The sequence below is a fragment of the Falco punctatus genome (assembly GCF_963210335.1).
Source record: "Falco punctatus genome assembly, chromosome: 13".
NCBI classification, from domain to species: Eukaryota; Metazoa; Chordata; class Aves; order Falconiformes; family Falconidae; genus Falco; species Falco punctatus.
Genome location: NC_137593.1, coordinates 21,928,990 through 22,001,078, shown reverse-complemented (window position 1 = coordinate 22,001,078; position 72,089 = coordinate 21,928,990). Strand labels below are relative to the sequence as shown.

Genomic DNA, 72,089 nt, shown 5'->3' with positions numbered 1-72,089 from the left:
ATTGCCGCGGGACAGGTACATCCTGAGTTGTCAGTGAGCAATCATTAAAAACGTGAAATAATTTAATGAAATGTTTAATGACTATGCAAATGTCAGCCAGGAAGAGAACTCATACTTTCATTTGCTGGTTTAAGTAAAAGAATAAATTACCAAAAATAGAGGCAGGAGTCAGCCACCTGTAGAGAGAGTGGGAGATGAAAATACTCGGATTGCTACCTCATTATAGGACATAATGCCCAGGGCACCTTACCTGCAGCCAAATCTGTTCTTTGATGAGATAAGACAACCCCTTTGTCCTGATTGTGTATGGAGAATGGTTCAGCTCTTTCTGTGTTCTTCCACAGAGAACATTTTGCAGGTTCAGAGATCTCCCCGGAGTGAAGCTGCAAGACATGTAGGCTAGGGAGTGGAGAGGCTGAGGGCTTGGCAGAGGTGTACCTTACACTGATCCTGTAGGACAAGTTCAGGCTTGGCTGCGTTTGTAACGAAAGAGGTTTCCAAGGAGAGTTTGTATGTCCTTCAGCCACCCCACAGATAAGGGGGACATAACTGTAAACACCAGTAAACCCATACTGGATTTAATCACACTAGTCCAGCACAAACCACAAGCCTATGCACACCCATGTATGCCACCTACAGGTGCCAATACACTGAGGCCTGGACAGCTGTTGGCCAACTTAATTAAACTCCTCCTTGGCTTTTTTAATGTGTGGATTTTCCCTTTATCTGTCTGAGATCTGAGACTATGTCGGGAATATTCAAGGGGACAGGACCATTGAGTTCATCCACTCCAATGCTCTGAGAAATTAAGAGAATGCAAGATATGTAATTTGCCTCTTCTGATATTATGTGGTCTTCATTCAGCCAAAACTACATTTTTAGTGTGAGAAAGTGTGAGAAACACTGAAGACAGAGCTAGACTCAACCTGCATGGAGTAACATAACAGGCAGGAGGCTCATCTTGAGATGTTTCACTAGGAAATTTGAAACAGAGCCTGTCATGGAGAGTGATTTAATTATCTTGACATCATTATGTAACACAATCATAAATGGAAACAAATCTGAAATAGCAAAATAATATTGTTCAGATGTGGAAAACTCAGGTAGAAACTGAAGATAAATTTCCAAACAGATTACTATCTATTGTAAACTAGATTATCTGAATGGAAAATAGAGGCTGTGGGGTAATCATCACTGGATTGTAATAAATTGGCTGAAACCCTGAAAATTTAGGGTATATGATTTCACTTGGTAATTGCTTTTCCCACAAGGTGGTTCATGTCTAGTTGGAGTAAACTGGGCATCAATATTCATGGATAACAATGAGGTGACTATGTAACACTTTGCAGTTTTTCAATTCACATCAGAAACAACTGAGCCCTGTAATTCAACAGGTATATTTTCTTCTTTCTTCCCTTTCTTGACCTGTACTTCTCCACCCCCCTCCCCCCCCCCCCCCCCAAACCCCAGTGCTTGCTGTGTAAATAGTCAAGAGTAAATATAACAACATGAATTTTAGAGCAGTTTGAATCAGCAATAACTGTAAGTGGCGTTAAATATGCTTCAACTGGTAAGGAAAAGATTGATTTCTGCCAGGAATAAACAGCAACCAAAGTGCGACACAACATCCCAGCATTAATGTAATAAGCAGAAATTTAGCTTATCAGTTAATAATGTTAACACATTATTAATAAATATTTATATATATATAATATAAACAATATTAATAAAACAAAGTTAATACATGTCATACTCTCGATTTCTATATACCATAGTAGTAAGATCAGCTTTGAAAGCAAAAGCAAGCCCAGCTGAAATACATTCTCTGCCTTCTGTACAACTAAGCAAAGCAGAACTACTAATCAAAGTTGAAACATGTAACTTTAAACCAAGTTTTTGTTGTGAAACCACACTGGCAATTAGAATTTATCAATAATGTTCCTTCAAATGATGAAAATGTATTATTTGTGTGGAATGGAAGTTATGGGAAGACCAATATATAGTATAATTGGAAAAAAAAGTGGAGCAGAACAGAATAGTCTACTGACAAATCTGTAGACTGGGAAGTACACACCAGAGAAACGTTTGGATTCTGGAGCAGTAACACCAACAGGATCTCTGCAGCACAATTGCCTATTCTCAAGAAATGAGAGTAAGAGCAGTAATTTGCTCAGATTCATAGTTAATAAAATACCTGATGCCTCTAGCGAAAGCTCCCCCGTAAGTTCTTCACAGAGTAACAGAATCAGCTAACTTCCATTTTCCTCTGGTAAGGAGAATCATGCAGTTAATAAACATTAACTTTAAGCTAAAACAAGTAAGATAACAGGACATATTTTGAATAACTTGTGAATGACTCAATATTTAATATAAAAAATAGAATGCTTAACTACTAATTATGTTTCTTTTACCATCCTACAACATTTTAGCCATATGGTTTCAATAGCTTGGACCAGTACAGGTAGCTATGTGCAACAGAGGGCATCCCTGTTCAGTGCTTCATGGCGAGGTGTCATGCTCAAATCATGTTTACTTTTAGAAAATTAGATTCCCATTCTAAAATGACAAGCCAAGATTCAGCTTCAGATTAAAAGCCTTGTAAGATATGTGCAACTTTTTAATAGTTCTAAAAAATACCTCCTGTGAAAAGTGCCAAATTTTAAACACAATGAAAGGAATTTACTGGACTCCAGCGCCTTCCAAAACTTTTCACTTCAGGTATTTCAAAACACAGTTTAAATATCTACATTTACTTTTCAAGTGAAATCCAATTCTGGATCATTCTCAATACAGCCAGATAAGTCCACAAAAAAAAAAATGTGAGGAATATTTTATCTCTTACCTAAACTTATAACTCCAGTTACCAAACTTTTGAAAAAATGCAGTAGACATGCATGGTGGAGGGACAAGCAGTCCAAGTATATTGATAAGTAAGTACAGATCTCCACCCTCTCTTCAGATCTGAAAGGAATTGTTCCATAATTTTTTTACTCTTGTAAGTCAACAATGAGAACTGAAAAGCTCAAAATTAATTACATCTTTCCTACTGTGTAAGTGCTAAGTTAGGAAGTACGTGTCATCCTGAGAAACAGAGAAACATAATTTAATGATGGTTCTGTGAAGAGGAGTTTCTTAATGAGGAAGTGAGTGCAGAAACTGCGCTGCTGCTGCAATTGTGAATGAAATACTAGATTTCATTTTTATTGTATATCATCTTTATTGACGGCTATCCACAAGCAGGTGCTGAATTAAACTTTTTGTAATCTTATCACAGTAGGAGAAAATAATCATAACCCAGCCATAACTTCTTTTCTTTTAATTCAGCAGTCAGTCATAGAAAAAAAATGTCATTCAATTTCTTCAGGGAAGTTAATAAACAGAGATTTTTCCCTTTGTCAGGCAATACAGATGATCAGAAAGAGATCAACAATAGAGAAAATGCCCTCAGCAAAATGGGGCTAGAGAAACACTATTGCCACTTGCTGACGAACTACACATTAAGTTTGTAATTTCATTCCAAAACCCTCCAGTCAAAGTATTTTTCAGTACTTTCTTTGGAAGCTGTTAATTTTTTTTTTTTTTTTTTTTTTAAAAAAAAGGTAAATGGGCAAGGTATGTAAAATTCATGCTGGTTTTTAAATGAGGTTCCATTAATTTGATAGTTTTCTATGAATTACTAGGTTTTATCCTGGTCTGGGTTTTGTCTGGTTTTCCCCGGCCAAGCTGATCTTTACTTTTTCAAGCCACCGAATGTGAGAAGATGCTCCTAACGGTGCCTGGTTGCTGGAAGAGCTTTCAGCACAATGCTAGCCTAATGCAGAAACCAGCTCCCACCTTGCTAGATAGATATTCTAACAATTCTCCTCTTGCAAATATTAACCTTCAGGTTCTGGGGGGCAATCCAGGCTGAGCTGCCCAACAGGCACAGGCCACAAAACAACTGAGTCAACCCATGAAAACCCACAGGATCTTAATATTAGAGGATGTCTGTATGAAAAAAGAGATAGCAGATAGCCATGTTTACATGCCATTTTTATGATTCTGCAGCCTACTAAGCACCTGTTGGGACCAGATCCTTCATGAGCGATTTAAAAAAAAAAGTATTACACTGGATATAACAAGCACTCAGTCCAGGTAATTATTTCTGCTCTGCTTTCATAAGGTAACTATAGGTTCTGTAGCAGTGCTTTCCCAGGTTATTAATAGGAGCAAGATAAAGATGATTACAAAGACATCTCTCCTTTCATGCTGAATTCCCCATTTCATCTCTGTTTTGTTAAGTACAGCCTTTGATTACAGAGAAAAGTAATTATCAGAAGTGTCATAGGCATGCTAAAAATAATTTCTCAGCACACAATAGGTGGGTAGGTAGGTTAATTTGCCTAGTCAAGATCTCACCTGGTTTTCAACTTGCGTGCGGTGCTACGCAGTTTGAAATGCATGTTTCCTTCCTTTCCATTGTAGGTTTCACTTGAAAAGTTGTGTCACAATTGTATGTATTATAAAGATAGACATGAAGCTTTGTACCTCTTTAATTAGCTCTCCTTCCAAATGTAATTGCTTAAAAAGCATGAGGAAAACCTGCATGTGCCCCAGTACGGCTTTGGCTGAACAGCATTGGTGCTTTTAGAGTGACAGAAGTTTCACTGCTCTGAGAGTGGCAGCTCAGCTGAGCTTGTGTATGTGCTCCATGCATCCATAATGATTCCCGTTGATACCTGCAAGCAGCCAGATCAAACACAGTGTTTGTTTTACTCTTTTCCACTACAAGATGAAGGTCAGAGAGCCAGGGGTTTGTCCTGCAGACTTTGAACACAAGGTTGCAGTCAGCAGAAGAGATAGGTCTACAGTGGACAAATCCCTGGTGCCCATTCTCAACATCCAGTTGAGACGGTCTATACAGCCTAGCTCTCCAAAAGGCCTGGTGTTCTGGTTCCCCAAATCATCAGGTCTTGTAGTGAGTCCAAGGGATGCTGCAGCTGAACCAGATCTCTCTTCACTATGGCTCCTCTCAAAGTCCCTACTTTGCAGACTCAGACAATACCTGAGCCAGATGAGAAATTCCTCTCATCTGTTAAAAAAAAAAAAAAAAAAAAAAAAAAAAAAAGAAAAAAAAGGTGAGCAGAGAAGCTTTCTACAGCGTTCCAGTCTCTTTATGGCTTGTTGGAGACATGGTTTCACCATGAATCCTGAAGCGCTGTTGCAGTATTGCACCGCTTGCCACAGGGTACCAATCATCATCACTTCTGGGAGCCCTGGAGCAGTGACCAGCCTGCCAGTCAGTCTGCCACTGGCTTGGACCATTTCTGTGTTACCTGACTCTGTGAAATTGGCATGTACTACCATGCCAGCACTTGGCTCTGATTTCCACTCCAGGGAAATATTTTTAATGATGTAATATGTGACCCAGAAAACATGTTTTTTTTCCATTTTCTGGAACAGGTATCACTGAAGTTATGCTCTCTATACAGGCACTCCAAGGTGCCTCCTTCTATAACTCCATCACTCCCCTTTTCTGGTGTTAGCAGCGTGACTGCTGCAGCTATGACCTCATTGACTGCCCAGTTTATGCTGGCAAAGACAGGCTAAACAAATAGCAGCATGGTTACCCAAACACAGTTGTTGGGGTTTTTTTCTTCCCCCCTACTACAGTTTCTGTAATGTGGCATAAGTCATCTGAAATACTGTAGAACTTTGACCAAAAAATCCAGCATTGAGGTAAACACAGCAATGACATGAAAGCCTTGTTCAGAGGGGATACATACATAGTTCCAGGACAAGTCAGCAGAAGCTGCAGAGACATAGTACCCATGTAAGCAAGCAGACAACCATTTAGGTAGGCTTACTATAAATACCTCAGAGTAACTACTGTTTCAGGGTAACTCCAAATTTACTATTATATTTGCAAATAAAATAAATCACAGAGCTTACAGCTGACCTCAGGCACATTTTAATGGGTACATGGCACACTGGCACGTTCAAATCTGGCTCTCTAAACATGGTTTCTACATAGGTTTCTACATGTAAAGCACACAAAGGCATGTGAGATCACTAAGTATTGTGAAAGCACCATCATTGGTGATCCTTTAATGAATAATAGCTTTATTGTGTCTTTGCTGTCAATAAACAAAATTCTTCACAGAAGCCAAAGAGAAATGTTTTTTCTGAAGAAGTCAGTAAAAGAAGCCAAAGCTGTATCTGCAGTATCCACCTGACAGCCAGACCAGAGCTGAAGTGAAGGTCTGAAGCATTTTCTGATGTCAAGTTTTGAGCAATGACTTCACTAGAAACCTGTGTTTTGGCTAACTATGGACCCTGGCGATATCTAAACACAAGCGTGTCCCAGGAGAGCCTCAGTGCCATCTCAGCAGACCTCAGCAGCCACACGATGCCATTAGAAAACATCACAACTATCTGATGGATTTTCATGGGCTGGCACAGCTGTGATTTACCCAGTCCACTCAGGGGATAAATGGAAAGGGTAACACACACTTTTAATACCTAGTTCACAAGTGCCAGACTGAAGCCATAATATATATCTGTGCATCAGCATCTGTCTAAACCATATGCATGTGAGGCGAGCTGGGGTTACAGGCGTGCTCTCTGGGGCTTGTCATCAAGAGGTTGTTCAGTTGTGAGCAGCAGATCAAGCAGCTGCCCAGCTGCCCAAACTGGAGCGTACATAAACCCCGCAGTTTTCATGAATACAAAAAGTCTTGACACACTTACTTCCTTATACCTTGCCTCCCTTCACTATTTACCCCCAAAACATTTAGGAAAGAAGTTAAAAGTATTAAGTATTATAGGTTATATATTTACTAAATAAGCATAATTTAAAATAAAAGTGTAATCATCAAAACAGCTGACTTCAGCTAGACTTACACACGCTTCCTCTGAGGCACCTTGCAAGGGTCACTCAGCTACTTATACCACGTAGTTTGGTTTCGTTCACAAATGTCACTTGTCTAGCGATGGAGGACACATCAAGTGCATTTGATCATCAAGTTTTAAGTACCATTTCAAAAAATTGGGCAGTGCTTTGTGGGTATCATAAAAGAAAGACCCTAGAGTGGAGTAGCTGTTGCTGAGCAGCTTTCAGAACAAGAATTTGCTGCTGCTGTGTTTTGGATTCTCAGTGCACAGTACACTGCTTTAGTTCTTGAACATCAACAAGAGAAAACCCAAAATTGTTATACAAAAGCCTGCAGAGCAGATACACATGATCATTAAAGTGTTTAGGTTTTTTTTTCAAAGTGGGGCTTTCTAAAGATGCCAGTTTAAGAAGCTGAATTCTGTAACCTGTCGTTGCTCAGAGTACTGAAATGGAACAGGGAGAAACCAAAGGGAGAAAAATGAACAGGGGAGGCAGCTGAAGGTGACCTTAAGGAAAACTGGAAAGGACTGAATGGCTAGGCAGGGGACCTTGTTATTGGTGCAGAGTAAAGAAATTTTCAAAAGAACACTGAACAAGGCCACCACAGGAAGATTATGGTAGAAACCCACACCATTACCTGGTAAATAACCATGTTTTCTAAGTAATCACAGGCCAGTGGCAATACCAGGAATGCCGTAGCAGGCTCTTCCCAGCCTGTTGCAGGCAACTGACCTATTTATTTCTCAAAGGGGAGTCGGAGACGCAAAGGCTTCAGTTTGATGCAGAGGCAGTCACTTTCTAAGACAAGGGAAAAAGCCACAGAGATGTTATGTAACAACATTATTTTCTGTGTTCTTTTTGCTTTTCTCTGGTGTTACCTGACAGCACTAGTTGACAGCATCTGAGCGGAGCAGAACTCCAGAAAATGAAATGCAAGAATTCTGAGGTGCATCAGGCCAGCCAGTCTGTGGATGTTCCACTGGGTGACAAAGCATCTCTCATATCTGCAATCGCACCCAGGTTTCACCTCTTAATTTATTCCATCACTGACACTGGAACTTTCAAAGGAGCAAGCACTTCTCTTGAACACTTTCAGTTCTTCTCAACTTAGGACTCTTACATGCAATAGGGATACTTTACAGGGCTGTAAAAGCATAAAGATGTCTTCAAATTGAAAACTACTACGTTATACCATTTTAAATTTCCCTTTGTGTCATAAAAAAAGAAATAATGTTAGTCAGCATTAATATTTTCCCCCATTAAAAACACATTTAATCTATGAGAAATTCTCCCATTATCACATGACAAATTTAAAAAAACATTTAAGGAAAAAATGGGAAGACAGTTACAAAAATTGCAGCACGGAGCTCTTGAGGAGACAGGCTTCTGCTTATTCCTTCAGTGACCGACTACACAGGACCTCAGTCGTTGCCACAGTACAAATTATAATACCAGCTGCAGAAAGATAAAATAGTACTTATTCCCTAGTTTGAGCCCTATCTTAATATATATTGTTATAAATGCCTCTTTCACCAAGGAAGTGTTAATGTCTACTTTTCCCCCCCTGTTGTCTCTATATAAAATCAGAGAGCTGAGCCCTCAGTCTGGTACGACTGGCATATATAAACCATGATTTGTAGATGGATGGAGTACATTCCTCACCTTTCATTTAACATAAATCCAGTGAAGTTATAAGAATTTACATACAAGTTGCACAGGGAATAAGAAAAGAGGAATCGGGATCCCTCTTACCACAATAGCCATGATGTTCTCGTGACACTATTTGCACGTTCATTATGTGCTGCTGATCTCTAGTCATACAGACCTCTGTGGTGTGAAAGGACTAACAGGAGACATACACTGTTAAACCTAATGCTTCAATGAATGCAGCTGGAAACCTTGATAGCTATTAAGCCATCCCTAATGTGCTATCACTGAGGAAATCAGAGAGCAAATTTGTCTCTCCCTCATGCAACTGAGAGGAAGATTCTTGGAGATAAACTAGTAAACCAGATCCAAAAGAACTACAAGTATGTATTTCTGTGAGGATTGCTGTGGTACTGTTTCTATACAGTATGATTTTCTCAATAGCAAGCGTGGTTCTGGAATATTCTTCAAATGCATAAAAGCATGTAAACAAACATGTTTGTACTCTCCCTCTCAAATGATAGCACAGCTACCTTTCAGACAGCAAGGCAGGCTGGTTTTGATGAAACATCAGCTCATCTGTGAGTCTTTGGAAAGCAGCGCAAAAGTGCTGTTTCCAGTCCACGACTGATACCCACCAGACTCAGCCATTCACAGGCATCAGGTTTCTTCTTTTCTGCTCTTTTGTCCTTGAAAACATACGCAGGGCTGCTGTTTTCAGATTAGCACATCTTTTTTTTCTCCTCCATGACTTTGCAAAAACTTTCTTTTTCAACTGTGGGAACCGAAGCAAAGAGCTGTATTTGTCATTTGTTTGCAGATTTTTGCATAACAAGTGCTTTCTGCATTATTTCAGCCCGTACTCAAGATGAATCATCGTTAAACCTGATGAACACTTAGGGAAATTTCCCCTAGTCTAGTGCAATGAAGAGGGGCAGAAATTGGGGCAGGGAGGGGTGGGACATGGGGACACCCCACCCACCCCCCTCCTTGATAGTATCAAGATGCTGCTTTTCTGACTAAGTGCTCAAATAGAACTTAAGGAATCAATTAAAACCAATCAATTCCATACTCTGAAAGCAAGGTTTCTTCTGGTGAAAGATATTTGTTGTTACCATGCCAACAGCATCATCTTACTTATGCATTTAATTACTGTAATATTCAGCTTCATGGGATAGCTACTGGAGTAGTAAGTCTTATGGCTCTAAGTAACCTATGGAGAAATCTAAACATCCAGGGTTATCCAGTCGCAATTCACAGTGATGCAAGTTTTCTTAGCGAGCAGCAGAGCTAGCAAAGTTTGCTTTCCTATACATTCATTCCCCATGACTGATCCAGAGCTTTCACTGAAGCTTTGGCTGAGACCTCACTCCCTGGTGGTTTCTCTGATGCCTACTAATGTGCAAACTCCAGCTGTGGTGTTCCGCTCTATAAGGGCACTTCATTGAGATTCTTTGCCCAAACATCATCTATTTTGAAGAAACTTGTTTCACCATAATTTTTACTGTTGCCTCAGACAAATCTGACTGAAATTAGCCTATTGGGAGAGAAGCAGATTGGCAGAGGTAATTTGAGAGACACAGGACAGACAATGTCAAGGATAATGGGAATTCATTATTCTTTTTTCCTTCAGAAGCCAGGCTAAAACCAGCAGAAAGCAGGACAATTCCTCTAGCGTAATGGACAACAATATCCAACACGGACTGTTTCATTTTCTCTTGATTTGTTTGCAATGAGATGCTCTCAGCTTGACTGCATCAGTCCATTCTACAGCAAAATGAGCAACAACGTCCAGACATGAATCAGTGTCTCTATACAACACTGTGAGATGCCACTTGTAATGTTAATTGCCATTAACACACACTCTTTTCAGATTATTTGTTGGATTAGAAGATTGTCTGCCTCTGTTTAGACAAAAATGTCGGTGGCTTTATTATCACATCCCTGACATAACTGTTATTCAAGCCCATGAAATGTACATTTATGCAGGTTACTATCTGTGTTGTTGAAACCTGTGCCCCTGTATGTACCTAAATATAAGGACTCTGCTTGAAGATAAACACTCTTTTTTTAATCCAGCTGCTCAAGTGAGCCTTATACTTTGATTGCACAGACACTTCCCCCTCTACCAGGGAATGAGGAAAGCTTGTGGAGCGGCACCTGGAACAAGTGTCCCAGGGGGGATGTCTTTGGCTAGCTAACATATCAGCTGGCAAGTTCTGAAGGCAAGAAAATGAAACCTTTTAAGGGTTTTATTTTTCCCCTTCCTGAGGTCACAACCTGCTTGCCATTTGTCAGCTGCAATGAAAAAAAAAAAAAAAAAAAGAAGTAAAAACATCCTGTGGACAGAGCATACAGTTAATGCGCTACAAAGTATTGCTATATTGCTCCCCACTTACCTTGTAAGCTGGGCCTAGTAATTAAGTGGCCAGTTTTCAGAGTTCTTTAATATGCAGTTTAATGCTTAAACTCAGTATTAGTCACCAACCAATGGAGACCAGAGCTCCCATCCTAGTCTGCAAAGTGCACGTGAAAAAAGCAAAATCTTAATTCTTACAGACACTTCTGCCTTAAATTCCTACCCTTGCTCAAAATTAATGCCAGCCACTGATAAAGCCATGTGGCACAAATCTTGATTTAGGATCCTGCAGACTATGCCAATTTGTCGAATGGGTGATTTAGACTGCTTAAAGAATCACCAAAGCTATTAGCGAACATGGTTTTAACGTGACCTTGTAGAAGCACGCCTTAACAAAGTTCGATAGCAAGGCTCACCTTATTATTAATTACTGTATGGAAGGAACATACAAAGAAAAATTGAGTTAGAATTGAGTTAGAATGATTCACACAGAGACCAGAGATTCAAAGGGTAAGGAAGACCCTCTCATTGAGTCATGAAGTTCAGAGTGGAGCCCCTTGCTGTCTAAACCCCTTATGAGGCCTAGCTGTGGCTAGGTCCAATCTTAGACTTGGACAATGGTTTGTGTCTAATGGAATTATTTACACAAAGTTTATAATAATTAATATTGAGTAGCTACATGGATGAGTTTCATCAGGTTTAATTCAGCATGCTATCAGTCGCTCACCAAAGGTCTGCCATTGGTAAGAGGTCTCTCTGCCTCTAGAAGCGACCTGGAAGCACCCCAGTGGGCAGAGCTCAAAGACGGCTGGCTTAGGCTGCTACATCTGATGGGCTGGCTTGTAGTCCAATGCCATGTGATGGGAAAGGTATGGATGAGACTCTGTACCTGGTATCTTTTGTTCCTTGATACATGTCTATTGGAAAAGCCACTCACTATTGATGTGTTAATCACCTGACCGGTGTTCCAAGCTCATATGCGTCAGTGCTCACTGTGTCACTCAGCTCCTTTGTGGGTTTTCAGAGAACAGATTCAAACTAGAGTTCTTGGCCCACCTACAGCTCAGGCCTTTACCTTCTTCAGAGCCTGTGCCAAACCGCTGCCAGTTTGGTTAAGGGGTCAAATGTGTCCATCACATCAGGTCAGCAGTACTGAACGAAAACAAGGATGGGGACCTGGCTGACTCCAGTTGTTGCTTTTAATCTCTGAACCCAATAGAACTGGGCAGAAAGTAGTGAAAGTTTTCAGTTCTTTTCTGAAACTAATTTTTAATAAGCCTTAGTTGGAAATAAAAGCACGTAGCCACTCTTCTCACTGAAACTGAACTGTGCCAACAGCAGCCTCCACCCAGGGGTCTCCAAGCCCATCTAAGACTGGGCTATTGGTCCTTCATTTTTAAAAGCCAAACCTAATCCAGACTCCATCCCCACCTGACCAATATCTACAGTGAAACAATGACACAAGGCACAGGCTTTAATAAACTGGCTTATTTGACTCTAGAGGAAGATAAAATATTCAACTGCAGCCTAGGAGATTCTACCCTTTTTTTCCCTAAATCTTAACCCTTACAGTAGATTTAACTACCAAGACAAGAAGTACCTCCCCAAAATTCTGTGTAGACCTGGCACCATCCCCTAAATTTAGGGAAGAATATAACACAGTAAACCTCAAGTTCTTAAAAGTGCTTTTGCAGAAAAAAACCAACCACCCAGCCCTGACCAAAATCCAGACCTAAACCTAAATATCAGGTAGGACCTATCATGATGCCATCTACTCATCCTAGCGCAGGACTCTGTACGCAATCCAGCCAGAATCCTGTGTCATGTATCTCTATGCTGTGAAACTGCAAGCACAACAGAAAACAGCCAACTAATACCAGCGGTAAAGTGTAAGTTATGTGTGCATGCTGGTCCAGACAAGTTAAAAGTCTTTGAGATATGGAGAATGCAACACAGGCTGCAGATTTTCAGCCCTTTTATGAAATCCCATTCTAAGCTCCAGCTTTAAACTTAGGCAAAGACATTATTCAGGATATATTTTCATGAAAGAATGCACACAGAAATTAAACATTCTGACATCTTCCTTGCAAAAATGCTCTCTGCGTGATGCACTGTCATATTAAAGATAAAAATCCCATTCAGTTCAGGCATTTTCAATCTCTACAAATGTATTTTCCTTGGTTAAGACAATGCGCTAACTTTGAAAGTGAAAATGAATGCAGATAATTCTAAAGAGTAAGACAGCTACAGTTAATTTAGCACAAAAGGAACCTGAAAAAGGTGCCAAAGTTCTCAATCACTGGAAGTCAGTAGAATAAAATATATATGTGTTATGTTAACTGGATAACATATGCCCTTAGTTTTAGCATAATCCTCTTTCATTGCCATCCACTGCAGTATTGTCAAACAGAATAGTTGTAAAGTAGCACCATCTGTGTTATCAGCAGGGAAAAAGCCATTTGTAAGTTTTCACAGCCCCTTAATGGACTCACTCTGCTCTTGACCTTGACACTTTAGTCTATGCCACCATCCTAAACTTGGCTCACGTCAGTTTTGGATTATGCTTCAAATTGCATTCTGTTAAATAAAACCTCATGTGATATCTTTCAGTTTCAAGTGATTGCACTTCAGGACATCAAGATTTATCAGATCTTCCATAAAAATCTCTGCTTGGCACAAGCAAACACCTCCCAGAAAGCAAGGCTGCCTGAAGAAAGGACTAAGGAAAAGACCAGAGAACAACCCTCCCACGCAGCTCTCCCCCACAGCAGCACTGCTTCTTTACAAATCTTTGCACAGGAGAACTAAACCGTACCGTGACCTTCCCAAGGCTGAACACCTCTACACAGCTCAGAAAGGCTACAGTGGAAAGATCTGTACCCGCGCTAGCTTGTTACATTGCCATAAATGTGGCAGAGGTCCCATTCCGTGAATCAGAAGCCAGCCGGTGCCTACCGAGAACGGACAGTCCATGACGCTGGATCTCTCTGTAGTACCTACCCGTTAGTATACAGCAAGGGAGAGCTGAAATCCAGGTGAGACCCCTCCCCATGTAAGCAGCTGCAGTGGAGCAGATTCACTGGGAGGTCCCAGCAGGACAATTTCTTTTTTACAACGCAATCCGCACTGTTACACCATTTGAAACTGCCTGCATTAGCACAACCTGGGCCTCTCGTGCTGACTTGTTATGACACACAGACAGCAGATAAATTTACCTTTAAGTACAGTACGCGTTATTACATTACCTGGAGGCAGACTGTCATCTCTAGCAAATACTATGCCACAAATTTTAAACAAAAGGTATCAACAGTACAAAGGGGTTTGATGCAAACCCTACAGCTATTTCTGCCTTACATCGTCTTCCTAGGCTGCACCAGGGAGACATCTAGCAAAACAGAATGTATTGCTTACAGAGCATTTTGTGAACTAACAGAAAAATACTCTCCCTCTCCCAACATTAGTTGTTATATTTACCTGCTAACATGCCTATTAATATCCTGTCCCTGGCTTAGGTTCCCTGTCCTTTGCATTTTTTTAAGACCATAATCAATACTTGGCTGCATTTTACAATAAAACATGCAGTTTACAAAACTGTTGTGTTATCTCTGCAATGATTTCTAAATTTCTTTTTAAAGGATGTTTTATTTTCTGCATTTTCCAACTAGCTTCTTCTGTACAGATGGCATTTGCAAATGAAAAGTAAGACTGGCAATAAACTCAACATGCCTATTTCTGAGCTACAGAAAACAAAAGCAAGAAGTGAATTGATAGAGTAACTCAGTATTTTCATTCGCTTACTTTGTTCTCAGTCAGGAGGAAACAAAAGATTTCCTAGTGCCACAAGTGCCTGAGCCTGACCTTTGCGCTGTGCGTGTCCAGATTTTATATTAGCTGTCTTTATCGGTGTGAATTTTTGCCCTTAGGAATTAGCATGCATGGAAATAATCTAGGGATTGTGCTGGCCTTGCAGTCAGGAGGCAGGCGGACAGATGGGACACAGTTATGTAGTAAAATGAATAGAAAATAGCCATTCTTCATTACAAATTTAGATGCTTCTGTCGGTTTAAATCACAACTTAGAATGGGGAGTATGCTCATAGCAGCTTATCAGGAATATAGTTACGTGAGTACTGCTCACACTGATAGGAAATGCCTTGTTATATTTGTAGCTGCTTCTGAACATTTACTGATCCAGATGATGGGGGTTCTAGCACAAAAACAGCATCGCTGAGCCAGATGGTTGTACTGTTCAGAATATTATTTCATTAGTCACCATCCAGGAAGGAGCACCAGCTCAGGGAAACAGATGCTGCAAGCTGGAATAGAGGTGAGAAAGCAATGCCAGGCACTGTGTAGGTCACCAGAAATGTAGTCATCTCCTAAGCACATTTCCGCATCTTTATCTTGGCTTTTTGACTGTCCTCACTCTTATTTCTTCCTAGAGCAAGTCAAGTACCTAAGCTGCAGCAGGAGAACCTTGGGACAGCACATATGACAGCTCTAACTTGAGAATGATTTTATCGTAGCTCCTTTGAAAGTTATTTTTAGACTTAAGCCTTCTGAAGAGTGGTTAAATGGGCATTTACTGCCTGGTACATAGACTGTATAATATATCCACCCTTTGATTCGTTCACCAGCTTGTTAGATGTTGACATGACCACTGCGATGGAAAGGTTGCCATGGAGATGCAGAGGCGTAAGATGGTGGTTAAACTCTGACAAGTGACCTGAAAGGACCCAGTGGGAATTCGACTGTTTTGCACATCCTAGGTTGCTGTCCTCTCTTTTCAGGTTACACTTTTAGTGGTTTTAGTGAGTACATCTACACATCCATGCTGATACAAGCGTAGGTGAGGATGCAGTTATCTTACTGAGCCAAATTTCCCAATTGCTTAGCCCTACAAGCCACCTCAACTTCCACAAGCTTCAGTAAGATCAGAACTTGCACAGGACCTCACAATACCAGGAACCCAAGTGGAAGCAAGCCATATGCAGACAATCAATCCCCCCTGGCCAGACCACCATACCTAGATGCCTGCAGGAGCACAGTTTAAGATGGCAACTGTGCACATGGAAGCTCAGCTATCTCTGAAAGCAGTTAAACATTTTTACTGCTTTGAGTATTTTCTATTGTTTTTCTCTATTAAAAAACCTGTGTGGTTCCAGGTGAGAAGCTGATTCAGGATGTTGGATAGAGAGACATTAGAACAACAAATCAAGACCCCAAGTCTGTGCCACGCTGTCAGGAAGCTTTTATCATGATTTAGGATTGTACTTGGGCTACTCAACGCAAGTGCCTCTCCTGGGTGTTGCAATTGCTTTTGTAATGCCCCTGAAGAGCCAGAATTCAACAGGATGGGGCAAAGGCCATCTGAACCAGCATCATAGCACTGTAGTTTTGAGATCTGAGTAAGGCACAAAAAGCAGGTGGTGTGTATATGGCATTTAAGGTTGCCCATGATATACAGTGCAAGTTTCATATATAAGTTAATTTACTATCTAAATGGCAGTAACTTTTTTCCTTTTGTACTACAACGAACCCCAATAGAACATCCACACCAGAGGCCAAGGACTCTTTGGAACATGATTTATAAATTCTACATAGTGTGAGGTCAAACATGTTGTGTAAATGAAGCCATAAAACAGGTAAATTATTTAGCTCATAATCTGATATTCCCTGCCACTGGATCTCTACAGTGTGTGAAGTCAGCTGAGACCTGAAGGAAACTCCCTCTCTATGGAAATTCAGAATTATAGTAATCCATTTTCTCTCCTATCCTTAGTGAAATTCTAGTATTCAGAAGACTAGTCTCATACATCCATTTGCTGAAATATATCTGCTAAATCCAAGCTGTGCCAGCTTCTGACTTCAGATTCTTTAACCACCAACAACCCCCCCAGCTTTCCCTCTTTTAGTTCCTTTTGCCAGGGTGGCTTCAAACACATTTATTTCCACAGCCTATTTTCTGCTAAATTTGGCCAATAAGAACACAGCTATGAGAGATTTGAAATATCTTGGGGTACAATAGTTTAACGCCTCAATTACTTCTCTGCCTGACCAGTTCCATGCACTAAGACTTTCAGGATCACTATGTAGACACAAGCAAAAGCCCTGCAAAAAGTCTGACAGATTGATTATTTACACATTTTTTAGAAATGCATTGTCATGAGGCCTCAGTTTGAAGATCTCACACCTTGAGTCTATGCCCAAAGGGTCCTCCTCCTGGCTTTACTTTTCCACAAAACCCCAAATGCTTCATATTTGTGGCAACAGCTCAATTTCAGTGAGTTCAGGTTTTCTCTAGCTGAACTGTTATATTTAAAATGGTAATTGCAAGCTCTCTGCACTAAGCGTACAGAAGAGATCACTACCTGTTTTGATGAAAACTGAAATATCTCCTGTCTTCCCCCAGGTGATCTATCTGCCCTTGTTTACAACCATTGTACTGTTGTGCCCTGTTGCCACCTAAATACTGCAGGAGAAGGGTGTAAATACACATGCCTTCCATATGTATTCTGTTCACCTGTAATCGCCAGAGAGCCTATCAGCTTAACACAGGAGCTGCTCAGTACCTGGACGCAAGACTCCAAGTACAAATCCGGCATGCAGTGACAATTAAAGGTGGGAATCTGCTCAGCAAGGGTTCCTTGAATCCTTGCGCAGGACTGCTTGGCTGGCAAGCTTCACCACAGTGCCTCGTGGGGAACCTGTCGGTCATGGATCCCACCAAGATCTCAACGCAACAAGTGATTGTGTGGGAACATATGCTGTCAGGAACCCAAGCCTCCACTGGTTTTCAACCAAACAAGTATTCTGTCCATAATTTTGTCCATTCTTTTCAAATATTCCGTCTACAATTTAGCATAGAAACAGAGGGATAGCACTATTTACTAAATCAGAACACTACCATCCTGGGTTTTCCTTTCTCAGCCTCTGAGCCAGACTGCAACATGCTTTGTTTGCAAGAGCTGATGAAATCACGGCTGCAGGTGGGATAGCTGTGAGCTGCTGTACCTGAAAAATAAACTTGTACCAAAAAAATGCTTATGTTCAGCTATTGCAACAAAGAGATGTAAATACTCTGTGTGAATGTACATTATGATTACACTGAAGAATTACCCAGGGGATCCTACCTCCACTCATCTCAACAGCAAGTTTCCCACTGACTCAAATGGACAAAATGCCAATCTTTTGGTAATGGTATACAGAAAATGGCACTGCGTTGGTGGGGGGGCCTCGGGTGGTGCTCGCTGTTAGGTTTTTATATTACCTGCTATACCCTTGTATCTGAACACCTTTGAACTGCACCTGAATTCCAGTGTGTGTCCTCTTGACAGTTAAGAAAAGCCTTTTTACAGATGATGGTCTAAGATGAAACTACTTCCCAGCAATCCTACAGGACCTGCAATGGTTTACGACACCAATGAACTGAAGGCAAAACTCTGAAATCTTCGGCAAGCAACCTGACAACCATCTTATTTTGTATCGTTATATTGAAAGCCTTGCAGAGACAAGGATTCACACATTAATTTTGATTTCTGCATTCTCGTATATTAATAAAAAAATTCTAATATGTCATTTGAAGAATGTGATAGAACCTGATTAAAACAGTATTTACTTCTAGATTCAGTCGCAAAGAGACTATATGCCTTTTTCCAAATTTGCTGATGAAGAAAGGGAACTGAGATTTCATTTCACAAAAAATTTACTGCAAATCAAACAACAACTCAAGCAGAGAAGTAATTTATCAGCTTATCCTCCTAATGAGAATAGAAAGAGATGGGAGCACACATTTCTGGCAGGATAACAACATTAGGTAGAGAACATTAAATAAAATAATGAGTTGGCAGCGGTGAGCCTTTGATTCAACTTCTTTGCTATGAATGAGTTTTGCATTGCAAAGCAGGTTTGTAAAATTTGTCGCACCATAAGGTTTTTTCTTACAAGAGGTATCTCAAAGTTAGCTGGGCCTGCTGGACTGTAACACTGTTGCACACTGGTAAACAACAGGGCAGGTTTTCAAAAACACAAATGGAAGTTAAGACATCCAGCTCCTGACTTTCAGGGTGACTTTCAATGGGAACCAAATATTTAGCTGCTATTTAGGTAAGAGAAAAAGTGTAACACGTACAGTAAAGCACAGCTAAAAGACACCCACCTGCAGGCATGGTAGCTCTTGTGCACCTCAGGAGGTGGTCAGACAGATCATTCCATCTGGACCACTGAAACACACTACTCCAAATCCCTTCTCAGCTCCTTGCCCCATCCCTTGCTTTTGCTGCAGCATGACACCACATATAATCACACTCTGATGTTCTCCAGACAAAATGATCAGCTACCTCCCCCCGCTATACCTAAGTTATAATTCGGATTATTCCAAATGATTTGTGTTAGAAAGCAGCTTCATCTAGATGCACATGCCAGCACACCTAAGAGAATTGCTTCCAACAGGGAATGGTAACAAGCAGATGGACTATGCCGGAAAATAAACCTCTTCAAGCTGGCCCAGGAAGAAGCATATCAAATACAGCTTTATTTCTGCACAGCTGCTTCCAGGCCAGGGAAACTGTCAGCTCCAGGAGCATCTCTTCCAGAGCAGTCAGAGCTGTGTGCTGAATGGTCAAACACAGCCTTCAAATCTAAAAATTAGAGAGCTGGAGAACCTGAGACACTCATGCAAGAAAAAGGAGAAAAAAAAAAGAAAAAAAAAAAAAAAAAAAAAAAAAAGAGATCCCTGCTCCTGTTCCCTTCAATCTACAGTTCACATCCCTCCATTAATGTCAAGGACACAGCAATCTCTGTAGCAAGGCAATATTCAAGGTTAGATTCACAGCTTCCCTTCAGAACAGCACGCCTGATGCAACAAAATTTATGCTTTTTTGTACATGTTATCTCTGTTTACTTATATTTTTGTTTCAGAGCCATTTGATTTTTGTGTGGTGATTTTAGAAAAGCCTTCTTCTCATTTTACATTGTGGTGACAGTTTACATTGACACAAGAAACCAAAAGTCTTTCCAAAAGTTATTTTAAGAAAAATCCTTAGAAGTCATACAGCTCATCAGATAGCTTCACTAAAATTTAGGAAGAAAGCCAGCCTTCCAACTAAGATTTGGAAGCAAGCCTATAAATAATCTCAATACTAATACATTCCACTGTTACCCCTACCCCTGGAAGTCCATCCCATGAAGCTGCCAAGTTGTCCTATCTCAAAACCAGTCATGATATCCTTCAAATATTTCTGATTGCATCTCACTCAAATACTTCAGCCACATACCAATTCAGTTTCCTGCATAGCACGTGTCCTTCAAACAGACCTAGAGAAACATAACGGGGAAGTGTGCTGAGAGCTGATGACATGTATTGCTTGAGAGAAAAGCCAGCGCTATTCTGAAGTGTTCCACACTGAGAAAACAATTATGATACATTTCCACCGTACTCATCACAGACCCTGAAGCAATTCCTGGTTGTATCCAAACATCCTTCTGTCTTTATCTCATAATAGGGGCAAAACTGCAAAAAGGTTTTCATCTGCAAAATCTCAACTGAGTTACTAACAAGAAAAAACCTTACTGAAAGCATCCCAGCACTGGAATCACAGAACCTGTCATTTATTTGTTTTTTTGTACTCTTTCAATGATAAACTAACTTCGTATCATGAACATGAAGATAAACTCAAAGCACGAGTATAGCAATTAGATTTCACAACGAAAATGTTCAAAACAGTTAAGCATCAAATGATTCACCTCAGTTTCATAGGATTCCCCAAATCCCAAAGATAATTCAAACAGAATTCTAATAATAAAAAGGAAAGTTAACTATGATTTGGCTCATTTAAGTCTATAATTTGACTGCTACACATCTGAAATATGTTTCCCAATTGGGTCATGTCAGTTTAATGGTTTTGCTTATGTAAGGTGAAAGAGATGCAAATTATTTTTTGAGTGCACCACTTGGAGATTTCAGATATCGTAACTGGATTTCTGCATCCTTTATATATATTCTACTACTACTTTGTCAAAAGCAGCATGTCCTCCCTAATAAAATGTTAAAAACTAGCATGAAAAAGAAGGGAATAAACAGCTTATTAATAAGGGTGAAAAGTGTCTAAAACAGTTCTAGAAAGTCAACTGTGCGACAAGAGAAGAGGAAGAGAGGTTCTGGCCAAGCTCAAACCTCCCAACTCAAGCCACCTGCTCCAAGCATTCATGGCAGTAGCCCCAAGCTGCTCCCACCAAGCACCACAGCAAACCCCTTCAACGCATCTTCTGCACAGTCCCCACGCAACATGGAGAGTGGCAGGAGCAGCCACTGCATTTTCCATTTCCCCAAAAACTGGGGCACATGAGCTTTCTGCTGGGCCACGCTGAAGGACACCCAGCGCTCGGCGCCCCACCTCACCCACAGCACATACATCGGGTGTGAGACAGAGCTGCCCCAGCCTTTTTCTGTGGTGCAGCGAGGAGAATCCTTAGCAAAACACGCAGCCCTTAGGAGCATTGGTGGGGAGGACGCATCCTCGGTAAAGAGCTCAAGAACAGTTAACCACGGTGCCTTCTTCACATTTGCTCGCATTCTCTTAACAGTGTTAGGACTTATGGTTGGGCAAAAGCAGCCTCTGTCACTTTACGAGATAACAGCCTGCAGGACAGAGGAAGGCAGCATAAAGTTATACTTAGGCAACTCTAATACAAAGGCTTTTTGAGCCCAAGATGTGTAATCCCTTTTGAATTTTAACAGATACTCATCTATGTGAGTCCAGAAAACCAGTCTAAGTTTAGAAAGAAAAGTATAGTGTCTACAGAAGGCCGTCTGAAATTAGTAGAAAGCTATTCCTGTCAAAGGGCAAAGTAAGAGACAGCTTTTTACATAGTTCATGAAAACATCTGCAAATTATTTCTCTTCAGCATCAAGAGCAGTGCAAATAAATAGAAGCACAATCTGTCTTTATTTTAATAAAAATAAGCATTGGTAATTTAACTCTCTACAAGAAATGCTTTCCTTGCCCCTCAAAGAGAGCCTTTTTCTATTGGCTTTAACCTCAATCAATACAGGGCAATCACCCATTTATGAATTATATAGTTCCCAGCAGCAAGTAGTGGGAAAGGGAAAACTTTCTTAGAAAAAAATGAGAGGATAAAAGCTTTTTCAGTAACAGTGATTGAATTTGTAATAGACTGGCTGCCACCAAATTCTTTTATTATCAGAGCAGTTGCATCCGCCTCACATTACACATATATTGTTATTTATATCTGCTGCCTGTCAGTATATGGCTAATTTCGACAGAGCAGCGATATGATTTACTGGGCACATTGATGTATGTGGCACAGCTGCAGAGCCAGGATTGGAAGTGCTGACTCTCTCATGACTTTTAAACCACTGAAGTACTTTGGAGTCTTGAAGGTCACACAGACACTACGTAGTAACGTTAGGACAACAGTTTTCCCCAGCATTACAGGAGCAGTTGTAAGTGCACAGCAATGAGGAAGGAGAGCTAAAAACCACCGCCGTGTCTGTCACTCGCTTCAGGATAGCCTTATACTGTACTACTGAAAAAGCTGAAGATGCTTCTGTGCAATGCTAGCTAGCATGGGCACCTCACCCAGTGGCATTCCTCAAATGGCATCACGTTAATGACATTTACTTAGGCAAGTATCAATAGCAGAATCAGGGCTACAGAAGGATGCAAGTAAAATTATTACAAGGTTGTATTTCAGTTGTATCATATTTTCATGTATAACCAAAAGGAAATCTGTCTATACAGTAATAGAAAAACTTCTACGATACGTACATGCCACTACTGCAAACCAGAAATTTAGAAGATAGTTCAGACTTGGATTGGGTTTGCTGTAAGTGCTGTGGGTGCAGAAGAGCTGAGCCAGCTCTAATATTAATTAGCTACAAGATGTAATAACTGACTAATTATTCAGATTGATTGTAAGAATATGATGGACTATTTAAAAATAATATTAAAAAAGATTACTATGCAAATCAAAGAACAAAGCAACCGAAGTCACTTAAGATAACTTCCCCGTGTTATTCAAAAAGCAAAAGAAACCCAGTTAAAGAGGGAAATCAAGGCAACTGCTAGTCTCAAATATAAACAGCATACGGCAAAAGCAGCTCTGTAGAGGGCCGTCTGCACTTACTGTTACCAGTTACACCAATTTCTATGGACTGTTACTAGGACAGTATACTGGAGCACAGTTTCAACACCAGAAGGCCACGTTTTGAGGCAACCTCCCAGAAGAACAAGCAACCTAACTGATTTATGAATGGTATTATAGGCCACTAGTTCCCATAACAAGGCCTGGATTTAACCACACAAGAATCCCCTGCTGGTCCGGCATCGCTAAGGGGATGGGGACTAATTTCTTGCTAGGTGCCCATAGAGTACCATGGCTGCTAATCAGGCCTTCCACAAAAGTCACAGAAAACAGTAATAATGCAGGTTTACACCAAGCTAACAGAGTGGCAAGCCCCTGCTGGACACCTTGACAAGGATATTTCTGGACTGCACAAATTATTTACCTTTTCCATCTTCTTTTCTAAGTTTTTACTAGGCAGTCTGCTGTCACCATTCCCAGGCCACTTTCAAACCATGACAGGCCTGCAAATCACACCATTTCTTGGTGCTAATACTACAGCTACATATTAAGGACACATTTCTGGAAGTTTTATAGAACCTTAGGAGATGTATTATGAACTACATAAACAGCAGTGCTGTAGGACAGTATGACAAGGTATTAGATGGTTTCATCTCCTAAGCAACTTACTACAGCCTACTAGGTTTACCAACTACAAAAATTCTCCTTAATATCCACCTGCAGCAAAATATCAACAATGAAACTTTACTGAAGTTGATACAAAAAAAAAAAGCAAAATCTTCTCTTCTGCACCTATATTAAAGTTCCTACTAGGGATTTTCTTTCAACTCATACATCTACTTCCAGCTGTTTATCAGTCATGTAAAAAAAAAAAAAAAAAGCACTAACATCTTTACACACTGACATACTCAAGTTCTATCCAGGCTATTCAAGCCAACGTATATGACATTTTAAGTTGATATCTCAGCTCCACTGAGAGCTTGGTCTTGGCTTTGTTGCCTTTTGTTAGAATTCCCAGTTTAAATCATGCTTGTGTATTGAATAGTTATACTATAAACAACTTAATCTCTTTCTAAAGTCTTATGCCCTCATCTCTGGAAAGCAGGGACATTTCAGACAGATAGCTCAGCAAATTGATTCAACAGGGAGTAAATAATTCACTTGATTTGTTAACTCTAAAACTTGCTGTTTAGTGCCATACACCTACAATGCTTTTTTTTTTCCTTAAGTAGTGTGGGTCGAGATTTTTTGATTATGTCAACCTAATTAGCAATCAGAAACTACAAATACAGAATGAACACTCCATCAAAAACCTCAATAAAAGGTTTAAAACCAACACAAACAACTTCAACTTACTGATTTATACGTACTTCTCTTTATACTCAGTCACCCTAAATAGGGAATAATTCCCATAATGTTTCACATACAAAAAGAAAAGATGAGAAAGCACGAATATACTTCTTTCAGTTCTGTGGGACAGGAAAGATGTTATTTATGAATGTGAATTCATGTGATACTTTGTTCTGTATGTATTATGACACATTCACAATTTACTTTTTGGGGACCCTACCTGTACTGCACATAATTCTGACTGTAAGATCCTACCAGTGTCTTTCACTTTCTAAGAACTTTCTTGAACAGTCTTTTCATCCTGTTATAGACCTTATATTCAAGTCAGGAGATACTTGATTGCCTGTAAACAAGGAAATAATCAAAGTAAATTAATCTTTTAGGCATTCATGTAATTTTGCCTCCTTTAATTCCATCTTACTGACTTCCTACTAACCTGGAAAAGTTTAAGCAGGGGTGCTTGGAGGGATGGAAATACTGGTTAGAGAACAATGACTGGAATTGCTTTAGCTGGTATGCAATTCCCATAAGATCATACCACTGGTCCTGCACAGAAATTCTTATGACTAGAAAAAACAGTGGGAAAACCATGTTTCTGTATAAAAAGCTGTTTTTGATAGAAAGGGGATAAAATTTCATCATGAAAAGACATATTTGCGCCTGAACAAATTCACCATTTTGCCCAGAGGGAGAACTTCAGTCATTTACACCACCAATAGGAGTGTTGACTGGCAGAAAGAGCAAACTGTACACTGGATCAAATTTTCACATACTTGCAAAACTATCAGTTTTCACATTAAGTGAAAATTGGTAGTTTTCTATAGCTCTGTTTTCAATATTCTCAATCACCATCAGTCCAGGGACCAGAAATCCCAAGGTCAAGAACAAGACCCGACTTTCAGAGTCAAAAGTTCAGAATGACCTTTTTTAAAAATAGGCATCTTTTCACTTGTCCCTCTAGGTCTCCGGGAGTTACACTGCTCTTTCACAATGAACCACTTCGTAACACTTCAAACTAACAGGCTAAATAACAGCTCCATTAAATAAAATCGGATATTACAGATAGAAATTATTTTCTTCCTGCTAAGACTCCTATATCTTTGAAAACTAACCCAAGAATTAGTCTGACTACACCATTTTCCTGACTTAGTTTGCAGGAAGTTAGTTTGCATCTATTAGTAGTAACCTAAAATATTCTGCATTAATCAGGACCTGTTTATAAGGCAACTGTCTTTCCTCTCAAAAGGTGTGCATCTGTGGCTTACGCAAAGAGGTCCCAGTCCATGACTAACACTCCTCAACATCAGGATAATAATAGTCATCATAATCCAAGTTCCCTCAACAGAACTCAATAAAAGACACTCTGATTTAGTGAGTTTTAAAATCATCTAATATTATGGTCACCTCATCAGTCCTTCCTGTAGAAACCGAACAGGGAAAAATAAAAAAAGTGGAGCTGAACCATCAGCACTCGCTCCAGCAGCCCTCCTCAGTAAGGCTCTCATGGGCTGCAAAACACCTTAGTGGGTTGGATTTTTTTTAAATTAGATTTGATTTGCACTCATCTGAAAGCATTAACTATTACAGTGACAGTCGTGTTCTTGAACTACAGCAATTTCTTAATGTTTTTTGACCAGTGGCAGTTTGGGGCTTCTCAATTTCAGGATACCAAGTGATGATTTCTTTATAGAGGCTGATAGACATGCACCTGCAGCCCTGTGTGCTGCACCAGTTTCTGTCTACAAAAATCAATCAATAATGCCAAGAAGAGAGTAAATTAAAGTTTGCACAAGGTAAAAAGACATGTGGCACTCTTACCACATCATCCCTGCTCCTACTTGTTTCCTTCTCATTGTAGTAGTAGCTTTAAGCACTTCAGCACAACCTTGACCCTGGCAGAACAGAGCTAAACCAGGTGCTGGTGCTTTCCCACTGCAATATTGTATTTTCTCAGTGTGGAGTCCCCTTTTGTTGGTCGTTGCAGACGTACTAGTTGAAGTTCATCACAGCCTATATCTGCAAAAGTAGTTAAGACCACAGTATAGCAAACCAGACTAAATGTAGTAGTATCACAACCTTAAACTCTGCTTGACAGAGCATTACTATTGACCAAAGCTAACCCAAGGGCCAACTAGTGGTACCAGGCACAGTAAAGAACCGAAGTGCCTATAAGTTATTTTGCTGCTTTCCCATCCTGAGATAGGGCAGTGAGTTCAAAGTGAAGCTCCTGAGGGCCCGAGTAGTCAGCGCACAGGTATGCACAGTACAAGAGCTCACAATCCAAGCGCAGGCTGAAACCAACAAAATTCTGAATATGCACAAATACCTGTAGAGAGCAAAAGAAGAGCAAATACTGAGGCAAGGCCTTCCAAACCTTAGGAGACCACGGAGAACACTATCCATCCATCCAAGACAACAGCTAAGAGTTCACCTGGGAGACTGGATGCACTTTCTTGCAAAGAACCCCAAGCAAGGCAGATTGCTTTCTGCGCAGCAAATCAAAGTCTCTCCTTCATTACAAGGAATTTAAATGCATGTAAACTCATCTGGTCTTTCTTTGGAGAGACAGTCTCTACTTCCAGTACTAAAGAGGAGTTGCTGTGCAGGAAACACAAGACCTTTGGAGAAAGGAAGTAAAAAAGATGGAAAATGCCTAAGAAGGAAAATAAATGTCATAGGAAAAGACAAATCACTCTTTGGGAGCAAAGGCACAATTTTGTTCTTTTCTGAAGTCACTAGCAAATAAGGAAATAAAGAGGCCAGAACCATCCAGCACACTACCTTTGTCTCCCTCCTTTCTTTTCTTCAAGTTTCCCAAATTCTTTACAGCTGTGATGCATGCTGGAAAGAGAAGCAGGAAAGCTTCCTCTGAACCAGGAAGAGCCTGCCACGTGCTTTTGAAAGGCAACAATCTTCTAGACAGAGAGGGAATTGGAATCTGGGTCTCCTCTGTCTTTCCTGAGCACTCTTATTTTATTTTTGTAAAGCAAAAAAAAACCCACTCAGGTAGAATAGCACCAGCTGTATCAGTAATGAAAGCAACAGTCATTCCTTGCATTTTATTTCATACCTATTTCCAGGCCAAGCTCCGTAAGGAGCCTGAAAAAAGCAATGCTAAGTTTCAGGATCTCAGTGGAGCTTAGGGCTGAGCTGCATGTTCCTGTCCCAGAAGCATTTGTGGATATGAGCAGAGAATAATTTCCAGATGTTTGGTGAAATAAAATGCTTGGGGGTTTCTGCAGTTTGTCTACCTTCAAGATGAAGCAGCAAAGGGCCTTTGGCAAAACTAAGTGCCTGCATCTCACTTTATACACCCAGGTCCTTTCTAGTCTATAGAATCACTTCTACGTAGGTCCTCTTCAATCCCTAAATTTTAAGATTAAGAGCGATTAACTGCAGATTTTATCTGTGCTGCGTCATAAGGAGGTATCTCTGGTTTTGCACAACTACACTTGTGGTGCTTTCTACACATGTTGAATGACGTGCTGACAGCAGATACTTGTAGAGTACATAAGACTTCACAAAGGTGTCAGTAAAGTTTCAGCTTTGGTTAGAGCACGAGACATTTAGCCATCTGAAATCCATCAACTACAAAGGCTTATGCTTTTGCATAACTATCTTCCCTCTGGTCTGTAATGCCTGGAAATGTCTCTGCTTCAATGCTTATGCTACAAAGGAAGGTCTCCAGCTTCCAAGTTACTTAGGGCTGACGTGCTCCTTTAAAAAGCAAGCTCTTTCCAAGGGTATCAGAATCGCAAGGCAAGGCTCCTCAGAAACACATAACCATCAGGGTTGGAAGAGACCTCTGGAGATCATCTAGTCCAACCCCCTGCCAAAGCAGGTTCACCTGCAGCAGGTTGCACAGTCCAGGCGGGTTTTGAATGTCTCCAGAGGAGACTCCGCATCCTCTCTGGGCAGTCTGTGCCAGCTCTGTCACCCTTGGAGCAAAGAAGTTTTTCCTCATACTCAGATGGATCTTCCTGTGTTGAAATTTGTGCCCGTTGCCCCTTGTCCTGTCACTGGGCGCCACTGGAAAGAGCCTGGCCCCATCCTTGTGACACTTGCCCTTAAGGTATTTATAGACATTGGTAAGATCCATTCTCAGTCTTCTCCAGGCTAAGCAGGCCCATCTCCCTCAGCCTTTCCTTGCAAGGGAGACGCTCCCATCCCCTCATCATCCTCAAAACCCTCTGCTGGAGCCTCTCCAGTCTGTCTTGACCTGGGCAGCCCAGCACTGCACACATCCTCCATCCTCTGCACCTTGTTCTATTTTAGTACAAGGAAATCTGGGCATGCAAATTACATAAAGCTAAATTAACCAAACTCTTCATTCTGATATAAAATGAAAGAACAAGGGATTCTTCTTAAATCAACAAAAGAAGCTGCACATTAAGGGTTCCAATGTCGTATAGACAGCTTCAGGTAGGGGGAGACGAATTCAAGTAAAGTTTCTCATTTGCAGTCTTCCAGGAGACAGTCACTGTATCAAGAGAATATGGTGCTGTATCATCACGTTACACCACAGCATCACCAAGCCACTAACAAAATGCTACAAGAATGGTCCACACAGAAGCCTGAGCACAGTCATCCATCACAGCTCAAGAAAAACCACAGCATGAATCAGTTTGTTGAGTGGTGCCTTCATTCAACCACCCAGCAGACAGCCAATATTGACATGTCACGTGAAAAAGCTCTGGGTCTACATGCCAGGGTCCACTGCACACAGCAATACTGTCATTTACATGCAACTTGCTCTTTGACTTCCAAACAAACAAGACACAGCTCCATCGCTAAACCTGCTTAGGCATAGTAAGGCATTCAGAGAACACTGCTGTTAGACTACTTCCTGCTCCGGAGCGAGCTGAGAGTTCATTTTTCCTTACGCAAAGCCTCACTGACAAATATCTTACATTTTTTTCTCTTTTGTCTTGGCCTAAATTCAATGAGAGTGAATTAGCCAGGCTCCGCATGAAAATCATTCAGCCTTCACACACATATAGCCCACCTCTATTTTTTTTTTCAGGGTGACTCTGCTGACATTCTGCTCTTACTCTGCCTTTAGCAGAGGCTATGAGGCTTCTTGCTCAGTGACAAGAATGCTGTTTAGTCTGTTAGCTCCGGATGTTTGGAGATGTTACTGTTAGACACTTCTTTTTGAAATGCTGACTTTAGTTTTCTTGTGGAAAAAACAATGTACTTAATCTTTCTCCATCCACTACTCCTTTTAACACCAGAAGTCTGTAACTCAAAGAAAAACTTCATAACCACACACGAGGAAATAAACACCTAAAAATTAGATATTTTAAAAAAATAAATAGAAAAGTCAAATCCGGATGAGAGCTAGAGTGTCTTTGTTCCTTGTTAACAGTTTAAACCCACCTCCTCGTCCAACTCCCTTTTGTATCTGGCTTGAGCAAAGAGAGGCAGTGCTGAGGGCACAGGAACTGCTGCAGCTTTACTCCACCTCCCTCCAAAGCTGCATTTGGACACAAGACTGAGGAGAAACAAGGTGCTGGGGAACAACTTCTACTCATTCCTCGGAACGTGCAAACTAGACAGAGTAGGTATAATTAAGATGCATATAGTAATGCTGACACCGAATGCAGATGTCTGTTCAGAGCCTCGACTGTCCCAGGGACTCAGATAAGCAGTTCCAAACCACCGCAGCCCCATTTCCCCCAGATCCTGCCTCTTGCCTGTATCCTTCTTTAGGAAGGGATTTACAGTGCTGAATCCCAGTGTGACTTCATCTTTAGGAAGGAATAGGAAAGTCGGCAGATACTGCCACCAAACATTGCCAGCCCTCCCTGTGAATAATGAGGTGCCTTTTCACAGCTAGGGAGGACTAGAGCTCTAAGTTTCTCAAAGATTTGTCTTGAGATATTTGAGATGGGCAGGGTTGTCAGGTCTTTTGATCTTTTCCAGTACTCCAAAACCCTCACAGGCTTGCCTATCTTTGTGCGTACGTGCTTATCTTTTCATTTCTGCCATCTCTAAAAACCCCATCCATCCCAAATTAACTCCGCACACCTTTTTAGGGAGCGGGGCAGAAGCGACAGCCCAGATAAGAAGCTCACATCCTGAGAAGTGTCGGGACGCTGTCCCACAGAAATGCACCATCATGCCTGAGGACCGCTCCAGCGTCCCTGCCCTGCCATAAGGAAACAATTTGTTACCCTGGGAAAGAAGGTGATGGGAAGGAAGCGTAGTGCTGGCTGAGGCGAGCTATGGGAAACGTAAGCTCCGTCTGGTTCACCCCTGTGTGGCTGAGGCATTTCAGTGTGTGTGGTTTTAACAGCTCTGAGTTGCTGTTGCTCGAGAGGCAATATTCCGTTTACATCCAAGCTATAAAGTTTTGGCAACGGTCCTCTCTGTAACAGTTAGGGACCGGGGCAGATATTCTTCTCTCTGAGGGGGAAGGTCAGTATTTTTTATAACAGTTTTGTGATTATTATATATTTTTTTTAGTATTGCAAAGAAAGCATTTTAAATCTTTGTCTAGTGCCTGAATGAATTAGGGGATAATATGGGACCACCCTACGAGCATAGCTGGATGGTTGTCGTGTTTCGGTATTTTACCTCAACTAGTCCCTTAGGAAACATGTGGATGATAATGGATCGCTCTTGTTTTGAGTAATTCAAACCACATTGCCAAGCCGTTAAACACAGGCACAGATCCAGCTGGAGGAGGTGCCAGGAAGGAATTGTGCTGCTGGCCCTCACCTTCACAGCCGGGGACCCCCCGCAGCCCTCCCTGCACAGGGCAGAGGGTGACTGTCTCCGGCCCCCTTGGCCCTGCCCCTGAGATCCAGTGACCTCTGACTGCCCCAGCTCTCCATGACCTATGACCCCACAGGCTTCTGACCCTATGACTTCTGGCTGTTGATCCCAGTGACCTCTGACCCCCCCACGACTGTGCCTTGACTCCTTGTGACCCAAATGACATCTGGCACCTGTTCACCCTCCTGGAACACTGCCCTCCCCCCCATAACCCCAGTGACCTCTGTCCCCTGACATCCGACCCTGGTGACCGCTGACCCACTCTGACCCCCAGTGACCCCAGGAATTCCTGACCCTGTTGCCTTCCCATCACCTCTGTGACCCCCTTCACCACAGTGACCCCTCCATGACCCCAACCCTGTCACCTCTACTGCCCCAATGACCCTCAGGAACCCACTGGCCTCTGACCCCTGGTGACCCATCACCCCCCAATAAACCTTGAGCTCTGGCCTGCCTGTGACCTCTGCCCCCCAGGTCCTTCCCCTGGGCAAGCTAGGGCTGTCCCCCTCTGTCAGCCATCTGCAAAAGTAGAGTAGGGGTGAAGGTCAGGCTGGGGGTCAGAGGTCATGGGTAGGGTAAGGGGTAAAAGGTCACCTTGAGGAAGGAGGTCAGCATGGCACTGCGCTCCACCTGTGGGGGGAGGGGTCATGTAGGGTCACGGGACTCACCACGGCATCCTCATGGGGGGAGCTGTCACCCATCACCAGCAGGACAGAGCAGTGTGGGGGTGGGGTCAAAGGACAATCTGGGGTCAGGGGTCACCTTGGGGTGACAGGCCACAGAGGCAGGGGTCAGAGGTCACTCAGACTGCCAGCTCCACTGCACTCCAGGCCCAGGTCCCTGCCAGGGGACCTGCACTGCCAGGCCCAGGTTCGGAGCACACTGTATGAGCTCAGGAGATTGCAGCAGGGACCAGGAAGCAACACAACTACATGCAGCAGGAGCAAAGTAACAAACAAGGATAAAATTATTCATATTAGTATAAGAATTGCCAAATTTCACTCCTGGTTTAGGTCAACTGAAATAGTTTTACACCAAGAACCTCCTCGACTCCTTGCATGCTCTGTGAGGATATAGTATTTTCTTTCCTAACATCTTAGCATACAACAGCATCATTCCTCAGACAGACACTGACAAATACAACACTTGCAGAAAAGCAATGTGTGGCATAAAACTGGGAAAAATCCAGATCAGCAACAAAATCTAGGATATTGTTCAGTTAAAGTGATAAACTGCTTCAAGATAGATGTATGAAGGGGGATGTTGGAAAGACAAGTTCTTGGCATTGGTTGATTCTAAGAGAGGAAAGAGGGGGGAAAAAAAGAAAAGATGAGCCCTAGTTCATTTTTTCTATAAATTCTCCTGAAACAAGCCACATGCACCCCACAAGCACAGGATGATTAACTCCATCGAACAGGTGAGCCTAATCCCTACTAAAACATGTAGAAGAGCTCATTTAGGTCTATGCTATCGCAGGTCACCAGATAGTGACATCCCTTTCACATGCTGTTCAGGCACTCTGAAGTGCCTTCTTCCTTCCTGCTCCCACTACTATTAAAGACTGTTTCACATTGATCATTAAAAACTTTCTTACATTTAAGCTAGATATAATAACAGCCAGCAAATAGTTCATTTTGTAGCAGCAGGTCTTGGAACTTTCACCCATAGTACTTACCCTTCCGAGTTTTTTTTCCTCATGTAAAATCACCATATATATCCCTTTCCAGAGTCTATGAGGCTAAGCTACGGTTTTATGCTCTGACAGGATACACACACTTCTTTCCCTGATCATTTTTTGTAACATTCTTTTTACAGCTGTGATGAACCAGAGCTGTCCATGTACCCCAAGTTAGGTCAGCCCAAGATTTGTACATACAGTGGTGTTTTTGCTTCCCTTTAGCACCCTGGAACTGCTGGTTTTTTTGTTCTTTGGGGTGCTTTTTTTTTAAAATAGGTAAGTGATAATTCTTGAACAGACTACACCTGGAGTCTTTTTCTTCTTTCAAACTGAGTAAGTGACACTCCTGGCCTACAGAACTCTCATTAGTATTTTGTAACTGATTGAATATGCATTTTGCAGTTGTTTTTTTAAATCATATTCAAAACTTAGTGCACTACAAATTTCAAATTAGTCATCCACAAATCACAGTAATGCAGCCCAAGTCCTTTGGCCAAAACCATTGACAGAATACTAAATACAATATCAAGATGAGTTCTTGCAAAAGTCTTCTTCAGAGGCCATCAGATACTCATATTCACCACCAATCCGACAGCCCCCATTACAAAACACATTTTCTTTAGGTAAGATCTTACTCACATTGGAATAGTCTAGTTATTTCCTTTGTGGCTCCACATCATATAGTTCCACAAAAAACATAGACTGGATCTCCCGCATTAACTTCATGAAAATAGAGATGACCACAAATAATCGTCAGCTTATTTTAACATCATCAATACTTGCTAACAGTTACTTCTGTGTCTGGAACATACTTTGCAGAGGACTGATGTAGTTAGAGCTCTGCTTGCTACAGACACATGAGCTTGTAGTTTCCTCATTTGTCTTCCCTTTTAAATACTGGTTCTACAAGACCTACTCTCCAATTATATAGTGACAGTCCTGTATTAACAGAACCCTTGAAATATTTTCTGCCACACTTGCACACCTGTCTTCATAATTCTGGATGGATGATCAAGTCTCACTGGAGTTTACCAGACAATTTCAACATTTACATCCTCAGTCCCACCCCAAGTGTCTGCTGCAGGAGCAGCATCAGGAAAAGCTACTGACTTCTGAACAGCCACAGTTCAGGAAGGAAACTCCCCCTTGCACAGACACCTACCCAGAATTAGTAGGTTTCACCATCTGGAGGTGCTCTTTGAAATCTTTCAGTTAGCTTCATGAAGTTCCACCATTAACAAGCATCTCTCCATTAGTAAAGTCAGTCTTAAGAGCATCCCTTGAAATATTCCATCTACAAAAGCAGAAGCTCCTCCTCTCCAATCTACCCTCCACAGTTCAATACACCATTTTGTTTGTATCCATTTGCTCATGAGAACTAGATTCCTATCCTGGCATTTCCTGCCTTTGATAGAAGCCGTGCAAGAAGTTAATGATGTTCTGAGTCAGCACAAAGCACACGGGCTGGCAACAGTGCATAGAAGATAAGAAGAGTATTTGTCTTTGGAAGTACCTTTTTATTTTAGTGTTAAGTGCATTGTCAAATTCAAGGGCTTTTTTCTTTGTGTGAAAGAGATCATTGTTAAACCTCACATGCTTTTAGGTTGCATCTGTCAGGCTACACTACTGTATTAATGCCAAGCCATAACTCATTTAGGACCTTACATATACCTTCATTTCACGTACATGCTTTTTTTGCAGGGCAAGCTTAATAACCCCTAAAGCAGAAGAGGTTGTAAAGCTGCACAACTTGTCAAAACACACTCAAACACTTAACCTGAGGTCTGCCCTGCCAATGTGCCTCTTTTGGAGGGTTAAAGTGAAAGATCAATTACAGACAATTACAATTATGCCAATTAGAGGCATAACTTCAGATATGTCAGGGATAAGTGTGCTGGCTGCCTGTACGATTCCAAAAGACTGATCACCTCTAAGCCTGGGTGACCTGGAAGCCAGACAGTCTCAGAAGCACAGCAAGGTAGGTCAATTCACATTATACCTACTGAAAGAGAAAAGTTATCACAGATGTGCTGTTTTAATGCAAGTTTTGAAGTAGTTCTTAATAGCTGAAAGAATGAGAGACATCCAGCCTGGCTCTGTATTAAAGGCTGCAAAGGATTCAGTTCTAGAACACACATTGAGGGGAAAAAACACAGCACACAATCACCAAACACCACCTACATACACATTAGCAGAATTATTTCTGAGGCATTCTGAGGACAGACTTCAGATCAAATACCTGCTTTTAAGAAAAATGATACCTAATGTTTCAGATTCAAGGACTTGGTTTTAACTGTATGAGCAATTAACTGAATATTTTAAGGAATTACTGCCATTTGTTTTTTGTCAGCAGTGGTTTGTGTTAGCTAGCATTTTAAATGGACACAAATTTTCTGATCACTAGTTACTGAATCTCAGTTGACAGGCAGTAACGCTTGGTTCTACAGAGATAACAATATTCAAATCCAACTGCAAGAACACATCCAACTGGTTTAAACCATCCATGAACCCCTTCAAAAAACACATTATAGCCACAATACAGATAACTTATTTTCAGTTACTTGAAAATGGAACAAGATAAAATGATTCACTGGGATCTCCTAATGAATTGCTCACTTTTAATCACAAGTGTCCAGGCACTGGTATATATCAGTAATAGGAAAATGAAAAGGTTAAAAATAGTGTAGAGTTTAGCACAGAAGGCAACATTGGAATAGAAGCATATCATTTTAATTTGCTTTGAAGTTTAAAGCAATCCAAACAAAAAAGTTACCTATATAAATACAGAGTAAATGCACATTGTTTACAGCCAACTACATGTAAGAATAATAGCAAACCTCACGCGAGCATTGAAGTATTCTCAAACTGTCATTTGTGAGTGTTTAGCTATGACTCCGAGGGCATAATTACATTCACATATGCAGGGTAGGCAGACTCTCCTGTAGAACTGAACTTACATAATTGAGTCTTAACAGACAGAAAGTTGGATAAGAAAAAGAAGAGTAATACATTTACCTAGGCACACTTCAGTGTTCAGCTTGTTTTCCAGATTTAAACAGGAAGCAACATTTATAAAGGCTCTCCAATCTTTTGTCTCTGGAAGCATTCTTTTAAAATGCTACAGGTCTGAGGAAAGTTACAAAAACAGAATAGCAGAAACTGTCATTAACAAACATCTCAATTGGAAAGGAATTATATGGAGTGCATTATGTAAACAGGGAACTAGACAGGTGCAATGTCAACAAACAAATGCACAGGTTGATGTTTCAGTTACAATTAAAATAACTAAAAAACCTCCATAAATCCCTAGTGTAAACCTACTTTAAAACAACACAGGCTAGTAGATCAGAAGTTCAGACAGAAACAGCAGGTCTATCAGTCACTTTAAAGGCTAGGCTCAGCTCTCTGCCAACACACCACAACTCACCTGTTTTCACACAGCTCTACAGGGACCAGATGCATAAAAGAGGGGCTGAGCAGTGTGACTGCATCGACTAAGTTATTTTAATTTTTTTTTATGGACTTCCAAACTTGGGCCGGCTTGCCATGTCCCCCCAGTACACTGCCACAGACACCCAGGGCCCACCAGTGCCCTGTAACACAGGGAGGCAGCCACCCTGGCAGAGGGGCTCCTTTTCCCTGAAGGATGCATCCTCCACTGCCATCTCTTGACTGGCTCAGGAAACTGTAGTCTCACAGCGTTTCCCACGTCTAACTGGTTGTCGAGTCAAAATGAACAGCTTGCAATAACATTTAAGTTTCATCTCAGCAAGGGAAATATGAACAAGCTAATTAATTACTGTGGGCTTTTCAGAGATCCAAGACCTTTGCCTCTAGCACAAAAGTGTGATGCATACACTACATTCAAATATAAATCAAGATGACCATCTAAGTTATGAGAAAGTTTAAAATGCACTCCTTTCAGTTCTGTCATTGAAGATATTACTGAATGTAGCATCTTCTTATTCCCTTTGACTTTTTATAATAAATATCAAGAAAACTATATAAATAATTTAAAGATCTTTGGGAATATTTCAGAGGTAACTTTGTACTGGTAGTTTTGAAATAAAAAATCCCAAGAAACTTTGGGTTTACATTTTATGTAAAACAAACCAAAAAGAAGATCACCCCTGAAGTTTAAAACATTGCTTAAACACCCATTAAAAAAATGGAATAAGCTGATTGTCTACTTTTAATTGTTGTCTCCCATATGCAATTTATCCTTGTTAACATTTTCTGTTTATCAACTCCAGGGGGTCTGCTCTCACCCAAAGCGCACACACGGTACCCAGTGAATTAATGGGAGATTAACATGTAACCAAGGGACAACATATGCAATAAACAGAGGAGAGTAACACTTGGATTAGCCTAGGCTTCATGAGAGTTAGTTGTATTCATGAGCTCCAAAGCCAAATATCATCTTTGCCAACTTATATTTTATCTACAACTGAATAATCTGGATGGCCTGAAGAGTAATCCACTTTCTACAGAACAAAAGTTACAGTAAGTAGCTATTCCTGCACTTGGCCGAGTTATCTGAACAATGGCATCACAGCGAGACTTAGGTCAGAGTCATGAATAGTCCAGACTTTTCCTAGACAGATCACTAGAAAAAAATCCACTTTAGAACACAGATTTAGGCACTTCCCTCGCTTCTTTAAAAAAACCAAATTCAACTTTGGTCACATCACAGACCACACTCTGTCTTCCAAAAGAGGTAAGATAACATTTTGCAAGGAGAAGGAAGTTAATACAGCTAAGCCTCCACTCCAAGTTCACTGTGCAGACTATAGGTGGCTTTTAGAAGGATGAACAGTCAGTACAGAGAAGTACAAAAAATACTCAGATACTTTGACACTGCATGGAGAACATGATGAGGGTCAAAATCAAAATGAGAAAAACCCAGACTGATTTGTTCTGTAAGCTTCCAGCTTTTACATACAGCTTACAGAACTACTGCAACAGAGATGCTATAGATCATACTGCATAAAATGTTTTATCCTGCACAGCTTACACAAAAATCAAACCACATGCTTTGTTTAAAATCAAACTGCATGTTTCGAAGGCAGTTTGACTACAGATAACCAGTAAGAGGAAAAAAAAAGTCATAAGCCATAAGAAGGCCACAAAGTGCATAAGGAGTCGTTTATAAAATAAAGCCATTGCACACAATGCACAGTTTAAGTGTACTGAAGTACCACACTGGAAGAATTGATAGGACAGTTCTGTCCACACCAGTGTAGCAGCATTTATAGGAAAAAAGCTATTGTCTCCAATTTATAATGATAATTTTCCTCCTAAGGATCCTGGGTACAGACTGAGAATTACTCAAGGTGCACATAAAAGATACCTGTTTGGAAAGCTGTAAAAGTTCTTGTAACATTAAGCTTCTGATTTTGACATCCCAGCTGTATGGTTTTAGAAAACCCTGTAAATTATGACAGAAGAAACTAGCTAAGCCTCACTGCTGAATACAATGCATTGTTTTGCAGTTGGCCTATAGAACAAAACCAATGCCTGAATATTCAGACAGTCTGGAGGACAAGGTTATGCTGTCATTTGCAGTTCAGTACACAGGCTCAAAAGTTGGAAAAAGTGATAAAGCAATTACCAAGGGGAATGCTTACAAGAAAATCTACAATTTTCCCCACCATTCTGCAGAGAGGCTGTCTGTACTGAAAAGACCTATCACAACCTCAGCTGTTTTCTGCCTTCCGGTCACCTTAGCCATGGTGGTATGTGTTCTTCCCCTGTACTTCTATATAGGTACTGGCAATCCAAGTCAGGATTTGCCAGACCTACGGTAACACAGCTTGTTCTTAGGTAGCATGAAACTATTTGAGTGAATCCTGTTTTCACAAATGGTAGGCTGAACTAGTTGAGATTTCTTATCACATTCAGAATCCTTAAGAGGCTATGAAGTAGCACTCAGCAAATTCTTCCTTAGCTGTGTGAGTGACACAGACTGGCAAGGAGAACTGATGATATAGGAGAATATTTCATTAGGTCTCTCTTATGGAGGGGAAGTTCCAGAAAAGAAAAAGGATGATGCAGCAGAACTCAAAATCCACATATACCAGTATTAAAAGATTGATAACCTGAAGAGTTCAACAATCAGATCCTCTCTCACTAACCTACAACACTGCTCGAACTTTAAAAAAAAAAACAAACACGCACACAAAAAATCCAAAACACACCCCAAGTATCACCTTTTGCAGTGAAGAAATAACTCTGTTTCTGGGTCCCTGCGCCATATTTTCTCTTGAGGTAGCAACACAGAAAACTTTACACGCTGACTACTACCTCAGTCTCTTTATGTATCTTCAGAGTAACTGAATGGAAGTTTCAGGTATGGAAAGGTATGAACATACTGTCTTGCCCATTCTTCCAACAGGTTACTGTGCAGTAAACCAGAACAAAACAGATGCAGTTGAGAGCAATCACCAAGAGATGTGAATAAGGCTGCCCAAGAATATATTTTATGTCCCTGCCCCCTCCCGCACCCATCAGGTCTCTGATGACTGAATGGCCTTGTCTAGATTAACAGATGAAAAGAATGTCACGATTTTGCATTAAGAGATATATAAAGGCATTCCCTAAGGGGCAGTTCCCACTTGTCACATTGCTAAGAGACCATACAATAAGGCAGCAAAATTATTCATAGTTGCCCACAATCAACCTTCTGTTTTGTCCATAGCTGCATGTTCCCGATATAACTTTTCTTTTGCCCACCACATTGGCATTGACATTCAGTGGTCCACTCCAGTCGTTCACTCTTCCACCTTCTTCTAGGAAGCCCTGCCATGCTGCTATCCATCGAGCAAGTAGACTACCACTTCATAGGTTGACATCATGATAGCCGTGTTTGGAATCTGTCTGATCAGATGCGTAGTTAAACCTCGGTAGAGGGATCCATACCCTTCTTCACGCACAAGCAAAGACAGCGTCTGGAAGAAAGATCTGTATTTTGTTCCCTCTTCTCTTAGTCTTGTTCGTACAACCTCTGTGCAAACAAAACCACATGTGGTTACATTCACTGCTTTTCACTATCTTTCCCAAAAAACAGTTAGTGATTTCACATTAAAAAGCAACCTTTTCCCCCCTCCCCAAATTCTCAATCTCAGATAAACTCTTCAAACAACGGAAAAGGGAAACAAACATAGAAACAAACCAAGTATGTGTAAGAGGAAAATAAGTTAAATTTTAGGTAGTATTAAATATCTAACTAAGCAAGGAAAGTTCGTTTGCTTAGTTAAAATCCAGAACAGGACTGTTTGGGCTTACATTTTATCTTGGAAGTTGCCACTAATGAAGCACTCAACCCATTAACAAACAAAATATACACAACTACTTTGCAGGAAAATTAAGTGCAACTGAAAACTAAACTAGACAGCGGGTTTTCCTAGAGGGGGGGACAAGAACGTGCTGACAAACTATGTGAAATCGCTGAGTATACAGAACTATTCCAAGTCAAAAAGGACCTTCACCTCAAGTACTGTGGGCCATACCCTGGCAAATCCTTTGGAGAAAAAATAGTAATAAAAAAAGAGCCTACGAAGAGGCCATGCTAGCAATCCACTTAAAACCACCTCCATTTCTGAATACTATACTGAAGTTGACTCGCTGAATCTGACATGAAAAGCTTTAGCCAAAGAGATAGTTCTTTAGCAAGTAAGCCAAAACCTGGTACTTCCAGTGTCACTGGAAAGACTCCCTTTATCAATTTGATTCAGGCTCTCAGCTGTATGCACCCCACTTACCATGGGGATATGCTATTGATGTTGCACAAGTTTTGGAAGTGGCAGCAGCCATCATCATCCCAACAAAGTCTGAAGCTTCTTTTGCTGATTCATCCTCATTGTCCATGGCAGAACCAGTCTTATACTCTAGAATTTTTCTCTTAATACTCTCATAAATAACAAAATGAATAACAGTCTCAGATATGCCTGCGTAGGATGCTGACATTCCTCTGTAAAAGCCTTTAATACCATCTGATCGATAAACTTTTCGGACACATTCAAAAGCACTCATTCGCTTTTCTCCACGATTCCTAAAAAGGAGAGAACAAGACAGACATCAAGCTGGTGCACTTGAGACTGGAAAATAATTAAACAGTTTTGTTTGAGTGACAAGAGGACTTCGGAAACATCTATCCTTGATGCTGAGGGGCTCCAATTCCGACGCATATAAGAACACACAAAACAAAGTATTGAAGGCCTTCAGCACTAAACACAAGGAAAGCGTTACACTGAATCCAAGCCAAACTTGATACTGTGACTAAAGAATAAGAAGTATCACATAGACAAGTTTAACAGCTCCAGGCTTCAGTCTTACACAATAAAGGCCTAAATGCTTTCAAACAGCCTCCCAAATGAACTGTCAATGTCAGTGACTTGTGGAAAAAACCCAACCATTTTATTCTGCATAATGACAGTGAATTTACCCTAAATTTTGCTTCAAAAACAGCTCCACAGCATGGTAATTACAGCGGCGAAGAGTTCCAACAGCAAGCCTCATGGCACCACGGCTATTAGCAGACAACTAGCATATCCAAAGGGAGCATACCAACCAATACAACACAGGCAACTATTCCTTGATTCAACTAAGCCACTGCTGATGTCAAGGAAAATGCTCATTAGACATGACTGTATCAAGCAATATTTGGTACATAAAATCCTACTTACTGCCATTTTTAGCTTGATTACTGAATTGAGTCGTGCATATTGAAATACATAGCATACTGTACACAGCTATGCAAAGCCGTTACAACACTGACTAGACTATGCTTTGCTGCAGCAGCAAGTGCAGGCACTTGAAGCACATGGATTCTGCCAGCAGAGGTCTCCCGAGTGAGCAAGTCAGAGTAAACCAGCAAATAACCTTGTAAGAAGTTACAGTAACTCATACAGATACTGTCAAAGCAAGACAGATAGTGGTAGCAGCTACTATATCAGTAGTGTGAGGCATTGCTTGATGGCAGAATTTAAGTCCTGATGGTTTGAAACTGCAATGTCAGGCAGCAATGGAAAAAAGGTACCAAGTACAACTAAGAGAAAGACCAGGCACATGTTGCTGCACATCAGATCTTGAGTAAGCTAGGTGGCAGACACTGCGGAGATCTGGGGTGCTGGCACCAATTTGCTGACAGGCAAGGGGGGGGGGGGGGGGGGGGATAAAAAAATCAAAGAACAGCTGGTAGGAAGACCAGCTGGACCTACAGCTGCAGCTCTAGCAGCACCTAGTCCCCATGCATCCCTGTTACACCTAGACAAGTGCAATGACAAATTTCTCTAAGAGTTAGCTCTTCTGATGCCAGAAAGCCAAAGAAATTTCATTTTAGGAACAGAACACATGCCTTCTCCAGCTCTTACTGGGATCAGAGGAACTTTTAGGAACTTCAACGGAAACAAGATCAAGCCATGATAATCCCACAGGCCAAGTGTTTCTATGCCTCTAACAACTACTGAATTAGAAGAGCTGAGAATGCAGTACGTGCTAGACTAGCCCATGTAATTACAGTGTCCTGCACAGTTGGAAGATCCTTAATTAGCTCTCCCACATGAACAACATGCTTGATAAAATGTACAGACAATGTTTACAAGAAATCTGGAATTTTCCCTAATTTTCTTAAAGCCCTATAGTTTAAGCAATTTAACCGATTAGTCAGTAAAAAACAAGCAGAGACACAAACACCATCAGGTTGCACATAACATCAAAACCCCCTTGTAATTAGCTGTGAAATTATCACCCAACCATATGATGGCATCACACAAAAAAAAAAAATCTCACAGTAAAACTAGTTCTGGGATGTATTAACTAGGGTCATCTTGAAGCTGCCAATATCCCTGCTAAAGAGAAAAAAATGCTAATATGCACTTAATATAGAAAGCCCAATAGATCTCCAAATAGGATTATGTGGCTCATCCTAAATACATTTATTAAGGATAGCCACAGAAAGAATTTTATCTTGCATGCTAAGCTTTCAGTAAGGAAGTCTATAAAACGAACAAGGTAGTTGCACTAAGACACTTGCACCACATCAGTCGCTCCCTAGAGTTTTACATTGATGGGAATATAATGGTCTTTCTTCCTCCATATTTATATAAAATTCTATTTCATTACAAGTTTTATTATAATAAATTTCTGTAATTGATTCTGTAGTAAGTCCAAACAACTTCTATTTACTCTCCTGCATTAGAACAATTCCTGTTTTTTGATCTATGAAAACAGTCTTTCCCTTTTTATAGGCTAAAGCTTACTATATGTAAAAAAAAATGATAACCAGGGTGTTTCAGGCATTTTTCTAAACTTTTGCTAAAATATTACTTCAGGAATGTTTAGCTCAACAGCTAAAAACAAAGAGAATGTATCACTGATGGAAAATGTAAGCATATGGTTGGTAGAATGTTATTTTAATGAGACTTAACCTTTTAATTCATTCCAGTTTGCTGGCCAGTATACCATAGTGCCTCAAGCAGCCTTAGAACACAGAGGTTGAAATAAAGAAAAATGACAGTGTATCTTGTAGACAGAGGAGCATAAAATTTTCAAATTTAAGCTGCTGGATATTTAAAGAATCATTCCATTTTAGGGTGCAGAACAGATTCAGAACACGTAAGCGAAATCTTATCACAGCAGTGATATTTCCCATTGTTACTATACCTTGCATCGAGCTGTAATCGTGTCTTTACTAGCCAAATGGGATTAGTTGTTGTGATCGCAGTAAAACCTAAAATATTTAAAAAAAAGAGTTAGATGTGATAGAATCACAACAGCAACTGCATCTAAGTTCGAATCGCACACAGTAAGGTACAGTGGATGCAAAAACTCGGACTATACTGATTTTTAGACAGTACCCGTTGTAGTCCTACACTGACATTTTATGAATCCATACAGCCAATAAACATTTAGCTTATTTTTAAACTTTTATATTAATACTGAGTAAGTTTGATTCTTAGTAAGAGACGTCCCATATAAAATAAGCCCAATTGTGTACATTTCTCTGCCTATCTAATCATACCAACCCTGTTTTGACACCACAGAACAGCGAAGCTAGCTAGACTAATACTAGCCAATTTGGCAAATGTATCAACAAGAATGCATTGCAGATACAGCTATAGCAATTTGTGATGGTATAAAACATTGTGTCAATTTAATTAGCTACCTGAAATACAATCCGAGTTTAAAAGCATGCAGACTGAATAAATACTACTTTTGGTGCAGTTAAAAGCCATGTATTACTGTAAGTTAAGAGACCTTTTAACACTTAACTATAAAAGAGCAGTTAAATTTGAGCATTAAAGTTTTATTTAGAAATCAAAGCAGAGATTGTTGGTTGGCCTAGGAATACTTTTACAAGCAGTGAGTGTTTAAATTGTTAAAGTAAATAGTATGACTTCTAACTATCCAGACAGACAGCAACTATTCAGGCTTGCATAAGGGCTAAAAGTTAAAGCTTTGATTTTCAGTCTGCTAAAGAAAAAGAAAAGGAAGAAAAAGAGAAGAGGAAAGAAATTAAAAACTGAAAAAGAAAAGAAGTAAGAATCAGTCTTACTTCTGCACAACCGTGGAAAGAAAAAGAGCTAAGTGAGAGGCAGCTCGGGGAGGGGGGGGCGGGGAAAAAATAAAAGTAAAATAAAAACATCTAGAGTTGTAATACCACACATGCACCATTAATGAGGTGTCACGTCTGCAGGAGAGAAGAGGAAAAAGGGAAGAGCTGGAACATGGCCAGGCAAGAGATGATAAATTTAGACACTTGCTTTCTAAGTGACATACATCACTTGTACATCACTACAAGGACATGCTGCCCTCCTGCAAGGGAATGGACTGGGGTTGTGGGAAAGCAACAGTTACCTTGTTCAGTGCATATCTGGTGCACAATACTTATACAACAAACAGGCTATTGATAAGCTTGTTTATGAAGGTCATTAACAGCTTACATATATATATTTAGCAGAACTGCTCGCATACATGTTACTTCTATTCAATCACAATCTAGGTTTACATTGCACACAAATGACTGCAATACTTAAGAGAAATGCCAGGGGATCTTAACTGTTTTAAAGTTTGTTCTACCCTCACCCCCAAATCTTAATTAGGTCATTATGATTTTCAACTACAGTTCTAAAGACAAACTACAAGGTTTAGCAGCTACTAAGATTTAGCTGTATTTCTGTGCCAAAATAGCAAAACCACATTAGAGGTTATCAAAAGATTAAACAAGATTTTTCAATTGACTCAAACCTCTTAACTAAATAATTTCCTCTGGTATATAAAAGGTTCAGGGTTGGCTTCCCCCCCCTCCTCTGCCCTATGTCTAGGTACACATATAGCCCTACATATGATGTGAGTGAAATCCTAACAAGACAGAACTGTTTTATACCTGCATTTCATGTAGGCAAGCAATTATGCTGAAACTCAAAGCATCAGGGAGCTACTCTGCCAAAACAAGGCACAGAAACTTTTTAAAACATACTGCATCTGCAAAAAAAGGTTCTGTAGTTTAGTGCCCTTCTGATCTGTCACTTAATGCCATAGAACTCCACTGCTTCCAACAGCACTTGATGCTTGGTTGAACTAAACTTGTAAGGAAACATTGTTCTTGCATTTTTTGTCTTTATATTAGAACCAAGAAATCTTTCAATTTTTATTTCAAATCAGAATCTTTCTATATCTATTGTGCAGTGAAGGGCACATCGACTGCAAATGCTTTTAAAGAAAGTGGGAAAGAATTACTGACTTCCTCTACAAACACCCCATTTCCCAGAAAATATTTCTCTCTAAGATACAAAATCAGCTCTTATACCTCTCCTAGTTCTTAGTTAGAAGTGAAGAAGACCAAAAAAATCTTTCGCATTCCTATTTAAGTGGCATGCTTTGGAATTTTGGTACAGCTAGACTGTATGTTACAGAATTATCTGCTCAAGCCTTTCTCCTTCCTACTCAACTTCCCAAAAAACAGTCTCTGTAGATCCCAAATCTGGAACAGGAAACACATAAGTGATATCAGAGGCGGTGGTGACTATACTTATCCACCACTGCAGCCTGATACTTCTAGGCAGGCTGGAAAAGAGTGTATTGGAAACTGCCAGTGAAGGGTAGTTGGCACAGGATGCAGCCTAGCCTGCCCAAACTTGCACTCCCTGGGTTGCTCTAAACATTCTTTAAGCATAACACCCTTAATAGTAGAGTCAGACACTTAGCGACATAACCAACTTTTTTTTAGGGCTGTCATAAGCCCAAACTGCATGACAGTTCATACCAAAGCTTTCAATTTAAAGAGCCTTTGATAATTAAGGTTTCATGATAAAATGACTATGGCTCAATTCTTATATAAGTAATGTAGTAAATAGTGGAAGAAGAAAAATGAACTACAAGCTGAGTGATGCTGCCACCAAGGAAAGCACTCCAAAACATGGAATATATCATTTGAGATCTGTGATAAGCTTTTATTTTTAAATACAGAAAAATTGTAGCAAAATTACTTGTTAAAAAATAAGGGAGGGGGGGGCTTTCAACAACTGCTATGAAGCTTAAGTGTTTCCTTTTCCTTTTTTTCTTTTTAAAAGTCTCAGTGAACTTTACAATGCTTATCAATGTGTTGTAGCCTCAACAAAGATTCCAGATTCATTAGAAGTGTAGGCCAATTTGACAATACCAGAAACCCCTGCACTTCACTTTTATTTTTGTCTACGCAATTGTATCCCACTTTCAGACAGAAAGAATTGTCTCAATCTACTTTTTCAGCTATACCAGCTACCGACAGGTAAGATCCCAGGTATTCCTATTATGCATCATATTTCAGAGGTTAGAGGGTGGTTTTTTTAATCTACAAGCCAATGTAATTGATAAAGACACATATGAATATGGAATGCTGAATTAAAAATCCAAAGTAGTAGAACAAAAACAAACCAAAGGAGAAAACAAAGAGACAGATAGATTATATACATATTAAAAAGAAAAAGAAAAGAGGTCTTTGAAATAACGTGGCAACAAAGAATATCAGCTGCAGCATTTTAGAGGCAGCTCTGGGACACTGAAAAAACCAAAAGGCCTTGTTTAATCCAGTAGGGACTTTCAATTAGCCAGAGCTAAGTAAGGTAGCAGCTATCAGTGAAAGGCATTTTTCACCTTCCCCTGAACTGCACAGAAAAAAATAACTCAAGAGTTAAGGAGAAGTGATGTCTTTGCACAATGCACATCATCTGAGTTTAAGATAATGAAAAGTGAATTCCCCTTATTCTGTTTATTTAATAGATATTACAAACCCAATGTGTGTTTCTTACACTAGAGGCTGCAAGAGACGCTCAGTTCAGTACTCACGAGGTTTAAGTTAGTCCATATTTCTGCAGGAAGTGACCTGCGGATGGGGAGCATGAGATGACACGATCTCACTCTTTTCACGGGAGAAATGTACAGTAAATGCCTAAAATAGACACAGGCTTTTCTGTATCATAACAACAAGCAGTGACCTCATCAGACACACGTGTACAAATCGAATCCCATTGGAAGGATTTGTGAATTAGTTATTGTGAGATCTAACTGTTTTCAGGTAAAAGTTTAGGAAAAAAAGAAAGAAAAATAATCAGAACAGGCCACAGATATTAAAATAGTTGTGTAAAATGCACTGAGTACTGAAATTTCTGCTCATTTGCAGCAGTTCAATTTTATATCTCCAAATACTTACCTATATATCAAACTTACGAGTGAACCCTCCTCCTTCCCCACTCCCTCCAAAATATCATTCAAAAAAGCTAGCCTTATCTTAGGAATGAAAAGATAGATGCCTTATGAAATCAAACTTTCTAATATCAGTAATCAATGAACTAAACGTGCATTTCATTTGGTATTAAGTAACTGTACATACTACTAAAGTTACAAAAGCATGGTAACTCTGTAAGTAATAAAGTGGTCCCAATTTTTTTAAAATAGAAGTATCTACATTTGAGTTGGTTTGCCAGTAGAGTTCTACAGAGAACAGCAATAGCATTACAAGACAAAGTAGTTCTGCAGCAGATTTGCAACCACGTTGTCTGAATGAGGCTACAAATCATTAAAAAGGCAAATCAGAAAGCTATACAAGAATCAAGTATCTCATTCAGTTCTGTTTTTATTCTCTGTGGCAAAAAAGGCTGAGTAAGTGCAACAAGAAGGCAGAGTTTATAGCGAATCTGAGAATTTAGCCTAACTTAGAAACGTACAGAGATAGACTAACTTCACACAAGCAAATGCTCTCATTCTTATATTATGCTTCAGATATATTCACTGTCCAGGTTTGCAAAAAAGAGAACCACATGATATGCCGAGAAGTAAGCAAAAAAGATTGCAGAGTATTTCTCCATGTAAATACACAGATATTTTATGTATGAAGGTGATATGAATTATATGCTGGAAGCTAACACACAGCAAGATAAAAACATTAATTTCTAATTGCATAAGGCATCAGTTACTAATATGTAGCTTAATTCATCCTCCTTGGGATAAAACACTTACTAGAAGAATCTTAATGAAACCAAAAATACATGTTTTATCTTGAGAAGGAAGAATCAGGCCTAAAACCAAACAAAAATGCTTAAAATACCATACCTCAGCTTCTCACACCCAAAAATGCCATGTGCATAAAGTTAGTTAACAATGAGATCATCTAGTCTGAGATACTTATGTATTAAGGTACAAGTCAACAGTCTTTAAAGTCGACTAAAGTTCACTACTTACAGTACTTTCATAAAATATTACAGCAGATCTTTTTTTAATTGTGTTTTTGCATAGTTGTGTTTTGCAACCTACAGGAAAAGCTTTGTAAGTGCAAACATCACCTCATGCTCATTAGGTATTAGAAGTCTTTATGTAACAGAAAGGTCATATCCAAACAACACCCCCCTCCATTTAAGACTGAGTTACTCAATTCCTTACTGAAACCAATGGCAGCTGCAAAAGAAAAAACCAATACCGATTATTTTTTGCTAATTACTACAAGAGTTTATCCAGTTTGCCAATTCAGAAATCTGAAGTTCCAAAGCAAATATCACGATGATCTTCTGTGTTAACCTGTTTAAGTCAATCAATTAAGAGCTCACACTTGATCTTGTCCCTGTTAACTTTGCCATTTCCTTAAGTTGATTTGCAGCATATAGCAATACAAACCTTGCAGGTAAAACTGTTAATAGCTGGTTTAAGTGCATTTTCTGAAATATATTAGAATTACAAAAACAAGGTTAGCACGTTCCCAAGAAAGCACTGTTAATTTTAACTACAGTCCTTTTCATATAAATCAGAAAACCATGAGTACTGAGTACTGGGAATTAAAGAACCTTCTTTTAAAGGTCTTCCAGAGACTATCTGCAGTGTACAGCGCCAAGGCATTTAAAGAGAGAAAGCTGTGACCTGCAGTGTGAGCCTGCACTGGACATTCAGTTTCATTGGCTATACAGTTTAGAAATACAACTGCAGAACTAGGTAAGTGTGAGAAAGGTAACAGCCGCAAAAATTGTTCAATAGTAAGACTTATGTACAAACATAGAAGAGGCAAACAGCAATTAAGGCTCAAATACATTTACCCCGGTCTCCTGCAGTCATTAAGTACAAATGCATAATACCAACCTTCTGGAAGAGAAGCAAGTTAACAAGCAGATACAGAACCCCTTGACAAACTACAGTGTGTCTGCAAGCAATTGGGAAAAAAATCACTACAGCACATCTCTGTAAATGTTCTTTTCATTACAGAATGAGGGCAGTAACTTCAAAGATAAGGAACATTCTGAACTTTCGTTTGCCTGCAGCACTGCACGAGTTACATAAGTTGTATTCAATTGAAGATAGACTTGTTTATTACCCATACTTCCTCCCTTCTCCCTACCACCACCCCTAAATTTAAAGCCATGTTTTATCCCCTTGACAAAGCACGGAAACCATTCCTTTTTCTTGGAGCAATTAACTAATTAGGATGAACTTTTCATGAAATTCCCTTCCATCCCATTCCCCATGCTGTTCACCTACAAACAAAATACACATTTCCAGGTGATAAAAAATACTGCATCATCTGAGCACCTTATTTTGCCCATTTAAGACAAAACAGCTCTCCTAATATCTTTAAGATTATGAAAAACTGCTATGGCATCTCTCACATGTTAGATATGAGCATTAGTATGTTATTTTAAGTATATAGCTAACGTCACTTATTTTCTACACTACATAACAATTTCTTTGTAAGAGATTATTAGCAACTATTAAATAGAAAATTAATCCTATTGATTGTTCTGACATCACCTTTGGAAGTCTATTCCAGATTGCTAGTACTCACATTACACATACTATATGTAAGATTTGAGAGGAATTAGAAACTTCAACAGGCTACCATAAAACTGTCAGAAGTAATCTGTGAAGTGTCTATGGCCTACACAGGAAACACTTTTGAAAAATCTGTTTTTGTGTAGGAAAGACACAGGCAATAATAGGTAAAGTGTTGCTGGCCCAAGTTTGATTTCCCCAGCACAACTCTAACTCAGCTCAGTTGCCTTTAACTCCCCTTGTTAATGATCCTAAACAACAGAACATAGAAGTCAAGCAATAAATAAATACTGGTAGATGCTAAATTATACCAAAGTTACACTGCAGATACAGAATAACAATTTCCAGAAACGATAACATATGAAACCTACATGAATCTGCTTTTCTATGTCACTTTAGTGATACAGCAAGCCTCACAGACTGGTATTTGAACAAAGGATGAGGAGGTGTTACTTATAATTTATACAAGTATCTGCAGGCGTATTTCCGAAAGACAAAAATAAGTCAGATATACAAAGCTGTAACAGAAAGTGATGGTAAAAAAACAGATTAAGAAGCATTAAACTAGAGTTCAGTGCAAACAATGGTGTTTATAGCTTGCAGAGCAAAAAGTTACTGTTTAGAAAGTTTGCATTTTACATTTCATAAACTCAGAATTGAAAGAGCAGGCATGCAAGTTTTCCAGGAAAAGACTACTCACACACACACAATCTTCATTAACACTAAATGCAAAGCTTCATGCACATATTCTCCAGATAGCTTGTTTAATGAGAGGCCAAAGGAGGTAACCACTACAAAAACAGATCATTCAATCACTAGAACGTTTTCTGTTCTGCTTTTTGCACATTTATTGCCACCTCTCATTTGTAGATATGACTCTAGAAAGAAGCTAAAAAGTTACAGATCCTTACCTGCCACACCAGCTGAAATCATGTGTACCTGGGTAGAATCTGGACTGAAAATATTGTTCAGTTTTTCCTTGCAGTTTGAGTAAGCAGCAAAATATATCGCTCTAAAATTAGAAAAAAAAAATCTACGTTATGTTACATTTCAGGTGTTGATATCCTTTAGGAGCAGTGCCATTAACTTGATCAACTCAAGATGATCTTGGTTCAAGTCTTACTTCCTCAGTAAAAAAATTACTCAAGGAGTAAGTCTTGCAGAAGTAGTAGGACTACTTTAGGAATGGAAAAAACAAAAAAGGTCATCCTTTAAAACTTTTTCTTCCAGAACAACTTCAACTAATTACTGAGGGGAAGGATAGATAATTAGAAATACGGCAGTGACTTTTGTGACACTAGGAATTTTAGCCAGGGAAACAAAACACTGCCAAACTGAGAAATAAGTATTCTATATTTCTTTAATAGCAGATCAAATTTGTTCTAATGGACTTAAACTCATTTCAATAGCACAAGCAAGTATGTAGCTTTTTTCTAAAGCCAAACAGCACACTTAATATTTATAATATTATTCCAGCATTTAAGATGTAAATATTGGTAACCTGTGGTTATACTTTCTAACTTGCAGTTATAAACACATATATTTTAAATGCTAGAACAGCTGTTAAGCTGGGATCCCCGTTTGTTTCTTTAATTCTGTATCTAGAATAAACAGATTTTTTTCTCTCTGAATACACTAATTTGTAAACTCTTACTACATTCAAGTCTGTGACAGCATCAAAACAAAGCTAGACATAATTTAACATGCCAATACAATAAAATATGAAAAATGTTTTCATTCCTAAAAGCTAAAAAACTTATTTTCAGCACACCTAAAAAGCACATTTAAGGTTCTAACTGTTTTGTTGTTTTGTTTTGTTTTTTCCCCTCAACTTACAGGCACCCCTCTACAAGAGAGAAAATGAACATGCAAGTTTTCATGAACAGAACATTAGCCTCATTAGCTGTACAAACATGTTTTTCTTTATTACAAAAAAAGATAAAGTGCTTGCTTCATGGGCATGATTTTGAAAATGGAATCTGAACTAAGTTAAGTATACTGGATGTGTTATGAAACATGCTTCTCTACAGCTTATTTAAACAAAGAGCTGCTGTTAAATCCACTTAGCCAATATTTAATTGAAATGAAGTACTGGATGAAAAACGAGTCAGCTGGAGGGAAATGAGGATGTGCTTATGAAATAAGACTTCACACACTGTGTCGAGTTGACATTTTTAGTATGGGGCAGTAATGGGGGTTGAACAATCCAAGTATTTTAGCTGGGGGGAGAAGGGAAGGAAATAAGAAGGTTTAACATAAAATTTACCGTCAAGAGGGGTTTTTGCTATTGAGGTTATTTTTAATAGAGGATAGTCACTTGTAAAATTTTATACATTTTTGTATAAAAATTGCCATTAAACAAGTAATACATTTATTGAACATTCAGAGTAGACTGGACTAACAAAAGTACAGGCTCTTCAGATTAGGAAGGGCTGATACCCCACTGATTTCAAGAACTAAAAGCTACTGGAAATACTACAGCTTCTCTAAACAACAATGCTAGATTAGTGATCAGGAAATACCTCAGGTATTCCTAAATCCTTCAAAAAATCTGCTAAAATGAAAGTACTCCAATTCCTGAATTAAGTTTTTCTCTTACTCTTGGTAAAATTACTTTGGTGGGTAATTAGACAAAACTGAGACCTAACAGAAGTATAATATTACAGAAAGCTTTTTTTAGGGTAAAATCCAGTTATTGTTTTCAGGATGGCTGGCACGCATGAAATCTCCTTTACCACAGCTTGTTACATGACACTGCCAGCTTGGCACAGGCCGATAGGAATAACGGAGGGTGGAATGGAGACACTGCAGCCAGGCTCTGCTGTACTCCCTGCAGGAACAACAACTTGCTGGTACCACAGCTGGGAAGATGAGAAGGTGCCTGCTACTGAGCTACCAAGCGTGGTGAAACTGCTTTCCGTGGATGAGATGATCTCATTGTAACGCTAACACACGCCTCCATCCCAAAGTTACCTGCCTCCAAGGTACCACCGCACCTCACTGGGCACGCAATACCAATCCGCAACAAAGATATGTATGACTGATCACTAAAGCTCCACCTAAATGTAACTGCTCTTGGGCCAAAATAACTCCAAAAGGGGGGAATTGCTGTCTACACTCCCAAATTACCGAACTCTGATTTAGTGTTTAACTATGTACTAAACATTTCTGTGCACATAGTTTAGGTCAAGCTGATCCAGCCTCTAAAGTCATCAAAACTGATGACTGAAAGGGCTTCTGATCCCAAGGGAGTCAACCTTGGGAAAGCAGATGGGGAAAAAACCACCGTTTATCTAAATTATGCAGAAAGAAGCCTCCACGTGAGAAAGTTCTGGCCAAGCTGCTAAGGTGGAAGTAGGACAAAGGCAATGTGGTGGTGGGAGACTGCAACCTCCAACTCAAACGGCACACACACACGCCGGCCCCCCAAGGAGGGCAAACCCCGCTTGGAGAGCCTGTGCAGCGAGCAAAAAAAAAAAAATCAGCAGAGCAGTCTGAGGATGTGCACTGGTTTGTGCTAGAAGCAAGAAACTTGTCACCAATCCTGTGCGTGGTGATGAATACATAACGTACCATGAAGTGTAAAAAGTAAGGAAAGGAGGGAAGAAGGCAGGGGAGACTCCATCCTCACTTCTGGGATCAGTCGATGGGCTGAACCCGTCTTCTCCCCTACAGGGACTCCCGCTGCTGGGCAAGAACTTTGTTCTATGGCAACCATGCCAGCTGTTACCAGGTGTATTGCTTCAAGCTTGCTTTGCAGTCTGTATTAGCACCGGCAATCTCTGAACCTTATTCTGTCACAAACTTGCATTTTGCATCACAAAGATCTTCAGCTGAAGCTCATTTTGTGTAAGTTGCCAGAGATCCCAGTAGCTGATAGAAGGGACATGACTCTGTGACACTGTCAGCGGAGGTCCCTGAACAGGTCAGTCAAGTCACCCTCAGATCCAGCGGGCTGCCAAAACGCAGGTAGCGGACGGGCTGGTCTGACACAGGGTCTCATCTGTCTTGGGAGACTGACAGGCCGATCAAATATAAAGGGTTTGAGGAAAACCCCCTTCTTAACGTGACACTCATGCAGAAGGTCTACGCAACACCTCCTCTGTCAGATCTAAGTAGAAGATAGACCAATGCTGAATGGAACGTCCAGTTTAAGAAGCATCCAAAACCTTAAACCAGAAAAGTTAAGATATTCCCCAACTGGGTGTGCAGAAGACAGGAATGTCTTCTCTTCAGACCAAAACAAACAAAAGCAGGGCACTAAATCAAGGGAAGAATAAAAACTTTGTGGAATATATTCCCTCTGCATAAAGTCTCTTCTCAAACAAAATAAAAGAACAAAAACAGGCCAGAAAACCACAGCATCATCCAGGACTAAGTAGTTATACTCGTTTTGCACAGCTTTGTCTCCATCCTCTTCCTTAGGTATTGTTCTATTTTTGGACTGTTTAGGCTAACACTTCTATGTAAGGGTCAGTTGAAACTGCCATAATCTGCGCTGTGTTCTGATTGCCCGTGTCAGCCGAGTGGCCTAGAGTATTTGTGCTGATGCAGAGCAACTGACAGCAGCAATACCACTGTCAATTAGATCAGATTTACATCCTCATCTGCTGCACCCTCTGACACTGGCCCAGTACCCTTTGGAGTCCAACCCACGGCTGATCTGTTTTCTATTTTATACAGCTGTTAAGTGTGTCACCCTATCCAGTCTTGACCTGTTTGAAGTTTTGCAAGGTCTCCTTCTGAAGGGGTACAGTAGTCTGTGCTACACCAGAATTCAGGAAGACAAACCTGGTGTTTTGAGGCTACAGTCACACAACTCTTCCTGAATATGACATACTATGGATTAACTGGAAGCTAAATCTACCTTTGCATTTCCAAAGGTACAAACTTCTTGTTTACATGTGCAACTCCTTAAGTATTTTCCTTCTTAACTAGGCAAAACTCTGCATAGCACACAACAGTAAATACTATTATGTTAGCATACAGGACAGTAAATGCTGAGACAGCTGGTGCAGGGCGGTGGAACAGGAGCTGCAGAGTACATGTATGGCTCAGCTTCTCAGACTACTAATTACCCCAGGTACCAAGGGTTATTTGCTATGAAGTATTTATAACTACAGATACAAAATCTGCTTCAATGAACCTTAAATCCCTTAAACAATTTATATCAACCTAGATTTCATCAAAATTGTTTACTGTATACATTTGTAGTTACCTGGAAGGAGCAACGCCTACTAAATTAGGACCCAGGCCTCTAAACAGAGAGCGAGGACCTTCCTTTTGCAAGATCATCCTAGAAAACAAAAAAGTGACAATACTGTAACATTCATATCAAAATTAAGAAATGCACTGACCACCATAGCCACATTAATTTCAGCTTTACTCTGTGTAAAACTTTATAACTGACAATGTAGTACTGACCATAAAAAAAAGTTATTTCCTAGAATCAGCATAAAATAAAATTCCGTTATTTCTTGACATACCACACAAACCCAGGAACTAAATGTAGAAGTAACGCCTTATGATGTCAACACTAGTTTACCTCAAAGATAGGTAGACATACATACAGGTAGTCATCTGTCATTGGGAAGTCAAAGAGAGTGTCCTTTTACCAGGGAGACCATACTATGCATGGAAATGTTTGCATTCTTGTAGGTTGTACATCATTCAGTAGACAAAATTATTTGATTCTATTCCACATTCCTTTCATCTCCCTTTAGTTCCCAATGTTTGGGAACTTTCTTGGGTGGGAGGGACAGGGGGTGAGGGCAAGAGAGGAGAGACTTATGAAGGTACAGTTACAGCAAGTCAGATACCTTCTGAGAGCAGCTCAGTAAGATGTTTGCTCCACTGCTTATCATGCCCACCCAGGGACATCTTCTGCATTCTATTACCTACTCTTCCAAAAAGAAACCTCAGCATGGCTCTGTGTGTGCTACCCTGGTTTGATTCTACATGACCAACAGTACACTCAGTTACATGTCTGAAGTTAGAGGAAATCAGCCTTTCAGACAGTCCTGCCTTCCACATTCCCATGAATTATTTAAATCCACTGAGCATTTATCTAGGAACCCACTCTTTGCTTTCTTCTTTCTATAGGATGCAGTGATTATTTTGACAACAGGAAATTGAAGTGGAAGCCTCCAATGTAAGAAGTGGCCCTTCCCTACGGCTGGCAAGAGATACCCCCCTATCAGTTCTGAACTGTGTGTTTGTACCCAAGCACTGCTGCTGTGCTGCAGAGCCAGTAGCTTTTCTTTTTCGACTCATTACAGGAAAGACAAGCCTTACCTCTTCATGCAAGGTAACTCACTTCAGTTTGAGATGAACTGAAAAAAGGAATGTAACCCATGCAAAGAGCCACAGTACAGCCCTAACACCTTGTAGTACCAGCTCCACTATAAACAGAGCTCTGGAAAGACTTCTTCAGTGGCAGGGGTGTCACCATCCATCCATGAGGGATTTACAGAGAAACACAGGGATAGCAGCAGTGAACCTGAGGTCTCAAGTGAGGTATTACTAGTACTTAAGTGTTTGGAATACCTATCCCATCTAACTTAAAAAAAAAAAAAAAAAAAAGTTGAAAACCATTATGCAGCAAGATACACCGGCACAGTACGAGGATAATCATTAATGTTCAGTTTTAGTGAAATCAACTGTCCAGCAGTCTAGATGCTAATCAGAGATGTTATTTTTAAAAAGTATGGTAGCACATGGAAGGAGACACAAGGACTACCTGCATCCCATTACAGCAAATTGCTCTAGCAATTGCTTTAGAACCAGATTTAAAGTTAATTCTTAACTACCTCACTGTTGCATAACAGAACTTTGTGCTTACTGATTTAGAAACACTGGCCAATACACACAAATAGTTCTCCTGTATATTTCTTCTTCAAAGAGACATGCAGGTTAACAAGAAGTCAATTACTCAAAGCAAACTACACTTGTATAAATGGTTGTTTTGTTTGGAATTTACTATCGGGATAAACAGGTGAAAGCCACGTATAGTACTGAAGGAGATTCCAAACCTACTCTGATTTCCAGCAGCTGATTCACTACAGTTCTGCTAAATCAAACTGAAATTCACATTTTTTTTCAGTATGCAAAAATAAAATGGTGATTCTGCACAGTTACCATCACTATTTAGGAATGCTGGTACATAATGTGTCCAGCTTCATGTCCATAAAAATTGGTTGTGATTTCACTATGTGGGTAGTATTGCTCCATGGCAATAACTGGAGAATTGAACACATACTCAAAAGCACTTTGGAAATACAAATTACCTAGATGTGTCTGTCATCCTGAAAGCATTTCTAGTACTTACAGAAGGAATTTTTCAGAAGAATCTTACCATATTCCAGAACTCAGCATGGGCACAGCATCAGATTACAGCAAAGCTTAACTGAATTAACATGACCTGCATACGCTTAAAAAAATCACTACTACCATGACATTATTTATTACACATGTATATATGCACATATACATGTACACAAAGCAGCAGGAACCTCAGTGTCTTAAGAGAAGCTTTGGAGTGACATTTATCAGATGTATTTGTTTATTCTGGATCTACAGTGTCCCAAGACCTGACAGAGCAACAGAGTTAGAAAGGTTGCAGCAGACAGGATTATAACGTTGGTAGTTACCGACACCCTTCTGCATTCACGACACCAGCTGGAGGAGTTCCAGAGCCTACACTGGAAATAAGACACAAACTTTTTGCATTAAAGAGCAGATCCCAGAGCCTGCATTGTTTATTGAAAGCGGGAAATGCCAAATCCATGGTCAGAAGAGCAGCACAAATGCTCCATACAGCTTCAGCTAACCTGCTTACATCACATGGGGAAGCCTGTCTTCCCATCACCAAGACCTCAGGTGTAAACTCAGCAAGGTTAGTTATGAGAGGCATTCACAGCATGATATACACCAGACATTTAATAAGGGAATTTGCTTTTGTTGCCAGAGAATACAGTCACCTGTACCAGTTCTTCTGAGTTTATTTCCTGACAGCGATGCCTTTGAAGTCACTCTGTTGAGATTTAAGTTGCAGAAATGATTCCACAGCATTCTGTTAACTGAAATTCTGACATCATATAACTGATTCACTGTGCTTTTAGGCCGAGTATGGTAAGCCTTGGAGCACTGCACTGAATTTGGTACGAGAAGACAACCAAACTCTGAAACCCATGAGCCAGAAAATATCAAGTCACAGTAAAGGCATGAGAGTAAGAGGGATCCAGTTTGATTTCCCCACTAAACAGCCCTAGTCCCTTAACCAAGAACAGTTACATAAGGAAGAAGTTCTTCACTCTGAGGGCGGCGAGGTGCTGGCACAGGTTGCCCAGAGCAGCTGTGGGTGCCCCATCCCTGGCAGTGCCCAAGGCCAGGCTGGACGGGGCTGGGAGCACACCTGGTCTGGTGGAAGCTGTCCCTGCCCACAGTAGAGGGGGTTGGAACTAGGTGATCTTTAAGGTCTTTTCCAACCCAAACTATTCTGTAGTTCCATGACTTTTACTGTCACAGTCCATTGCCATGTCATTTGGCATTTTTTCATATTTACTGTATTTAAAGAACTTGAAGCATGGAGAAGTTACTTGGCCTCTCAGTTGTTTGATACTAACATTGAAGAAAACACATCTAAGCAAAGAGTAAAAGCATAAGATACACATTCTTGTACCATAAATAAACAAGTGTCTAAGAAGCAGATTTAACAAAAAACTCAATAAACACCACAAAACAAACAAGCCTTACCAGTTAAGTTCACCATAGACTACCTCTGCCTCAGTCTGAATTTGCTTCCTGGGAAGACCAAGTTATTGTAGGTTTTAGGGATGAGTTTAAAGCATAGCAGGCTTCTAGCAGAGGGGCATATGAAAAAAACCATCTGTTCATCCTTCTATTCAGATAGATTTCTAAAGGGAAGATAAATTCATAACCAAACATTCAGGGAAAACGCCGAAGGGCTCAACTTCCACCAAGAGAAGCAGATAAGGCAACTATTTTGGATGGAGCTCTCCTTTTTACAATCTGAGCACTTCCTTCCCACATACTTGTAAGAGTATGATAGGTGAGTGTGTTGGGAACATGTAAAAAGGCTCCAAATTCAAACAGTTCCATAATAAGAACCACCTTCCATTCAAGAAGCTACCTGAGTACAACCTCCATTTAAGCAAATCCTATCCTCTAATCAGATTAAGCCAAAATCCTACACTGCAACTGCCAGAAGGGGCTCTGTACAAATTACTTCTCACTGATTAATTGGGGATAGAAGATTGCTGGTCTGAGTCTTATCAAATTCTTTCTAATGCAAGAAGCAGTAGTAGGTGCTTTTTGGAGGAAAACTCCCCTCATTCCCAAATACTGAAGGTACCTCCCCATAACTGGCTAGCTTGAGTCCCTCAGAGTGAAGTGAGCCCTGCCGGTGGTCTGTACAAGCAGTTTAACTGTGGCCAAACAACTTTCCAGCTGGCTACTGAATGTCACAAGCACTGGTGGCAAGGAAAGGAAAGGCAGTCCCCATTCAACGAGGTACTACGCGAACAAAACATTCCAGATTATGGAAAAGTCTGGCCTTACCTAACTCTTACTGGCTCTAAAAAAAGTTACTTCCACCAGAAGATATCAAAAGGCTGGAAGGGTGTAGAATGATGAAAGCTGGGAGAGACTAAGAAACTGAGTTAATTTTCATAGGGCTTCTTGCCTCCATATTCAGCAACATCTATGATTTGGACACAAAAGAGTTTAAAGTCTTAAACTAACACTTTTCCAGAACGAAACAGAGTCTGGCACTTAAGCATTATAGTGCTCCCAGAGAATTTTGGGGATGTAGTCTGGAGTTGTGAATTGTACAGGGTACATACACTCTGGGTACTTCAAGATACAAAACCCAAGCATGAAGGGAATTTGTAAAAGTGGAACGTGGCAATAACAGTTAAAAGGCAAAATACAGAAAGTATCTCATGGTAGCATCATGACAGGCCTAAGGGTCTGAATCTTTCACATGGATTTGTTCAGCATCTCCCTCTTCCCTCCCCCAAATAAACCAAAAACCTAGTAACTTGTACACTCACTTCAAACAATGGAGAGGTCCAGGAGAAACTCTAGTTACTCGGTTGACACTAGCACCATTCACAGTGTTGAGATGGACTTCAGAGATGTAGACCATCACAGAGGAGGACTGCAATCGTGTTTTCACAACTTCCAGTGGACATGTCAGAATTGCACCAACAGTACCGCCACATCTGCAAAAAGAAAACAGGATCATCACATTCTTAGAAAAGAAGCTGAATGATACATTCACATAAGTCACATTCTACTCAACACAGTCAAATTGCAAAAGGTGAAGAAACAGTTGGAACATGTGACAATGCTGCAGTTATTTGTCCTTGAAGGCAAACTTAAGTCAGTTTGTTAACCCAACTTGGAGTGAAAATTTAAACAGAAGTAAAGTTTCCCAAAGTAGTGAAGGTGCACAGTCTTCAATATGTGTGGTTCAAATCTGTTCTGGAAAGTAGCTCAGTACCTGAAATGTTTAACTTCTTACAGTAAATTTTAACTTTTTAAAAAATATTTAGCGTCTGCCTGACTACAAACAAAGTGCCAAATATCCTTAACAGCAGAAAAGATTTAAGCACTACACATACAGGGCTACACGTTAAAACTGGTAAAAACTGTGGTGTGGCAATTTAATAAAACTAAAATACGTAAGATATCCTCTGAACTCCATTTGTATTCTGGGTATTGTACCATGAAAGCAACAATTCCCTGAGCGTTTCCTAAGTTCTGCCCTTTACAGCAAGACAGGCTAGATACTGTATGTAGAGTAGAACCTGGAAAGACAAAAGAGCTTTAAATAGTTAATAAGGTGAAGACTTCCAGATTTTGTTTCAGTCTGCCACTCATTTCTGTGAGCAAGCCAAGGCAAGCCATGCACAACTTGTGCTGACAGTGGAGTTACTCCCGTTCTGCCAGAGCAGAACACAGCCAAGAACACACTGCCTTTTAGCAGCTCTGCTCAGAGGATTCTTCTGGTGCTTGCTCAGAACAAATTTATTAGTATCTGCATTCCTATCTGTTTAACTACAATCACATACAGCCTCTGAAGAAAAGATATCACATCCATGAATTCTGATTCCGAAGAAAACACTCAATTCCTTGGTATCACCATTACAGAAAAGTGCTTCCCTTGAATTTTTTTTATATCAGTAATCTTAACTCTGCCAAATACCCTTCTTAAAACTATTATCAGGATATTATATGTACCCTTAAACAAAACAAGAAACCAAACCATAAAACCAAAAAAGGATTTAAATTCAAGCATTAATTAATGTTACTAACAACTCAGTCTGAAATTAGTACAAATTCTATTTGCATGCAAGTAATTTCAAAGGGCCCAGCACTCACTTCTCTGATGCAATAACCAGAGAGCTGGTGTTCAATTCTGGTAAGATAATTATCATCTTTTTTCTTGTATCATGAGACACTCAGACACCCCAAGAAACTTCAAATAGCTGTAAGATTGTTCAATAGTATTTTTTAAATAATGTCTTCCAACATGCACATGAGAGTTCAGTACAAATTAGAAGTAATAGCCAAGACTCAAGATCTTCTGTAAACTTTCACAGGAAGGTAGCTTTCAATAGCTCTTAGTCTGTTCACTCTCTTCTACGGCAGAGAAGACCAGAAATAATGGTAGTTGTTAGCACAGCACTGCATCCTAAAAAACTAATCTGTTCTGCATAAATTGATCTAACTATATCAGACAGTTGCCAAGTAGGATAATGTTTGGTGATGCTCATCTAATGCTCCATTTAAGCCTAGTGACCTAGGGGTAGCCTATTACTAAGCCTAAGGGCATCTTGTCCCACCCCTAACTCCAACATTAGACTGAAGTCTACTCTCTTCAAAGTTTTAATTAAGGAAAGAAAAAGTTTCTTCACCAGTCTGGAAAAAAGTAGTCTCACAGGAAGATGGAAAACAGTCTTTCAGTGTATGCTGTACACATGCAGTGAAAGACTGACACAGCTTTTAGAGCAGCATGTTGAAAACATCTCCGAATAAGCAATACACTTGCTTACTCTACCAATGGTAAGCTACAAAGAGACTTTCTAAAATAAGAGTTGCAGGAAGAGACAGACTATATGTGCTAATATTTGGTTTAGCCAGTGTTGAGAACAGTAGGAGCCTGTAACATGTTAAGGTTCACAACACGAATACCACAGGTAAGCCAGCTCTCAAAATAACCTGTAATGGAGCTTTAGAAGGGCTTGAGCATCTTCAAGCAAAACAGCTAGCTAGTGTGTTTCCTGCAGTTCAACAGCAGACACTGCTGTATGGTAATGTGCCTGCACAGGGAATGTAGGAAGTTGGCTTTAGAGTTTATTTCCTTTCTTGCGACCCCTCTGTTTCTGATGCCCTCAAGCCTACTCTCTTTAATATCTTTCTGCATCTGATTTTGGACAGGTTACATGAGGGCTTGTTTTCAAGCAATAGTACTAGCAAGAGAAAGCACGTGGTATGGTTTATATTAATGAGATAAATACTATGGAAGGGGGAAGAAAGAAGGAGGGGAAAAAAAACCTTTGCCTACATTCTTCAACAGCACTTGGAATTTGGAGACTTTAATGCTACTGGCTCCACAGCCACACTGCACTGAAAAATTTTTCCAAAGTTGAAGATTAACGCTGACCTGGAGCTTCTATGCTGCATGCTGCCCTGCACCACACCAAATCACCACAAGGGATGGCTGACTGCAGCAGCGCTTCTGTCAGACATTCACTGTGGATGGATTTGAAATAATTCATCCAGCAATGGATTACTAGGGAAAAGGGCAGACGCAGCTGCTCAATGCCAGTTCTTTTTAAGTTGCCCTGCAGCAAGCATTGTTCAGCAATAACCAGCTAATGTAACAGCAGCCAGCACTATTTTTACATCCATCATAAGGAAGTAAATCAACTGCCTCCCTTTAAGAACTGCACACCCTTTATATGCGCCACATTTTGCAATTCAAGCAATTTCAAAGTTATAGTACTCTTGGCAGTTCCTTACTGTTGTGTCATTGGGTGTGGGCTTTTTTTGTTTGTTTCTTTAAACAGTTTAATATGTCTCAACTGAACCTGAGAATATTTTGACTGTTTCCACTAGCGAGTTTGGAATAAACCTTTCCTCTGCCCCTTATCTTCAAGATCTCAAATTGCTACTTAGAAATGAAGAAAGTTTTCTAGTGCTACATGATTCTCTGTTGCTCAAAAAGGTCTTTGCAAAATCCCCAATTTCTACTTTTGTCAAAATGTGATACTCCCAGCCCTCAAAAAACCCCATATAACAGAGAAAGCATCTGGAACTGAAGTAGTGAAAAAAAAAAGTTTCCAAGTGTTGAGGAACCAGACGCTGCTCAGTAGTCACAAGATGCACTGAGTCTGAACTGAGCCACTAGACAGAAGCATAATCCAGGAACTATACCAATTTATCTAGTTCACTTGAACTTTAGGATAAACACTGCAAGGCCTGACAAAAACCTGTTTATGTGAAACTGTCAGTAAACATAGCTTGTAGGTAAATAAAGAGAGAGAATTCAGTAACTATGTACCCTGTACAAATAAACACCTTCTAAAAGCATGACTACTGTTCCACCAGCATCAATGACAGTGTATTGTACTTAAAAATCTATTTCCAGCTTTGCTTATTTAACACACTACTAGAAATACTGTGAAAGAGACTTTTTCTTCGTGCTTCACGTCCTGGCAGGCCATTAACAGCCAGCCAGCAGCTCCAACTTAGCAAAATCATTCTATAAATTGTCAGCAGAGTGCTGCCATCATTCCTGCTACTCCACTCCCTCACAGGCTCACATTAAGGGGGAGGTTTTTTTTTAGTTTGTGGCATAACACAAATCAGGAAGTAGCACAGTTTGGAAAAATGTTTGCGTTTTTTTTTTAAGAGTTGGAAAATTATTAGATTTCTTCTCCTCAGTAACACTAGTGGGATTTTGTAAACTACTTAAGAAATTTCTACTACCTAAAACCACTCTGGTTTTCAACGTCTCCAGTCATATACTAGGCCCCAACAACTGTGACTTGCGAAAATACTTACTAATACATAACTTTCTCCAGCATTAAATGAGTTTCCCTTGGCAGAGCGACTAGGTAAGCAAATACACTCCTGCTGAAAGTATAAACTGGAAGCTAAGAAAGGCAAAACCCAGGACACTCCTGTGTTTTCATGTTTTCACCAGTTTCTAATGAACACTGTTCAGAAGACCACTTTCTCATCTTACCTATCCTAAATTTGACACCTGCCTGTAATAAATGTTTACCACAATCCTTTTTCAGCTTCGCCAAGCGAGTATAAGAAAAACTTGCAAAGCCGACTTTCATCAGAAACATCTGATCATACAAGGGCATGAGAATTCACCTGTAGTTCCTAAGTAATTTTAAGGGCAGAAGAGCAAAGATCAGTAGGTAAATATACAAAAAATCAACACACTGGTAAACAAGGAAGATTCAAATCCTACTACTTCTAACAGTCAGGTTAAAGAACAAAATCTGCAGCTTAATCTGTACAAGAAGGCACAACAGACATGACACACAGTGAAACAGAGGCAGAGACATGTAGTTATCTAACCTGCAGGATTGTGACAAACTTAAAACAGCAAAGCTAAGAGCAATTGTCTATTTGACATCTCTTGGAGAGAAGAATTTAGGAAGATGGCAATACCCTCCTAAACTGCAGCTTATTCCAGAGAGCACCCATTAAAAAAAACAAAAACACCCAACAAAAAAAAAAATATTTAATTTGATCCCTAATGTGCACTTAGAAGTCCATCATCTTCACCATATTAACAGAAAGAAACCTAGAACTATTTAGGCTTTATATTTGGCTAGCAATTCAACACAGATACAGTATTGACAACTATTTTCCTCAGATAAACCTGTATTATTTGTGAGGCATTGAAAGGAAAGAAATATGCACATGCTTCAAAACCTAATCCTGTTCAGCATTCAAATTCCAGGTTCTATTTCCAGAGATGGCTGCACAACAAAACCTTCTTTAATTTTTACAGGTTTATGCTAACTGCTACAGAATCACTGTCTTTGTCCTGAGTAGTTATAGCATCTTCTGTTACCTTACACACACACCTGCCCTCCCAAGTAAAAGCAGGAACAGCTCCAGCATAGATGGGGGTCTCAACTGCAGCCACTGGACTGTCTATAAGTGTCCAAAGCAGATTAATACTCCCCATACCAATGCCAGCTGACCTAGGACTGAAACTGTCAGTGCAAAAATTTTTTTATTCCTTCAGATACATACTATGAGCGAAGGCTGCTAGTCTCAGACTCACCTTTCACAGTATTTGTAACCACAGCCTCAAAGACTCAAAGATAACCCTCGACCCTGTTATCTTGGGTCTACATTCATTCACATATTTTACCAGGTGTTTGTCTTTCCTGTATGAAAATGAAAGTTCCATGCAAATACTGGCTGCCAAGAGAAAGAGCAAGAAAATGAGCTAAAGTAGTCAAAAGAAAAACCCCATACCATTTGCAAACATAACTCTCCTAATCTCTCCACCACTTGCTGCAAATTCAGGTCCCAAATCTATCAGCAATTTCACAGAGCTTTCTTACAATATGACCAACTTTCACATCAGCAGGTAAAGTTGCAGGTATTTTATTTAGTTTGGATATTAAGATTACAGGATCCCTCTTCTGAGGGTGTAAGGGCTTTAGCAAGTACAATTTTCAGAAACAGCAAGAATATATCTCATTTGTCCTGAATTTTCAGGGTTTTCCTGTTATTGTACTGCTAAACTTGTGTATTACACACCTTTCGATCTTCAGTACTAATAGGATGACTAGGGGTACTAACAGCCAGAAACCCTTAACCCGCTTATTCAGCAATTGTTTCTCTGCTGAAACTTAGGAAGTGTAAGTTAAGCTAACATCCTTACACTAAACATACTAATAAAACTCGCTATTTCTAGTTGACAGCATACAAATAAAATTTCCCCAATATGCTGACATATAGAAACCTACAAGTGAAACCAGGGAAAACAACGGGAACAAGCATCACTGGGTTCCACTACCCAAAACAAACATCAACATGTACAGTGTAGCTTCTACTAGGAACCACAGTAAATAAATATTTACAACACTTGTATTAAGCAAAATCAGCTAAAAACATCAGCCATCTAGAAAGAAATACAAGAAACACCAGCTTCACAGTTTCTCAAGTACTGACAGCAATTTTCTTGCCATCTGGTAACCTCATGGAGCAAACACCAAGCTACTCAGTGCTTTAAACACACACTGTCTTACTCAATACAGAAGAGTATATGAACACAAAAATAACCTAGAGTGTGGACAGGATGGTACTCACCTTCTCCTATGCCTTACGACAGGAAGAACTTGTTCTGAAAGACAGCCAGGGTTATGCTAGAAATGTATTTTAGCGTAGGGGGGATTCTAAGTGCTTGGCAACTCACTTCAGGCTCAAGTGAGTATTTTCTGAAAGGGAGTAAGAAAAGCCCCTATCATCACACTACCTGCTACGTTAACTGTATCTTCTTAAATCAAAAAACTGCAAGGGTAATTCACCTTTACTTCATATATTTCAGCAGTGTCTGATCTTTCTAAACAATTCAGACATTTATCTGAAATATTTTCTGAGTCTTAACTATTTCAGCCACTGCAGGGATTTGCCAAGAACCCTGGTCAGAGGGATTTCCATTACATTTCAGTTTGAGACAGTTCTATAACCAGGACAAATAAACACAGACTCCTCCCTGTAGTCCCTCACATATTAAATTAGAAAACGGCCAACTTTCTGCAAGAAACACCAAGAGTAAAAAAAAATAAACAAGTGAACCTGGGACTGTCCAACCCTGAACTCCGAGAAGCAGCTGTCCACCTCCTAACCCAAAACAGTCCCTCTTTTTGCTGAGGAAACAAAACCCAGGCAGGTTCCCATGCCCTGATGGAAGTTTGTATGATACAGAATAACTGTCATAAGCTTTCCAGAAATTAAGAACAAATAATGAGAACTTGGAAATTACTTTTTTAGCCAACACCTGAATATTCACTCAATGTACCAATTACAATTGCAAGCAGGCACATTCAAAACTATTAATCTTCCCTATAAAGCAAAATATTAAGGTTTTTCTACTACTTTTTTGCTGGTTTAAGTAGTCTAATACTAGAAAAAGCATGTAAGTGTGGAACTTACCTGAACTAAGATGTTCATCTAAAGCCTACATTTCAGTCACAAGACTTTGCAAGTTAAGGATACAAAATGTTCAATTGATTCTTTCTTTGGAATGAAAGAACCTGGGTTACCTAGGTTTGTATTGCCAACACTCTGTCTACAGTGGCAACAGTTGCTATTTGACTAAAAGATGGAAATACAGAAGAGATGCAAAAAAATCTACAGAAAAGATACAAAAAAAAAAATCCCTGACACAGAAGAGTTTGAGCAATGCAACAAAGTAGCTCAGAAGGGTGGGGGATAAAAAAAATGCAACACCATCAAGAGTTTCACCTGAAGCACAATTTTGTATCATGATCCAACACTACAGGTGTCCAGCTAGCTCCTGCTTCTGCAAAGACAAGATACTATTAACAAATGGAGTTGTGGTAAGGACACAGTTTGCAGAAACAGAACCTGATAAATAGGGGCATCATGACAAAATCTGAGCTAAGCCATTTCAAATGTGTCACAGCATGAGACTGAACTCCAGGTACAATATTGATCTACGCAGGTATGCACCCTGCAAATACTCTTCAGTAGAGAGTGAAGAAGGGTAGTTTTGAATACAGCCTACAAAACTAACTACATTTAAGTGTCTTTAGGTGACAGCAAAGTTACTGCATGGAACCAATTGCTTACAAATTCTATCAGTCAAAACTGCTTTTCTTGAAGGAACGTGTTCTTAAAAGTTAGTAACCCTTTTCTTTTTTTATTAAAAAGGAATTCTTTATTTTTCTACCTTAACTTATTTCTTGTAAGTGTGATGCTCTTCTCATGCTATGGATTTTCTACTTCTAAATAGATTTGCTTTTATTTTTACATAAAGAACTTCAAAGAATATCCTATTTAAAAGTCAAGATGGTCCAAGCGGGGGGGGGGGGGGGGGGGGGAGGGGGGACAGGGGAGGTTTGCATGTAAAAGAAGTAGCACTTTGTTAATATATTGGTTAATGCATGAACTAGGTCAGCAAAATCATTTAGATGAGCTTTCTTTTCCAGAAAAAATGCACCACTTCAATGATGGTACTAGAAACTATAGTAAAGCCATTCCAAAATCAGCACTAAATAAATTCTTTTTAGACTTAAGAGTTTCTAGCATAAAATATCAGTTGTATTTACTATTAACATGCAGATATGAAACAGATAGGATTCTTAAGAATGAAATTAGAGTAAGCATTATTTTAAAAAAACAAAGCAAATAGTAATTGCTAATTCCCTCATCAACACTGCCCCAGTGGCCAGCATTGCTAATAGTCTATCAAACCTGTTGGAAAGGGATAAGGACGCAGAGACAGGAAAAAAGGAATGAGGGGGAAAAATTATTAGCAATAGGAAACAAACTCCCAGCGTAAATTGTATTGGCCCAGAAGTATTGTAGTTTGACAGCTGTTGAATTGGCGATAAAACAATCTAAGCAGCTACAGAAAAATCCAAGTATGGCCCTACCTACATTACTCAAACAGCCAAGTCATCAGTTACAGCTTCATTACAGAAAGCAGGAACTGAAGATTGAACTTAGACATTGCAATAAAAAAAATAAAAATAATAAAAAAGGGCAATAGATTGAGATAATCATGCTCTTTACACAGTTTCCAGTGAAACCTAAACGAAAACAGTGCTTCCTTCCTTTTTCTTTAAGATTCACAGATTAACGATCACTCCAGTGATCTGTAGTTCATCACGCTCGCAAAGTCATGAGGTGACTGAGTAACTTTTCTACTGCTAAATGTGACCACATATACACCATTAGCTTTGCTGAACTGAAGTTACAGGAAACGTGTGACTGGCACATAAGGAAACAGCATTCAGCCCTTCCCTCACAGTATAACCCTTGACCCAACTGGCCAGCAGCTAACTAGACCAAACTTCCCTGGGGAAAAAAACAAAACAAAAAACCCCCCAAGTTCAGCTAGGCAATCTTCAGCCAATTTTAAGTTTTGGTTTTATAAACACATCTCCATCATTATGCATTATTCTGTCTAGTAATCTCCCCTGTGCTGAGCTGTCAAGTTAAAGTGCTACAAGGCAGCACTCCTTCTACTGCTTTTCTGAATGCTTACAAGGATGTGAAGTCTATAGAAAAAAAAAAGTATGAACTATTACTTTTGGGCTTCCTGCTGCATAATCACTCTCCTCAATGGAGTTCCAGAAATTCAGGGGATAAAAAAGCACCCACATAAGCACTAAATTAGGCACATAACACTGGAAACCTGCAACGTGTGCCGGAAGCAGAAAGTGCTCACGTGTACCCAACTCACTCAGGCCTGGTCAGAGGAAACACTACTGTATTCTTCCATCTCACACACCCCAGTCCAGAGGCAGCAAGTTGATTTTGAGGAGCACAAATGAAAACCCAAACTTCAAGCTCTCTCATGGGATGACACCAAGTATGTTCTCAGCCTGTCTTTTCTCCCACTTCTACACAGGACCCCCGGCTTTCTCTAAGGCAGGCACTCCTCCCGCTCTATCTGTGGAGAGACCACAGGCTGTGGAAAAGCATACATCCCGTGCATTACAAAGCTTAATAAGATGAAGATAGATTAACACCTGCAAAGACACAAGAGTTACTTAAAACTAACCAAGACGACATATCTTTAGAGATAGATAGATAGATACAAAGAAGCTTTACTTCCAGCTATGTTCTTCCCTCTGATTTCTTCTGTCTTCATGGGCACAAAGCTATATGACCGTGTCAAGCCCTACACCTGAGCGGTACACACCAGAGCTGTCAAAATACACCGAAGTCACACTGCAGTCCTTTGACACCAGCATTACCAGCCGGTCAGTTCTACACCACTGAGCGGTGGCCAGGCAGTTTCTTCCGTGCACTGGGGCAGCCCCGTACAGAGGCCTCGGCCTGTTTCTCCACGGCTATTCCCAAATAAGGGGTGAACCCCTAGTACAGCGATTAGAGGAAAGAGGCTATTTTTAAGGAAATCCTTGGCCCCCGCCTCCCCCACGGGCCCACGTACACGCTACCGGTAACAGACGGCAGCACCCGGGGCCGCGCCTGGCAGGCGCCGCACGCCCGGCTCCCAGCCCGGCCCGGGGAGCTACCCGGGCCGCCGCAGCGCCCCACCAGGCCGGGCACACAGGCCCACAGCGCGCCCGGAAGGGCCGCGGGGCACCAGCGGGAAGCGGCGCGCCGGGAGCGCCTCAGCGGGGCCTACTTGCCGCCCCCCGCCTTAGCGGCCGCCGCGAAAATCCCCTCTCTCCTGCCCTGCACCCCCTCAGCGCCAGAAGACGGGCGGTAGCCCCTCGCCGCGCTCCGGGGCCACCCATGCAGCCCTGCCGCCCCGCCACCAGGCAGCCACTCCAGGCCGCGGCCGCCGCCCCCCAGGCCAGGCCAGGCCGCGGCGGGCGAGCTCGGCAGCGGGACAGGACCCCGCAGCGGGCGGGCGGGCAGAGCCCACCGGGGCCATTTCTGGGGTTACAGCGGGGAGGAGGGAGACTCTGGCGGGCAGCACCGACCGCACGCCCACCTGCGCCGATACCCACGGGGATGGCAGCTAGGCGGGCTGCCCCACCTGACAGCCTGTACGGAGGGGCTGGCACCGCACCCGCTCCTCCGCCAGTGTCACCTACCCGCCAGCGAAAAGATGCACCAGGGTGTCTCTCTGGCTCATCCTCGCCGCCTGCGCCCGGGCGGAGGGGAGCTGAGCCGGGCCCTTCCGCCCCGCGCTCGGCCGGGCCGCTGCTGGCGGGGCTCAGCATAAATACGCACCGCGGCCGCGCGGCTTCCTGCGGCTGCGGCCTCGCCCCGCCCCCCGCTCGCGGCTGCTGCGGCAGGCGCCGGCCGTGGAGGCCTTCCTCATACATATGCAATGAGCCCCCGAGGTAAACAGAAGCTGCTATTGCTTGAGGCCGGGTGACGTCACCGCCGCGCTCCGCCTAAAAGCTGGGCGAGGGGGGTGGTCGCCCGTCACTTTGGGGGAAGCTGTGCTTGTAGGAAGCTTATGCTGTGGGTTGCTTGCCCGGTGTTTCTGGGGTTCTGGTGGGGGTCCTGCTCTTTGAGTTTTTTTTTGTTTGTTTTTTGTTTTTTGTTTTTTTAATTTTTTTTTTTTTCAGTGTTTGTGTGCGGCTCTCTGAGGGCCGCAGTCCGCCTTCCTGAGGTGCGTACCGGCCCTGAGGGGAGCCCACCTGCAGGCCACAGAAAATAGAGTGGGGGTGGGTGGGTGTGTGAAAAATAACACGTAGCAAGACATATAGGGGCTTTAGCTTCTGTTTCCTCTTGGTTTTGTGTCGTAGGTTGCATCCTCACGTACTGAGGCGATGGGTCTCCCCAGAGAAGCACCCAAATGCTGGCTCCTTGGGAGCATTTCTGAAGTGAATATTGTAACTCATTGGGTGACTTTTGTCTTGTTTTTCTTCAAAAATACAGGGTTTAGGGAAAACAAATAATGCTACACCAGAAAAATTTTAAAATTGTGTGTAAAGTTGTTGTCCTGTCAATATTTTGAAAATCCAAGCACCTAAAAGCAAATAAGTTGCCAGCTAGGATCTTTGTCAATGTCTACACAAAAACAAAATTCCTTTGGAATATAAGGAGCTGCTTTGTAATAACATGAAAAATTATAATCTCTGCATTAACAAAACAAGCATGTGTTTTGAAGCAGTCATTTCTTAAACTAGAAAAACCCAGATCTTTGAGAAGGTGAGCTGATGTGGAAGGCACAAATAAGCTGGAAATGTAACGTGGAATTTTGGGAGAGGTGGGTGGGAGAAGGCTTGGAGAAATGTGAGATGGGGGGGGAAGTAGTTA

The 72,089-nt window shown here is 40.5% G+C and overlaps 1 protein-coding gene across 2 annotated transcripts; it reads right to left on the bottom strand.

Moving 5' to 3' along the window:
• Nucleotides 1-35,503: 35,503 nt before the first annotated feature.
• On the bottom strand, nucleotides 35,504-71,093 carry SLC25A36 (solute carrier family 25 member 36). Of its 2 annotated transcripts, XM_080410334.1 has the most exons (7): nucleotides 70,913-71,092; nucleotides 60,155-60,325; nucleotides 55,300-55,377; nucleotides 50,993-51,093; nucleotides 43,455-43,521; nucleotides 40,553-40,842; nucleotides 35,504-39,795 (listed from the first exon to the last, which is right to left on the bottom strand). In XM_080410334.1, the coding sequence occupies exons 1-7, from the start codon at nucleotides 70,951-70,953 to the stop codon at nucleotides 39,602-39,604; spliced, it is 942 nt and encodes a 313-aa protein (XP_080266460.1). In that variant the 5' UTR covers nucleotides 70,954-71,092; the 3' UTR covers nucleotides 35,504-39,601. The 2 variants fall into 2 exon arrangements, with proteins under 2 accessions (XP_080266460.1, XP_080266461.1); XM_080410335.1 differs by lacking the exon at nucleotides 55,300-55,377 and having other exon boundaries at nucleotides 70,913-71,093.
• Nucleotides 71,094-72,089: the final 996 nt, after the last annotated feature.

What these genes read in the sequence shown, in the direction of transcription:
- SLC25A36 (XM_080410334.1), bottom strand. Translation starts at nt 70,953, where the DNA reads ATGAGCCAGAGAGACACCCTGGTGCATCTTTTCGCTGGCGG. An exon ending in GTAGGCGTTGCTCCTTCCAG is followed by an intron (nt 51,094 to 55,299) that starts GTAACTACAAAT and finishes TTCTAATTTTAG; the next exon opens with AGCGATATATTTTGCTGCTT. An exon ending in CGATTACAGCTCGATGCAAG is followed by an intron (nt 40,843 to 43,454) that starts GTATAGTAACAA and finishes TCTCCTTTTTAG; the next exon opens with GAATCGTGGAGAAAAGCGAA.